Genomic DNA, 72,089 nt, shown 5'->3' with positions numbered 1-72,089 from the left:
ACCTCAGGCATGTTATATAACCTCTCTGTGCCTCAATATCTTCATCTATAAAATAGAGACAATAATAGCACCTACTTCACAGCATTATTGTGAGTGTCAAGTGAATTAATTTATATCAAATGCTTAGAACAATGCCGGGCCTAAAGAAAGTTCTCAGTAAATCATACTATTGTTATTAGTATCAAATTATGCTTGCACAAAGTTTCCCATTACATAATGGCTCTCCAGTGGAACAGGGGAGATGCCAAAAGCATTATTAGAGCCTTATTCAGACTTGGTATTCTTTTCCTTTCCCAATCCCAAAGTGTGTGTGAAATTGGCTGTTAAATTTTGCACTCGTTTGAATATTGGCTTCTTACAAAAGGATTGAGCTCTGAATTCTGGTTTGATTTTCTCTGAATCTTCTGTATCCTGAGACTCTTTAGTTAACCTCTACCAGCCTCAGTTTCCTAAAATGGAGATAAAACAGCTGACCTTCCTGTGAAACCCAAGTAATAGTAGACATGAAGGTATATCCAACTGCTTCTGAGTTCCTGTCCTGCCTCTGCTTCTTCCGGCTAGGGAGGCAGCAGTGCAGAGAAAGTTCCGTTGGCCTCATGTGGGTGATAGCCTTTCAGGCTCCATGTAGGAAGTGCCCATGCTCATTTGTCCTATCTCAATTCCTTGAACTGGAAGTTTCCACAAGAGACTGAAAATGCATTTCCTCCTATAAGTTACATATTTTCCAGATTGCTAAATAGTTAAATTAACCATTATGACCAGTTAGCAGCAGGCTGCCAATCCCTCCTCACCAAGTCAGGGTCTTAGCCTTGTTCCTGTGACTTCTTGATCTTGAGTTTCTTTTCTTTTGTTTTTTCTCCACATGTATAAGACAGATACTTCTTATCTCCTTCTGAGTTTATCCAGTATGCAGATTTTGCTCTCCTAATTGCCTGTCTTCAGGCATTCACTTTCCTTTTACATGTGTGCTTTCTCGTCCCTCCTGTCCTTGGCCTTTCCCAACCTTTGTCCCTCTCCAGCCCCTGCATGCCCTGTGCGTTGACTTCTTGGTTCAGCTTTGCTTTGCTGCTTTTGATTCCTTTTACCTCCTCATTTCCTTCTGGTTTGCTTTGTGATTCTAGGCTTGATGCCTATGACACAGCTTATTTTCCAACCTTCTGTGAGGTCCTGCTTGGCACAAAGGCTATCTCTTTAGTGGTCATTTGTCCCCCAAGGACAAGACACATATCAGTGGCTTCACAGCTAAACCATGCCCTGGCGACCAAGTCTTTGGGTAACTTCTGTTTGCTGTACTTCTTTATCTTAACAGGGTGGGGTTATTTTTTGGGATGGAATAAACTAGTTTCCTAGAAATAGTTTCCCAAGTAAACCCTTACCAAACCAAAGCACATACTTTACATGAGATGCCCATGACAGCCTTTCAATGACTCCCTGAAAAAGGCTGACAGAAATCAAAGAATCCAGGCAGGCCAGAAGCAGCAAGAGCATAAAGCCCTCCATACTTATAATCCTTTCTTATCCATTCGTATGGTTTATGAAACACATTTGGGACACAAAAAGGGATATCTGAGTATAGTCGTTTTGTTCACAGAGAACCATTTTCAGTTTTCCAAGAGTATACCTGGGGTAAGAGGAAGAAACAGAGGTAGAGAAAATATTTGAAAGGAAAAATGCAAGCATCCTCCATTTGACTCTTGCTCAAAAAATGGAATTTCTCAGCTTTGGAGAAAGTACTCAGTGTTTTGACTTTACATACTTTCAAGTAAGAGACATATATACATACTCCCTATTGACCTAAGCCTAATGTTAATAAAAGAAAGCAAGTGAATAATAATAAAACCTAATAATATATTGAGCGTGTATTATGTACCTGGTACTTCCCCAAATCTATTTATCTATTTATATAGTAATCTAATTTAGTATTCACAGAAATTAGAATGAGGGTTAGGGACCTTATTATTTTTACTTTCTGATGAGGCAACTGAGGCACAAAGAGGTAAATTAAACACACTTAAGTGGACAATGGTCATGGGTGATGTAGTGAAGATTCAAATCCCAACATTTGGCTTCCAGAATGTGTCTTTCTAACTCTCTGGAAGTCTTGACAGTGTTCCTAGGCTTACACTTTCTGATGTAAGCTTGCATTTTACTTAAAAGACTGCTGTCACTCTAGCTGTAAATTCAAATCCTCTCAGCAGGCCTTGGCTAGGCAGTAAGGCCTATGGGTACTCATCTGAAGAGATCTGACAGTGTACCAGCAGGCAGAGCTGGTCTGCTCAGCTTTGCTTACTTAAAGTTGAAAAAGGGGCTGACTGGGCTGGCCTATGTTATTTTTATTTTGTCTTGTCATGTTGGGGTACCATATCCCACAGTGTGGTGCTGTGACATGGGAATAGACAACCAGGCCCAACGTCCCCATGTTGAGGTTGCCCAACATACTATCTTCAAGATGTCAGTGAAGAGGAAGTGACTACGTGATCTGGAGAGACTCCTCTTTGGGTCCTGAGATTGCCACCAATCCAAAGACAGGCAGTTATCCTGAATTGATGCAAATGTGAATCACAGTCTGTCAAGCCTTCTCTGAGTGTGATTGACATATTTACTGTTGACAACACAAGGTGAATCTTGCCATCCTCTTAGATATGTGCTCTTTTGCCTAAAGACAATGTTCAGGCTGAGATGGAATGTGAGATTGCCTTCCAGATGCACATCTGCCTGGGTATTTTTTTTAAAAACCCTCTTGAGAATTCCCCAGCTTCTCTTGACAGATAGCTAGGACTGAAGTCTTGTCATCTAAAGATGTAAATTTTCTGGCAACTGCATATGCATTGTTTATTGAAGGGGCTTAAAATCGTGAATGTGATGGCTCTTTGTATTTGTTGGTTCCTTATACCACCATGTGTTTTTTTTTTGTAAGTTTGGGTTCTTTGACTGATGGGTGTTTTCTGACTGGAGCTGATGAGGAGGGCACCAACTAGAAGTCACATTCCTGAAGTTATGGTAACAAAATCTGCTCTGGAGAAGTTTTTTGTTTGTTTCTTTGTTTGTTTTTTCCTACCTTGGCAAGGCCCAATATTCTGGCCAATCTAGAAGTTTCCAAAGTTGTATTCTTCAAGACATTTGGCTTGCAGAATGTTAAGAGATGCAAAACAAACAAACAACCTCCATAGCCAAATAAATCTGGAGTGTTCTTTTGACCACAATGCCTCACTCTTGGAGTTTCTTGGTACATAATAAGCGTTTTGAGAAGCTCTTCAGTCAGGATACTTGAATAACTTCAACCACATCATCTCAAGTAATTAATTGTGAGACACTTTCCTATAGCACCTATTCATATCTGTTAATGGCTACTGTGGTTTTAAAGTTAATTATACAATTTGGGTCATTTTTGTCATACCTAACTAAATGATACTTGAAGGGCTGGGGAAAAAGCAGTTGGAGCACATACCACCAGCTCCAAACATTTTTCCACAAGCCCAACTTCTATAACCCTAAAACCAGATTTACCTGGTAACTGCTGCATCGACCTGCTGTGGCTCAAAGACTAGTTTTATCTACCACTATCCCTCACCACCAGAGCTTGTTAGCTCCCAAAAGCTTTCTTTACTGTGCCAATGAGTTTTGTTTCAAAACAATATGTAACATTTCTCTTTCTAATAAAAGTGCCAACCTTCTCTTTGCTCTTTGGACTTAGCCTAGACCAACCCTGTTTATGCCTCGAATTGCAATTCCATGATTCCCAAATAAGATGTTTAATATAGAGATTTATCTCCATATATTATTTTGGCTTTGACACTATTCAGCTTGTGTGGAACACATTTTGAAAAAAATTAGCATAGGGAAAAGGTCTTCATTCCCTGAAACATAATTTTTCCAAATGTGACCCAATAACTTTAATTGTGGGAAGAGAGGAGACAGATGTGGGTTGCCTGAAAAAACACAAGCAGGGCCTTGTTAGCCAGTGAAAGAATAGCCGGTGTTTGAAAGATCGTGCATCCAGTTTGCAAGGCTCAGCTCAGAGTCTTCCTGACACTCATATCTTCTCTAGTGACCCCACCACAAAGAACGCCTGCTTCCTACCCATGCCACTTATTGGCTACGTGACTATACTACACTGAATTCTACAATTGTGATGGGTAAGCATTGAAGTGACCTCGAAAAACACAAAATCAGCTGGGCGCGGTGGCTCATGCCTGTAATCCTAGCAATTTGGGAGGCCAAGACAGGTGGATTGCTTGAGGTCAGGAGTTCAAAACTAACTTGGCCAACATGGTGAAACCCCATCTCTAGTAAAAATACAAAATTAGCCAGGCCTGGTGGTGGGTACCTGTAATCCCAGCTACTCCAGAGGCTGAAGCAGGAGAATTTCTTGAATCTGGGAGGTGGAGGTTGCAATGAGCTGAGATCGCACCACTGCACTCCAGCCTGGGCGACAAGGGAGAAACTCTCTCAAAAAAAAAAAAGAAAGAAAGAAAGAAAGAAAAACACAAAATCCAGCCCCTATGTTTTAAGTAGTTGAGTACCAGAGTAGGTATTTTAAGTTACTTTTCTACATGCATCTATCATTTCACAACTATATTTTTGTCCATATGTGGAATTGCTAGGTAAATGGGTATGGGTTTTATGAAGAATTTTGATAACTATTACCCAAATTACCTTTCACAAAAGTTTTATCAACTTATGCTTAACTGGCTGTGTTTGAAAGTGATTCTCGGTGGATGGAGTGTCCCCTTACCTACATTATAGTTACTATTATTTTACACTCACTATATGATCATTAGCTCCTGAGAACAAGGGAGGAACAAATAGATCCTTAACACACACTAGAAGCTTCCACCTCCCAACCCCCAGGTAACTCTGGGCTTCCAGTGTTGTGGGGCTGTCTGCAATGACAGCATGTTGTCAGCTGGCTTGGGAATAACCCAGTGCAGCATCCAAGAGCTTCTGGCACTTCCAGAAAACTGTTTTCCTGGCCAATTCCTGCCTTCACACTTTAACCACGTCTGTGCAGGGCAGCTTGACAATAGCTTGATATGTACACGTGCAATCACCTCACCTCGCAAATGCAGGGCATCTTATCACAAGAAAAGCATAGCCAACAGCCAGATCTGTCTGATCCTTTCATGGAAATGAGTGGCCCATTTGTCACAGTCATGCAAGTCTTACTGCTAAAATAGGACTGGGAACAGGGTTTGAACAGACTGCAGTATCCTGTGGATCCTAGATAGTATTAGACATCCTGGTATCCCCCAGACCCTGTCATGCCAACACTAAAAAAAAAAAAAAAACAAGGATAATAGCTAACATTTATTGAGGCCATACCATGTCCCCAGCCCGTGCTAAGCACGTTATATGCATTATTGAGCAGCCTGAAGGATCCTGTTAAAGTATAAATCATGTCACCCTTTTCCTGAAGAGCTTCAACAGCTGCCTGTATCACTGAAAGTAACAGGCGAAGTCCTTATTCTGAACGTCAAGGGACCTACATGACCTTCATCTCTCACCAGCCCTAGCCCCAACCCCACTGCAACTTACATGGACTTATTTCTTACTCTGCTCCAGCCACACTCCTGCCCCAGGACCTTTGCATGTGTTTCTTCCTTTGCCTGGAATGTTTTGACAACAGGTATTTATCATTACATGCCCAAAAGTCTTTACTCACGAGTCACTTTCTCAGTGAGGTCTTCTCTGACCAATATCAGCCTGTTGCTTTCAATCTTCCTTTTCTGATTCATTTTTTCTTCATAGCACTCATCATGATCATGAAGCTTAATTTATCTAGTGTCCCATCTGTCTCCTCCATTAGAACGTAACCCCCCTAAGAAGTTTGCCTTTTTTCATCACAGCTGTATTGTCAATACTTGGAAGAGTACCTGGAAAATAATAGGTGCTCAGTAAACACTTGTGCAAAAATGAATAAACTCACCTAACTTGCATCAGACCCAGGAGGAAGGAGCTATTTTTTTCTTCATTTTTCAGATGAGGCAACTTAAGCTTGGGGGGATTAAATAATCTTCCCAGGAAGCAAGGGGGCTTGGATTTGAGCCCCTGCTCTTGGCCACTCGGCTCCATCCCTCTGAGAGGGCTGTGAGATAACAAACTCTCTGTGCACACCTAGTAAGGTTCAGTCTTTGTAGCCAAACATCTAAGTCCACTGTGAGCTGGTAAAATCTCACTCTCCAAACAACGTGTCCACCCTCAGCTATCACACCTTGGCCGTACCCAAACAGACAATGACGTTGCCAACTCTGTAATTTTGCTTATACTCTTTCCTTTCATTTGGATTTATTCAAATTCATTCTATATTTCTTTTCTTTCTTTTCTTTCTTTCTTTTTTTTTTTTTTTTTGAGATGGAATTTTGCTCTGTTGCCCAGGCTGGAGTGCAGCCATGCGATCTCAGCTCACTGCCACCTCTGCCTTTCAGGTTCAAGCAATTCTCCCACCTTAGCCTCCCAAGTAGCTGAGATTACAGGGACCCACCACCACTCTTGGCTAGTTTGTGTATTTTTAGTAGAGACAGGGTTTCATGATGTTGGCCATGCTGGTCTTAAACTCCTAACCTCAAGTGATCCACCCGCCTTGGCTTCCCAAAGTGCTGGGATTACAGGCATGAGCCACTGTGCCTGGCCCCTTTCTATATTTCTAAGCTCAAGTCAAATGCCACATCTCCATGAAGTCCTCTTTTTTGGTCCTTACTTCTCCTGTTTATGATAGTTGCACACAAGGATCATCCTCTTTTCTAGAATTCTTAAGGTACAGGCCATGTCTGTTTGACTTTGCTCTTCTTCACAATGTTGTGTAAAGGCTCTACTAAAAAACAAACAAAAAGCTGCCTAATGAACACATAGATGCCACTTAATACAATGGAGTGACTTATTTCCAACTAAAATATTTCATAATGTGGACATCTTAATAATCAGTGACAATGGGGTTTGATGCTGAACACAAAGCTACATTTAGGAAAAGGAAGGGTTAAGTTGCATGTTTATTACATGAAAACCACCAGTCCACTCAATCAGCACAGTTTAGAAAATCAATCAAACCAGGTGTTTGGTTGTTTGACATTTGTAGACAAAACAACAAGTAGATTGAATTTCTTCTGCTTTATATGGTGGTTTTTTTTTTTTTTTTTTTTTTTGCTATTATGTAAAATGCCCTTAGATATTTCAGTTGCTCTATAGACATTAATTATTTCAGAAATACACAATGACTTGACAGTTTGAGATGGGCGATGAGGAGCAAGAGAAAAGGAGGACATTTTAAAAGAAGATATACATCTAACAATATTTCATATACTAGCAAATAAGAATGTGGCCACAAGCCAAGAGTACATCTTTAATTCTCATGTGACAATGGAATTCAATATGTTGGGTAAGAAGAAATAATTGGGAGGCTCACTGTTCCTGGTGATTCTTTCTGTAACCCGGGGCAGTTGAGACTCATTGTACAAACTTTGTGATCTCATTGGTCAAGTGAGGGTGCTAACATCCTCATTCAATGGCACGGGCATCTTTTTAGAATATAAGTAATTTTACCTATGTATATCTATGTATAAAACACATATAAAACATTTTAAGTTTTTAGCATCAGAAATATTTTAAGAATCCAAATGTAGTATTCTTCCCTTGGAGGTATTGCTTGCACCTTTAATTAATTAATTTAAGTAAGTGATTTAATGACTCTCTTGGGTGAGGTACTTGAGACTGGGAAGTGCGTGGAGAGCAGCATAGGAGCTTTAATTCTACCCCTCCCAAGTTGTTTCCACTTGTCCTTCAGTGCCTTCCTTTTCCTGCCTTCCCACCTTTGGCCTGTTGCCTCCTTGCCTCTCAGTCAAAGCCAGGATCACAGACTAAGGAGGATAGCGAATGGGGGTGGAGGAGGTGCTAGTTTGGCTGGCAGGTAGGGAGCACCTAAGTTAAAGTTAGACTTAGGCTTTCAGGAAGCCCACCCCAGATCCTGTCTAGGTGACATATAAAATCAATGATATGAACTTTCATGAACTATATTAGTATTTGCTTTGCCACCAGTATTAAAATATTGTCTAATCAAGATGTGCATTTAAAAATATCTTAGCAAAATCCTGGACTGTAGACTAGAAAACCATGATGACCAGTCATTTTCCCATCCTGAAACACTTCTGAATAAAGCCAAGGAAATTAATTAAAGACATGAAATCTTATCTTAAGCATAAACACATACACACCATTAATACATATTAAAAATTGTCTTACCTCAGCTCTGGACATAAAGGAAGGTCTAGCATTTGTCTCTGAAGCCAGACCCACACTTAGTTCCCCAAGCTGCTGGCTTTGTAGACTGTTAACAGAGATCTATGAAGAAAAGTTTCCTTTCTTTTCTTTTCTTTTTCTTTTTTTTTTTATTTGTTTGACAGAGTTTCACTCTTGTTGCCCAGGGTGGAGAGCAATGGCGTGATCTTGGCTCACTGCAATGTCTACCTCCAGGGTTCAAGCGATTCTCCTGCCTCAGCCTCCTAAGTAGCTGGGATTACAGGCATGTGCCACCATGTCTGGCTAATTTCGTATTTTTAGTAGAGATGGGATTTCTCCATTAGACAAATTGATTCTTTAAATACTGGATGAAAGACAGTTAAACAGGTTTTTTTGTTTTGTTTCATTTTCATTTAAAAAATGTTTTATTTCCATAGGTTTTTGGGGGAACAGATGGTGTTTTGTTACATGAATAAGTTATTTAGTGGTGACTTATGAGATTTTGGTGCACCCATCACCCAAACAGTATACACTGTACCCAGTTTGTAGTATTTTATCCCTTACCCCACTTCCGCCCTTTCCGCTGAGTTCCCGAAGTCCATTATATTATTATTATGCCTTTGCATCTGCATAGCTTAGCTTCCACTTATAAGTGACAACATACGATGTTTTGTTTTCCATTCCTGAGTTACTTCACTTGGAATGATAGTCTCCAAGTCCATCCAGGTTCCTACAAATGTTATTATTTCATTTCTTTTTTATGGCTGAGTAATATTCCATGGTATATCTACCACAATTTCTTTCTTTCTTTTATTTTTTAGTAATTAGAGAAATGTAAATTTATTTTTTTAATTTTTATTTTAAGTTCTGGGGTACATGTGTAGGATGTGCAACTTTGTTGCATAGAGAACTCAGAAATAAGACCGCACATCTGCAATCATCTGATATTAAACAAACCTGACAAAAACAAGCAATGAGGAAAGGATTTCCTGTTTAATAAATGATCCTGGGAGAACTGGTTAGCCATATGCAGAAAATTGAAACTAGACCTTTCCTTACACCTCATACAAAAATTAACTCAAGATGGATTAAAACTTTAAATGTAAAACCCCAAACTATAAAAACCCTAGAAGAAAATGTTTTGTTTTCTACATAACTTCTCAGAGCCTTTTGCATGCAATGTCATGCATTTTGAATCTCAGAAGGAAGAATGTCACATCTGATGTTTCCCAAACTTATTTAACCATGGAGCACCCTCCTTTTTTTTTTTTAAGAGGACCCGTAAGAGTAGTTTTCTATGGATCACATTTTGAAAAACACTAAAGAGAAGTATATATTAATATTAATTGCCCCTGTGTGAGAAACATGCACATTAAACATGACTTTTGTATAGGAGCAAATCTATGAATAAAAGCTTAAATTTACCCAAGATCTTTAGGAGACATATGTAGAATGTGAGCCAAGAGAAAGCCAAGTGAAGAAATCCTGAAATTTTTTTACAAACTGCAAGAGAGAAGATGGGCTATCATGTTCAATTTGTTAATTGGATCATAATTAATGTAGAGCTGGAAAGATCTGACCATGATAAAGAGAAGACATTTATACTGTTTATACAAGATAGGGATGAAATTAAGCCTTTCAATTTTAATCTGTCTGGCAGAAATTGTTTAACTACCACTCACTTTCTGTTGAAATTCAACTTCATGACAGCTAAAGGACATACAACTTCACTGTCTACTTAGATACAGTTGTTGTTGAGGCAGGTGCCATATGGTCATCTTTTTGTGTGTGTGCCTCTCGTTGCAAATGGTGACAGTGACTGGTCAGGTGACTGTCTGTTCTGAGTGGCTGCCAGCTTCCTCCATGACAGCTCAGCCAAGTGGGAGATAAGCTCTGATCTGCAGCCCGTCCATTCCTAAACCAGTGATTTTATACCTTTAAATCTCCTATAAGTAACTGAACTAACTACTTAAACAGTCTTTCTTGAATATAGGTTCATTTATTGGCTTAATGGCTTAGAATGCATTCTTTGCAAATTCAGCCCTGAGGGTCCAATCAGCAGATGAAATATGTCTGGCTTGTCCACAGCAGGAATTGATTAAAGGAAGCTCTTGCATACTTCCTGGTACTCTGCCAAACAGGAACTAAAATACAAACAAGATGCTGTCCTTACCTTCGGTAATTTGGACTGAGAGGTTTTCCTCCCACTAAAGTGGAAGTGGCTGAGGGTCGTTCAAAAGGAGAACCTTAGTTAAAAAATAAATTAATTAAATTAAAAGCTTTTCACAAGGGTGTAACTATGAAACAAATGTGTGTTTCCAATATATCAACTTTTCAGGGAATGAAATGAAAACTTTAAGGTGTGAAGACTTCCAGACCAGGTAAACTTGGGAACTCTGAGTTCTTCTTTCTCCAATCCTCTATAGTCCGAGTAGGATCGGATTATCTAGAAAGCGTCCTGGCCACAAGAACTGTAGTAGAAACAATATGGAGTGAGATTACCTCCCCTGCTCTCCTGCTTGAGGTTTCTGTTAGGACAGGAAAAGGTGGAGTCTCCTGACTCCATCTAAAGCAGGGCTCTGGGGAATCTCACTTGTCTCTTCTACATCCTATCCTATCTACATCTCCCTTGGGACTGTGTTCTCTGCTTCTCAATTTAATCTAACCTATAGTTGTTTGAGTAAACTCAAGTACAGGGACAGTAAAGTCAAGACTCCGTGAGTTACAAGTTACAGAAACCCTACTCAAATGGATTTAAAAAGAACAATAATAACAATAAAGAATGACAACACAGAGAGGAAGAGATTGGTTTTATTGCTCTATCTACCTAGTAGGATCAAGAGTATGTTTCCTTCAGGCAGAGCTGTAACCAGGTGCTCAAATGTCTTCAGGAACCTATCTTTTTTCTCTTGGTTCTTTTGTCCTCTGGTTTACTTCATTCTCAAAGAGGAGCTCCTTTCATGAGAGTAAAATAAATGGCTGTCAGTAGCTCAAGGCTTTTATTCTATCAGTTGAGCAAGCCCAGTGGAAAGGGAATTTTTTTTCTTAAGTCCCAAATTTATTTAACATTCTTCAAACAAGTGGCAGGAAACAGAGCAGAGAGCAAAGCAGATGAAGCCTCTGCCCTTTTAAATTGGCACTTCATGAGAGTAACTTAGGTTAAGTGTCTATCACTGAATCAATTGTTGGCTTTAGAAGACTAGGGAATGCTATACTGCCAGGCCTTAGCCTGGAGTGTCTACTGTTACCATTCAGTGAAGCTGATATTTTGGAGGAAACTCTCCATCATCCCCAATATCTCACTACCTAAATAATGTTTTCTTTTTCTGTCATCATCACCTCTTCTCCAGCTTGAGCAACAGTTGTAATAACAATGATAGCAAGTGCTCATTGAATGACTTTGCATGCATTAACTCATGGAATCCACACTAAAACCCATACCCCTTGACTATCAGATCATCAGTTTAAGAGGCTGTTTTCTAGGTAGTTAGAATTCAAGAGTTAAGTTACATACTACTTATGCTGCCCATTTTAAGGATGAACAAACTGAGCTACAGAGAGGTAAAGAATATTGCCATAGTATCCAGGCTGTAAGGAACTGTGAGGCTACAACTTATTGAGAACAACTTGGCAGTTATTACTCCGTTTCCCCATCCAATTCTTTTCTCAAAGCAAGGAGAGAAGGTGACCTAGAAAGAGTTCAGGGGAAAGAGAAGGTCATCCCTTTCTAAGAAGCAACTTCATGAGGTATATTTCACTTCATGTAATACCTATGTTTCTGAAATATGTTTTAAAATCTTCCTTGTTCAAATCAACTCCTCTTTTCATTTTGTAGTCTTCAATAAAACACCTAATGAGGCCTCTGTTCTGTTCCATTGGTCTATATATCTGTTTTGGTACCAGTATCATGCTGTTTTGGTTACTGTAGCCTTGTAGTATAGTTTGAAGTCAGGTAATGTGATGCCTCCAGCTTTGTTCTTTTTGCGTAGGGTTGTCTTGGCTACATGGGCTATTTTTTGGTTCCATATGAAATTTAAAATAGTTTTTTCTAATTCTGTGAAGAAATTCAGTGGTAGTTTGATGGGTATAGCATTGAATCTCTAAATTACTTTGGGCAGTATGGCCATTTTCACAATATTGATTATTCCTATCCATGATCATGGAATGTTTTTCCATTTGTTTGTCGTCTTTTTTTCCTTGAGCTGTGGTTTGTAGCTCTCCTTGAAGAGATCCTTCACATCCTTTGTAAGTTGTATTTCTAGGTATTTTATTCTCTTTGAAGTAATTGTGAATGGGAGTTCACTCATGATTTGTCTCTGTCTATTATTAGTGTATAGGAATGCTTGTGATTTTTGCACATTGATTTTGTATCCTGAGACTTTGCTAAGTTGCTTATCAGCTTAAGGAGATTTGGGGCTGAGGCGATGGGATTAACACCACACATCTACAGCCATCTGATCTTTGACAAAACTGACAAAAACAAGCAATGGGGAGAGGATTCCCTATTTAATAAATGGTGCTGGGAAAACTAGCTAGCCATATGCAGAAAATTGAAACTGGATCCCTTCCTTACTCCTTACATAAAAATTAAGTCAAAATGGATTAAAGACTTAAACATAAGACCTAAAACCATAAAAAGCCTAGAAGAAAACCTAAGCAATACCATTCTTGACATAGGCATAGGCAAAGATTTCATGACTAAAACACGAAAAGCAATGGCAACAAAAACCAAAATTGACAAATGGGACCTAATTAAACTAAAGAGCTTCTGTACAGCAAAAGACACTAGCATCAGTGTGAACAGGCAACCTAGAGAATGGAAGAAAATTTTTGCAATCTATCCATCTGACAAGGGGCTAATATCCAGAATCTATAAAGAACTGAAACTAGTTTACAAAAAAAAAAAAAAAAAAAAAAAGCCCCATCAAAAAGTGGGTGAAGGATATGAACAGATACTTTTCAAAAGAAGACATTTACATGGCCAACAAACACACACAAAAGCTCACCATCACTGGTCATTAGAGAACTGCAAATCAAAACCACAATGAGATACCACCTCACACCAGTTAGAATGGTGATCATTAAAAAGTCAGAAAACAACAGATGCTGGAGAGGATATGGAGAAATAGGAATGCTTTTACACTGTTGGTGAGAGTATAAATTAGTATAAATTAGTTCAACCATTGTGGAAGACAGTGTGGTGATTCCTCAGGATCTAGAACCAGAAATACCATTTACCCAGCAACCCCATTACTGGGTATATACCCAAAGGAATATAAATCATTCTGTTTTAAAGACATATGCACACATATGTTTATTGCAGCACTATTCACAATAGCAAAGACTTGGAACCAACCCAAATGCCCATCAATGATAGACTGGATAAATAAAATGTGGCACATATACACCATGGAATACTATGTAGTCATAAAAAAAGTTGAGTTCATGTCCTTTGCAGGGACATAGTTGAAGCTGGGAACCATCATTCTCAGCAAACTAACACAGGAACAGAAAACCAAACACCACATGTTCTCACTCATAAGTGGGAGCTGAACAATGAGAATATAAGGACACAGGGAGGGGAACATCACACACTGGGGCCTTCAGGGGGGTGGGGGGGGTTAGGGAAGGGATAGTATTAGGAGAAATACCTAATGTAGATGATAGGTTGATGGGTGCAGCAAACCACCATGACACATACATACCTATGTAACAAACCTGCACGTTCTGCACATGTATCCCAGAACTTAAAGTGTAATTTAAAAAAAAAAAACACACACACACAGTGGGTATCATAGGCTCTTTCATTGTTCTGAAATTTTCTTGAATGGATGATGACTTAAAATAATTGGACATGAGTTGGAGCTTGGGAATCTTTTTATGAGATGGTGAGTTCTGCTTTGATGGGTGCTTGTTAAAATGGATTATCACCTATAAGCCCTCTAGTTCATTCTAATTGAGAAGTTGACACCATCATGTATCACTACTGTGCTCATGTTCTTATAGAATCAGCTGCCCTCTAATTTACTCTAAAGGAAGAGTATAGATTTGCAGCATTTTTTGGTGGATTTTAAAATAATTTTCATCAGCTGGGAAATATTCTGATTTTCTTCCTAGCCTGTTTGTAAGGGTCATTTATATTCCTGTGATGCTTTTACTAGAATGAGCTTGGAATGAAGATTGATCAATGTAATGCTATTTCTGAGTAGGTTCTGTGAACCCAGGTGACATCTTTGTCTTGAAGTGGCCAATTACTGAGCCTCTCTACCAGTTAACAATGGAAAAGTGAGGAGAAGTACATTGTTAGATACCCATTGGCTTTGACCTATTCCTTGAAATAATGCTTCCAGGAACTTATTTTCATATGGCTATTGATACAACTGACCATTTGATGTGCAATAAGCCAATCATCAAATGTAATGTTCTAATCTAAACAGGTAATCACCTTGTAATGAGTATGTTAAAGTGATTTTGTCCCTCCTAAGACTTTTAGAGAAAGTAGGCAAAAGGTTTTCAGTAAGAACTTACATTTATCAATTGGTTAGAAAAATGGAAGATGCGTCCGCTCTTCCTTTAATACAGTTGATGTTTCTCAGAGCTCTGGAAAAAGAAGACAAAATGCCCTTGACTCTCAGGTCATCAATTTAAGAGACTGTTGTTTTCTGGGTAGTTAGAGTTCAAGATTTGTTATGTTTGACGGTCATTTGTAGCTTCCTTCTGAGTAGAATAGATTTTCAAATCACAAACCACAAGGCAAGCATCAAACTGAATGTGAAAATCAATGACCCATCATAGTTACAAGCATGTAGATAGCCATGCCATGTTTAGTAGACCATTGCAGGGAAGGACATGCCTGATGAAGAACAGGCAAGGGCAGCTTTATTTAGCCACTTCTTCTCTCTGCTTTCTGCTCCCACCACCCCAATTTGCCACTGAAATGTGCCCATGAATTTAAGTCAAGTAATAATCTGTGACTAATCTATATGCAGCTCTAAGCCATTTCCCCCATTTCAATTTAACAGAGGCTTCTGCATTCAACAACTTTCCTCCCTTCACTGAGATCCCACCTGCTATCCTTGTTAATACAGAATATGCCTTATATCCTCATGCCTCAGCTTCTGTAACCCTGAAGCTCTGTTGGCAAGAAAATGAAATGCTGTTCTTTAAGATGTTCTACTGGGAGCTGGGAGCTGCACAATAGAAAAATTCAAATTTCCTTTATTATTGTTTATAATAACAGCTACCGTTTCTGTGAATACTTCCTATTTGCACGCACTGTGGTAGCGTTTTTGAACCTTATTTCATATGATTCTCTGGAGGTAGCTGTGAGATTGACATCATTACTCCCATTTTACAGATAGGGAGGCAGAGCCTCAGAGAAATTACCTAACCTGTCCAAAGTGATTTAAGACCAGATCTGTACTCTTAGCTACTGAACAAAAATGAGAAACTAACAAATAATTTTCAACTGGAGTCCAATATCCCCATCAGAAGCAAATTGGAAAATCCTCAATGTGATCTTTTTGAAAAATTTGTTTTTAAAACAAGATTTTAAAAAATTAGCATAGTTTTAGATTTAAAGAAAAGTTGCAAAGATGAGTACAGAGTTCCCACATATTCTGAACCCAGTTTCCCCTATTGTTAATGTTTTACATTAGTATGATACACTTATCACAATTAATGAAATATTGCTATATTATTACTCACTAAATTTCCATAGTTTATTTAGTTTTTGCCTGATGCTTTTTTTTATGTCCCAGAATCCCTTTGAGAATACCACATTTCATTGAATTATCATATCTCCTTAGCATCTGATAGGGTTTAGATTTGTGTTTCTGCCCAAATCTCATGTTGAAGTGTAATCCCCAGTGCTGGAGGTGGAGCCTGGTGGGAGGTGATTATATTATGGGGCTGGTTTCTAATGGGTTAGCACCATCCCCCTAATGCTGTTTCCATGATAGAGTTCTCATGAGATCTGGTTGTTTTAAAGTGTATAGCACCGCCTCTCTTTCTTCTGCTTCGGCCATGTCAAGATGCCTGCTCTGGCTTTGCCTTCCACCATGAGTGAAAGCTCCCTAAGGCCTCCCCAGCCATGCTTCCTGTACAGTCTGTGGAAACGTAAGCCAATAAAATGTATTTTCTTTATCAAGTTACCCAGTCTTGAAGAAATTACCCAGTCTCAGTTATTTCTTTATAGCAATGCAAGAACAAACCAATACGGCCTCCTCTAGACAGTGACAATTTCTCAGACTTTTCTCAGTTTTGATGACCTTGACAGTTTTGAAGAGTAATAATCAGATAATTTATAGCATAATCTTCAATGTGGGTCTCTCAGATGGCTTTCTCTGGGATTTATTTTGACTATTAAACAAATGCATGATGCTTCATCAGAATATCTAGAATAAGCTTTGTATTGCCAGAGCCTAGGCATGCAGATGAGAACAGCAATTCCTCTATGCTACTCCAGGGACAGTATTAAATGACTTACTTAGGAAAAGTGTACATATGTACATCAAGGACAGATATGTTCTTTTGAATGAATGAATAAAAGAGCACATTTCTTTATAAATCCTTCACCACAGAAATATCACAGACACACTCCCCCACTGATCATTATAAGAAAGTTAGAAATTTTCAGAATAATATAGTAGATGAAGCCATGATTTCAGTTAATGATAAAATTGTCATTGTGAATAGCATGTTTGTGGCCAACAAAAACAGATGTCCATATAACCATTTGGAGCCATCTAATGCCTAAAGCAATTTGTAGATAATCTCCTAAACAGATATAGTATCAAAATGTATTCATTGTCAATTAGAGGTACATCCAGGCTGTATGTCTAATTGACCAGTTAATTTCCAGGCTGTCTCAGGAGCTACTAAAATAGAGCCCTTGATACTGCACCTCAGAATGACCTAATGTTGATAAACAAAAGAACAGATTCCTCGGCCTGTGCAAGGAACAGAGAGTTCGATGTGTTGTGTTCTTTATGCAAAATCAGGTGCCCCATTAAGCTGTTGTTGACTCAGTCAGAATTGTTAATGTGATGGTGTAAGAATGGATCATCTCCATTGAAAAGACTGGCAGCTAAAATTATTATTTAAAAAAGGATATCTTTCACCCAAATGTGGTATTAGAGACATGAACATGAGGCTAAATAACCAATCATATCAGAGAAAAAAACATTATCGGATTGGAAAGCTCTTTGCATAAAGAGAGGAAGCTCTTTATGATGGTTGTTCTGTAAAACACACCTACATTTTGGACATTTGGGAGAGTGAAAATGTCTCTTTCTAGCTTCTTCCCGAACTCCTGGTTGCCAGGAGATTCTGTCTCAACTCTGGTGTCCACTTGAATGTTGCTTTCGACCTCACCACTGGGCCATGCCCATCATCCTCTGCTTTGATAACTACAAAAAAAATCACTAATTTCTTTTCACAAGAGGAAAAAATACTCATTAGAATAAATAGGCAAGATTCATTGTAACAGGAAGGTGCTACTCGTAAGCAGCCGTCAAGGTGATCTTCCTAAACACCCCGTGGATAGTCATGGGCTGCTTTGTGCATTTCTCTGCCAGGCTGTCTAGCTGCCCTTGGCTCCAAGTAGATCCATAATCCTGGAACAGAGCCAGAGAAGGAATCAGAAGAGGTGAGGGTTTCTGACGGTTGAGCAATATGAAGTCTTTATTCTTGGCTAGGGCTTTCACTTTTCTTTATGGGACCTGAATTTTGAAGACCCCCATCATCTGAAAGCTTGCACTACATCAGAAGTTGGAAGCAGACTGTTATTGATTGCAGCTGCATCCTTGTTTGGCAGAGGAAGATGGGTGTAGAAAGCAAATGTAGTCCCATTTGGCAAGGACACATTCCAGGTGAACAACAGTTAGGAAAGATGCCTAGAGGCAAGGTTACCAGTCACAGAGACAGAACTGACAGTCCTAGGATAGATAATAAGTGTCTTGTCTTTTAAAAAAGAACCTCCCTCTCTCAGACATAATGGAAGCTAACAACTTCCTTGTGTACCCAGGTATCCTTTACTTATTGGGGCCTAGGGCAAATGTGTGCATTCATGTTTGTGTGTGTAGTATGTTACGTACTGCAAGCCCTCCATAAGCTTCCTAGGGCTTCTCCACATCTAAAGTGGGCCTATAGAATGGTTTCGGATATTAAACCTGGAGGTATTTACCAGTCACACAACCCCTAAAAGTTCCTGATGTTATGATCTGTCTTTTTGCTGAGGCACAAATTTAAATTTTTTCCTGCAAAGTTTGAGCTATTTATATATGGAGTGAACTGAATTGCTAACTCAGCAAGCACATTGCAGTGAAGTTTTGTCACCGAAGAACAACAACTCTTAAGAGAATAATGATCTTATTTCTTTGTTTAAAAATATCCTGGAATGGATGCCATTTCAGGATGCTGGATTGAGAATGACAATGTAAAGATAAACTATTGGATGTATTTGACCACATGGAGAATACTGTCAGCACGGAGGTGGCAGCGGTGATGGTGGAAGAGTATAGATCTGCCGGAGGTGTAGGAAAGAGTTCATGATTGGACACACAAAAAAATTAATCAAATGAAAAAAGCAAGACACTGTAAACGCTAGGAAAAACAAAAGTTTCTATAGGAAAAGATGTTTTGCTCAGCAGAGTATAATATTCCTAGAGTCATAAAATATAAACAAACAGTACTATTTAACCAGAAGTGTGAAGAGTAATAGTCTTAAAGGATAGTCATATGGGTGAGAGTATGTGTGTCAGTGTATGTGAGGAGGAAAGCTAACCTTTATCTAGCAAAGTATAAGTGGACAATGCTATTAAACAAATACATAAAAATATAATGATAAATACATTATAAAATTATGGAGGTATATTCTGAAAGAAACAACTAAGAGAGCCGAAAGTTGTTGATAGTGGGAAATATAACCGCTGTTTTCTACTATAAACCTTTTACTGCTATTTGATTTTTCAACAACTTTGTGCATTACTTTGAAAAAATCAAAGTTGGTTTAAAAAATAAGGAGCATGGATAAATTTTTTAAAAAAGATATTGAATAGATCTGTGCAACTGACGGCTGGTTCTTATCCAGAAAATAGAAGTCTGGGACAAATTAAAAAGTAAACTATGCTGTATTAAAATAAAAAGCATCTGAAGATATTGCCTAAATATTCAATTATACTTACTGAATTTTGGGGGGAGAAGAGAATAAGTTATAATTATCTTTTTACATTTGGAAATTCTTGAAGATCTTTGATTACGTTCCTATGAACATCAAAGATGTATTAAACTAAATACTAACAAAGCAACTAAATTTCGAAGCTATTTCTGACATTGGAAGAAGTCCGTACTAAACTGAGATGTTTTGGAGGATTCCTTTGGATAGAAGCTTCCTCTGGTCCATTTAAGTGTTTGTAGATATCAACTTCTAGTGAAAAATACGGGGAAGATCAAGAGACAAAGTACCAAAGTCAAAGAGCTAGGTGTTGCTTCCGTGTCTTGAGGATTTATTTTTTTGTTTTATTTTTAACTGACACATAATAATGTATATATTTATGGGATAGAGTGTGATGTTTTGATACGTGCATGATGATCAAATTAGGGTAATTATCTTCTTGATAATTTCTAAGTAGATCAGATAAAGAAGCTCAGGCACTGCACCGTGAATTAACAGGACGACTTCCTTCACCAAACATTGCCATCTATACTACTTTTTCTTTTTTTGAGACAGAGCCTTACTCTGTTGCTCAGGCTGGAGTGCAATGGTGCAATCTCAGCTCGCTGCAACCTCTACCTCCTAAGTTCAAGTGATCCTCATGCCTCACCTCCCTGAGTAGCTGTGATTACAGGCATGAACCATCACACCCGGCTAATTTTTGTATGTTTAGTAGAGACGGGGTTTCGCCATGTTGCCAGGCTGGTCTCAAACCCCTGGCCTCAAGTGATCCGCCCGCCCCAGCCTCCTAAATTGTTGGGATTATAGGCATGAGCCACCACACCCAGCCTACGCGACATTTGAGGAGCGTAACAACGGTGTTGTTAAGCAAGGTGCATATTTACAACTGCTTAGTGGAATGATCAAATCCACAAACTCTTTCAGCATGGGTTGGAAACTGCTAAAATTAAAAATCTTCCAAACTACCTAAACATTTAACACTTTTTAAAGAAAGAAAAAAATCAATCTCCTTGAACAAAGTTAAAGGTGAATTTGTGTCACTTTTTAAAAATTTCTGACTCTTTTGTTGCAAAAATAATGTAACTGCAACTGTTGCCTTTATTGGCAGAAAAGCAGCAACACACATTCAATCTTGAAGGAGTAAACATAAAGGGCACGTCATCCTGCATCCTTGTTAGGCAAAGCTTGCTGACAGTGTCTTCATGGCTCTTTAAATAGATGGTGACATGCCATGGCCCCTTCTCTATCACTTGAACCTGTAATTCACCCCCAAGTTATAAAATGACAGAGCTGGTCAAAGAGCAAGGCTAATGGCAGCTCCCATTTGGTGCATTTTATCATCTTTGCTGACTTCCAGAAAGCCACCTCCTCCACCTTCAGTACCTCTACTTTCTCCTAATGACTACTCAAGGTAGCCTCTGTAAGGTGAGATCAGCTGTATCATACTCTCCAGAGTGTTAACAGAAAAGAAGGACAAGGAAATCGAAGCAGCAGTCTCTTCTGTTGACATTTCCAAACAGGGACATTTCAGTCTCCAAGGCATCTCACTGGGGAGAGAAGATACCAGTGCAACAGGACAGAGGTTGACAGTGTTCTCCAGTTTCCAGATTTATACAGGGCTGGTGAGGAACAGCTGCTGCCAGTGCTGAAATGACACATGAACCCTGAGCACCAGCTGGGCAGCATCTTCTTGCAGGGAACCTAGGGAAAGCCCTTTCTGCCTCTCCTTCCTTGTGAACTTAGGCGGGACCTGATTCCCCCTTGTTTATTCCAGAGACCCTGGCGAATGCCTTAGGCTGCTGTGAAACTTCAGAAGAGAAGAGCTCAAATAATTTAGGATGCGGATTCCTTCTTTATTGACTGATGGGTATTTTCTTTCTTTCTTTTTTTTTTTTTTTTTTTTTTGGCGACGGAGTCTCACTCCGTTGCCCGGGCTGGAGTGCAGTGGCACAATCTTGGCGCTCACTGCAATCTCTGCCCCCTGGGTCGAAGTGATTCTCCCACCTAAGCCTCCTGAGTAGCTGGGATTACAGGTGCCCACCACTACGCCCAGCTAATTTTTTGTATTTTTAGTAGAAACGGGGTTTCACCATGTTGGTCAGGCTGGTCTTGAACTCCTGACCTTGTGATTCACCTGCCTCAGCCTCCCAGAGTGCTGGGATTACAGGCGTGAGACACCACGCCTAGCTGACTGATGGGTATTACTACTAGTAACTACTCATGGGATTGTTATGAAGATTAAATTATTAATTAATCATAACAATTAATTATATTAAGTTATTAATTAAATGTAAGATGATTAGAAGAACCTGTAGTACAACAAATGTTAGCTATCATTATTAGCAATAGTTGTTGCAGGTTGTAAGAAATGAGCTCATGGTTCTCTCAAGGAGGCAGCTGGGTGACTGGACTACTTGTATTATCTGGTTGATACAAAGCATCACAGATCCTCTGAATAAGGATTTCTGTGCTGGGGGAAATGGATCAATGTGCACAGAGCCCTGCAAATGAAGCCCAGAGAGGTTATGGAAACCAAAACTATTAGAAGTTGGATATTGGCTACAGAATCATTGGACGTTGGAGAATAAATGTTATTCATTATTCATTCATTAATATTTTTGAGTCTTTGGTTCAAGCCTTTCTTTTATAGTTGAGAAAGTTGAGTGGCCAGGAGGTTAAACCGACTTCTCAAAAGACACAGTTAGTGGGAGTCACCAAGAAAGCCTTTGTCCATTAGAACACACCATCTCCTACTATGAAAGGAGGATCTCCAAAATGGAAGACCTATTCTTCCTGAGGTTGTACCCAGTTTTGAGCCTTTCCAGGTATACCAATAGGACAAGTCTGAAGTACTTGAGAAGGGGAGCAGGTGGCCCTGGGCACATGGACCAGGGTTTCCATATCATATCACAAATGATAACTAATCATAGTAGTGATGATAGTGATGATGCAGTGAAGTGGTGATGAGCTAGGGCTTTGGTTCAAATCCTTGCTTATCTAGCTCTTGAATTTTTTGCGGGGGACAGTCTCATTCTGTCAACCAGGCTGGAGTGCAGTGATGTGATCTTGGTTCACTGCAACCTCTGCCTCCTGGGTTCAAGAGGTTCTTGTGCCTCCACCTCCTGAGTAGCTGAAATTACAGGTGCACACCACCACTCCCAGCTAATTTTTGTAATTTTATTAGAGATGGGGTTTCGCCATATTGGCCAGGCTATTTTCAAACTCTGGACCTCAAGTGAGCCTCCTGCCTCAATCTCCCAAAGTGCTAGGATTACAGGCCTGAGCCACCATGCCTGGCTTGATTTTTTTAAAACATGTAAAACCTGGTTAATTATGGTATCTACCTTATAGAATTCTGAGGATTAAGACAGTGTAGCAGGTGCTTGACCCAGATCTAGGTAACTGTTCAATAAGTGTTATCTCCTAAGAGGGATTCCTTCCAGTGTCTGAGAAACATGAATAATAATTGTCAGAGCCATGATTTGAACACAAGGCTCTTGGGAACCAACTAAAGCCTTCTGACATGTATACTTAATTCAGGCAACTGCAGGGCAAAGCAGAACTGAGGTGGAAAGAAAGGGAAACGTTTGTAGCCTTGTGTCTCACGTACTGCTCAAAGCTCACGTTAGACTCCAAACTTAAGGAAGTAAATTTAATTCTAAACTTGGCACTGTGGTTGGAATGAGACACAAAATGTGTTGCCAAGTCCCTTGGGCCCCATATGGACAGGTCCCCTGAATTGCCAGAATTCTCTTGCTCTGGGCACATGGGAGCCCAAGGGAGAAACTAAGAGTGAGACTTGGCCCAGGCACCTAGGGAAGTGGAAAGCAAGAACTGGACCCTTACTTTTAACGATGATGCCTCAGGCAGTCACTTAGCATGTGAAAGTCAAGGTCTGCTTGGCCAATGTCTTCCTTGGGGAAGACGAGTGGGAGCAACCTCTCTGGAAAGAGGGCAGCTGAAGAATAGAAGAGAAAACAAGGCCCAGTAATAGTCATTGCTGCAGAACTAGGGCTTTGAACAGGTAAACAGAACTCCCATTAGCAATTAAGCAATTTATATCTTACGAACAAAGTTAGATCCAGAAACTTGTAATATGTGATTCTGGGGATCTGGTGCCTTTCCCACCAGTGCATAGCCCTCTCTCCCACCATAGCTCAGCCTTTGTTCATTCAACAAATGCTACTACCGGCCAAGTACTGTTCTAGGTGCTGAGGATGTGATAGTGTTGCTGTTGTTGTGGCTGCTGCTGCTGTTGTTTCTGTTTTGTTTTGTTTAAAATGCGAACACAGCTTATGGGTCTTACATTTTAATGGGGAAGACAGACAACAAACAAGTAAAGAAATATATAACAAAGTACTGAGCTATGGTGTGAAAGAAATAAGCAGGGTAAAAAATAGAAAATGTTTGGGGTTAGCTATTATAAACTGAGCTGGCAGAGAAGGGCTTTCTGATGGATGACATCTGAGCAGAGAATAATAAGAATGAACAAGCAGCTATTTGGGGAAAGAGAATTTCAGTCAGAGGCAGAGAGAGGGAATGGCAAGTTCAAAAGGCCTGAGGCACATATGTGTGTCTGGTCACAAAAGGGATGGAGCAAGAAAACGGGGTGGAGTCAGGGCAGAGGGTGCAAGAGGAAAGTGTAGGGGAGGAAGTTAGATGAGTAGCAGGAAGCAGAGCATGCAGGGTCTTGATGGCAGAGAAGCATGATTTGCATTCTGAAATCGGAAGTGTCACTTCTCATTCGTGTTTTAATAGGATTATTTCATCTAAGACAAAGGCCAAAACGTTTGGCTCCTAAGTGTTGCCCAAAGAAGAGTCTGTCAGTTTTGAAAAGGAAAAACTAAAGTGGAGGGTACCTTGCAAAGAAGGAGAGGTTGTATTAACATTCCTTCAAATTTTAAATGAACATAACTCCTGTACTTGTAGAGTCTACTTTAAAGCACAGTAGGATAAACATCTATCAATTTCTTTCTGCTGTGGGATGGAGTAAAAGAGTAGGGGGTTGTGATGTAGAAAATTCAAAAATAAGCAGGGATTCATTTAAAGAACATCTGAGGAAACCATTTGGAAGAAATGAATACAGAAATTAATTTGTGTTATGGCCAGGCAATGGAAAAAGGAGGCAAGAGCCCAGGGGTTGGCATGGAAAAGCCATCTTAGTATTTGAAACTTTCCAGAAATGGTCTCCAAAGTGAATAACCCACATGTGAGTAACAGGTGACTGAAACACAATAGCAAGACAGCATTTAAGATGGAAGAAACTCCAGAACTCACAAAGTGATTTTAAAAAGAACCCAAATGCCCATCAATGATGAACTGGATAAAGAAAATGTGGCACATACACAACATGGAATACTATGCAGCCATAAAAAAGAATGAGTTCATGTCCTTTGCAGGAACATGGATGAAGCTGGATACCGTCATTCTCAGCAAGCTAACACAGGAACAAAAAACCAGACACCGCATGTTCTCACTCATAAGTGGGAGCTGAACAGTGAGAACACATGGACACAGGGAGGGGAACATCACACACTGGGGTCTATTGGGAGGTGGAGGGAATGGGGAGGGAGAGCATTAGGACAAATGCCTAATGCATGTGGAGCTTAAAACCTAGATGACGGGTTGATAGGTACAGTAAACCACAATGGCCCACGTATGCCAGTGTAACAAACCTACACGTTCAGCACATGTATCCCAGAACTTAAAGTAAAATTTAAAAAAATTAGCTTAAGCCTCCTCAAATAGACAAGAGTCTAGAAAATAGCAATATAATGATCTTAGGAAGACAAACACAGCAGGGCTTCAGCCTTTCCTTCCCCATCACTTCGCCTGTTATAAAAGCATATTCTCTGGATTGTTGATATAAAACACTTTTGTCTTTAACACCTCAGAATCCTCTCCTATACTATGTCCTTGATACGGGAATCCCTGGCTTTGTGACATCCTCGGCCCTTTGAATCATGGAGCCACCAATATGTGTAATCCCCAAACATAGGTGCTACCATAATAATTCCCAACCCTGAAAGCTGGGCGCTGTTCCCCGCTTTGGTCAGCAGTCTACAGAGCTCAGACTCTGCAATCAGATTCCCCAGGCATTGAATCCCGGCTTCCTATTTGCTCATTGGACTTAAATGTCCCTAGATTTCCACATTTGTAAAATAAGAGGAAATAATACAGTACTCATGAGGCCTTAATGTAACACACACACACACACACACACACACACACACACACACACACACACACACACACACAGTAGTGCAGGATAAAAGAGTTCCTTAGTCAATGTCAGTTATTAGTATTACTAGAAATATTGGTGCATAGTTCTCTTATTTTTCTTTCTTTTCTTCCTTCTTTTCCTTCTTCCTCTTAAGATTTCTTTTTTCTTGTTTCTTTTTTTTCTCATCGTCATTACTTTTAATGGTGAAAACCACAGTTACCTTTGCACCAACCTAATATTATCATAATATTCTGAGAATAGACTGTAGACCCATGTGATTTTGGTGGTGAGTAGGATCCAGGTTGTCAATGTCAGTACTTTATGAGACTGAACACCCCTTCTTACAACTCCTGCCTTAGAAGGCAGGTAGGTAGAGAAAGGGGCAATAGGGAGGGTCTTGTGAACAAAGGAGAAAAGAGGGGAAAGATGGAAAGAGATGTGGGTAAAGAGGAGCCCCAGAGAATCCTCAGGGTGACATGCACACAGTGTAAAGGGTATGAGCAGGAAGTTATCTCCTTGAGCGCTTTACCATCTTAGGATGGGGAGAACGTATCCTCAATCATAACCGCTACTGTGGTTGATAACTCCAAATGTAACTCTGTGTTTTGGGAAGGCTTGCTTTTGTATGAATGAAATTGTTGTAGGGCACTGGAAAGGATAGGAAGATATAAAAATGGGGTGGAAAAGGAGACCTAGAGAGAAACAGAAGCCTTTAGGGAAATGAGATGAGCACACATTGATGCAATGTTAGCAAATGGGCTGTCTACGAAGCAGATTAAAAAGAGCATAACTCACTTGAGGAAAGTCAGAAAAGGCTCTCCCAGTGGGGAGCGGCCACGTCATCTTCCCCATGACAACTTACCATCTGGCTTGCTGGCAGTTTTTCTTCAAGTGCTAGATGGCATTGAGAAGGAAGAAAATCCTTACTTTTTGCTTTTCAGGTGATACCAGGAACTGCAGAGAGAGGTTTTCATCTGGAATCCAGAAAGGAAAAAGTTGAGTCATTACCCGGAACTGAAGGAATGAGCTAATTGGCTGGGGAGGCTTAGGGGCATGGACAACCAGCTTGGAGTCTGAGTCGTTATCCCACTGAGCCCTCAGTCTCAGGACAAGAGCGAGTGCCTTCACCTCATTCCCTTAAAGCCTGTCCTCTGACCCATAACAGAAAGAGAGTTTCTGTTCTGCCCCCATCTCACTATGTGTACTCAAGCAATTTACTTATCCCCTCAAAGACTTAGTTTCTTAATCTGCAAAATGGGTGATAGAAGAATGATCAGGTTAACGGTGCCCATTGGAAGTCACTCAAGCACAAACAGATGAAGGGACTGGGAGCGTGGAAAAGAGCGATGTTTTTGCTTTCCCTGCATCCACCCACTGCTTCATCCAGAACATTTCTCTTTCCTATGAGGATTATGTGTCTGCATCCCAGCGTGATCTTAAGTCTGAACAAAGGACTTCAAAGCTAAGATGGGAAACCCACTGGCTTTGGCAATCTCTAGGGTTGCTTCTACTTATTTTCTGTTTCTGTTTGTCATGAAGTCACATGAGATAATGTTGTGCTGAAGACATGATGGGAAAGGGGCCCAAGCAGAAATTAATCTAAAAGATGAGTGTGCCAAGAATGGGAGGGTTTTGGGTGAGGGGACCCTCAGGTCTTGCTTAGAAGGTAGTAGTGGAATATTCCACACCTCACTGGAAGGGGCTGTTTCTTCCTGCCTCCTTCACATTGATCTCTCTCAAATGGAAAACCTATCCTTCTCACCTCAGAACTGGGCCAAATCCAGTTTGAAGCATCCATTTCTTGGGAAGAGTCTGTCCTGTGGCATGTAATTTAATTTAAAATATATTATCAAAAATAGTATAATAAAAACAGGTTCTGCTGGTTGCCCTAATTGGGATACACGTTACGGGAAATGGTTCACAGTGTTTAATCAAAGAGCCACACTGCAAGGAAAGTTACTGTAAACATCTAGCTGTCTTTATCTACAATTGACCCCAGAAGTTTAGACATTAGCATGTTTTTATAAATGGGTTTACACTGATAAAACTGCTGGTTTTCAAAATATGTGGCTTGGCTAGAACTATGATATACATGTTATAGAAACCCTTCTGCACTTGTTTAAGGCAAAATAATCCAGGGAACTCAGTAGTCCATATTCTTTGCAGTGGTACCAAAACTTGATTCTGAAACTGTCCTTTGTCTAGCAACTGATTCTGAGATTGCTGGATTCATCCTCAAAGATTAACGGAGGCTCATGCCTGTAATCCCAGCACTTTGGGAGGCCGATGCAGCCGGATCACCTGAGGTCAGGAGTTTGAAACCAGCCTGGCTGGTGAAATGGTGAAACCCCATTTCTACTAAAAATATGAAAATTAGCTGGGTGTGGTGGCGGGTGCCTGTAATCCCAGCTACTTGGGAGGCTGAGGCATGAGAATCGCTTGAACCCAGGAGACAGCTCTTGCAGTGAGCCGAGATTGTGCCACTGAACTCCAGCCTGGGTGATAAAGTGAGACTCGTTCTCAAAAAAAAAAAAAAAAAAAAAAAAGATTAACAGAATCCCTGCTTCCAGAACACTGTTCCTTTTGCTTTATGCAAGTCATGGTCAGGATAATTAAGAGGGTAAAGATTTGAGATTTATCCAGTTTATTAAGCAGATTATATATGCCTTTTTAAATTGTGCTACTAATAAACACTTGTATGAATGGCAAACTTTGTTTTGCATCTTGCTTCTGATAGAACCTGGGAACAAAGTTTTAGAGGCAAAAACTTATACCTTTTCTACTCAATGTATGGTGCATGCAACCATAAGCAGCGCCAGCCACTCTATACCTACTGAATTAACAAATGTATTCTAATAGGATCCCAGGCAATTCATAGCCAAGTTAAAATTTGATGAGTTCTGTTAAAGACTTCAACTACTAAATGTAGATAGTTGCTGATATCTATCTAATAATCCGATAATCATCAAACACAAGATTGCCTTACACTAATTTGCAACAGATAGCAAGAAGAACTTTCCAGGATTATATGTTGTGAGCCTTCTGAAGGGAACTTGGAAGTAGGGTAAAAGAAAACTAAGAAAGAAAACAAAGCTTAACAGGGGCTGCAAACTCAGATATGACACAGACAAGGCCAGTTAGGAAAACAAAGTGAGAATGATGGAAACTACTGCAACTGGAGAATTCATGCCTCTTCCATAAACAGCTACCATTACTCAGCTCTGAATTGGTGCCACACAGAATGTGGGCCTGGTGATGCCTGAACTTACGATTTTGTTTCAGAAGCCTAAAATATACATTTTAATGAAAAATTCCCTTTTATTCAATGAGGCCCAGTAGACTAAGCCTAATTCTGTTATCTAAACACAACTGAACAAACTCAGTCACCAAGTTCTTCAAAGGGCCACAGCAAGTCACTTCTTTCTGTATTTCTATTTGTGTATTCCTTTCATGGGCTGTTATTAGAGAACATGTAATTTTCCAAATTCATTAGAATAATAATGATATGCTTGGGAGACCTGAGCCAAAGACTCTGAGCCTGCATTGCTGATTTCAATTGGAGATAATATCCTTGGACAGCCGGCAACCTGCAGCTTGCCAATGGGGTTTCAATTTTTTGACAGGAAATCTGAGAGCTTGAAGATCACACTACTTCATGGCTATCTGAACAGGTAGCTACTATAAAGTTTGCAAGCTGGCAATATACAATTGAGTTCAGAGTTAGTGTGTTTGATTAGTAGAGTTTTATTTCTCTGAGGAGACACAGGGCATTGGGTGGTGGAAACTCTTAGAACCCCCAGGTAAATGCAGTGAACTGCTTCCCTGTCAATATGCCCAACACTTGAATATTTTCAATGCATTGTCTAAAGACTACCAGCATTAGAATTTCTTTATTTTGTAAAATGCAGAATCACAGGTCTGAATACAAATCTACTAAATAAAAATCCTGGGAGTAAATTTATAAAAGAGCATTTAAACAGACACCCCAAATGATTGTTATATATATTAAAATGTTTGAGCTATAGCATTTCCATGAGATGATGTTTGGTAGTAGCCAATTGATCCCCGTTTCTGCCAAGGATAGAACGAAAAGAAATGCACTTTCTCTGTTGCAAGAATTAGAGTGTGGAGGAAATGACAATAGTATTAGGATGCCCCTCTGATGTTATTATGCCAGGGAGCCAACACCCCTGATTTGTGTCAGGTATGTCTGGGCTATAAGCCAGTTCTTTAGGGGGAAAGAATGTTCTGATTTCTTATATTTTCCTGTTTCAGTGGTGTAAATACTCCTGCCATTGTCAATTTCATGTTACCAACATGATGTTTCTGAACACAAACTTGGGAAAGGATGGGCAGAATGGGCTCTCAAGAGCCTGTGCCTGCTCGTTCCAGCTCATCACAGAGGCCCTCACAAAGCAGACCCAGAAATAAATTTAAGTTCAGGGAACAACGGCAATTTTACAAGAAGGAATAATTTTAACCAACTGGAAATTTACATCAAATCCCAGTGTCGTGTTTCAGATGGCTAAGTTGAACTAGGCAGAAACTTCCTTTACTTAAATGAAGTTAATTTATAGATCTGGGATGGATTTCTCAAAACTGAGTGTCTGAATCTCCTGTGGATCTTGTTAAAATGCAACTTCTGGTTCAGTAGGCTCTGAGGGGTGACCTGAGATTTGGTGTTTCTAAGAAGCTTCCAGGTGAGGCTGATGATGCTGGCCCATGGTCCACATTTGGAGAAGCTCAGCCTAGACTCAAAGCAACTCACTGTGCCTTTTCCCTGGAATCCTAACCAAAGCCTCAAAAGTTACCACTCTAAGGGGCTAAAAAGCTGTACCCTACCTAATTAGCTTGGGAGGAAATGGACACAGAGAGCTCTAAACACTGGAAGAACTGTGCTGGCATTTGGCTGATCAGTTTAACAGAGTTCTTCCCCAAGGATGTGGTAACTGGAATAGGAGGAAAAACTTTGGCGTAGAGACCAAAATAAAGAGCAATTCCCTGTCTGTGTGAGTGACTGAAAGTGGGGATGATGAAAAAAGCTGACTGTGAAATCTGCTTTACTAGAGATGACTATAGACATGATAAAATGCTTTACTAGAGATGATTATAGACATGATAAATCAATTGCCCATCACAGACATGATAAATCAATTGCCTGTAGCTGCCACACGGGACATGGGAGTTCTAGGAACATCCACTGAAATTAGGGGTTCTGCCTTATGTCACTCCTTTAGATGTACCACTTTAGAGCTCCTAAAACATTTCTGAAGAGTTTTGAAGAGTTGAGAGCCAAGAAATTCAAATGTGTTAGTGACATAATAAATCTCTCTTCTTTTTGGCTGAACAATACAGTGTTTGTGAGTGTTTATGGGTAATGCTAAGCATTGTGCTAGATGTTTCATTTACTTTTCCTCCAAATTCCCCACCAATTGTGAGGAGTGGGTATTATTGTCCCCATTCTCAAATGAGAAATTGAGTCTCAGTGAGATGACATAATGTGCCTAACACCAAGGTGCAAGTGACAGAGCCAGAATTCCAACCCAAGTCTGCTTCTGAATTTTGTGTGTGTGTATGTGTGTGTGTGTGTGTTTGCTTCTTCTTGTATATAAAACTTTTGAGGCTATGGATTACAGTTTCTCTCTTCTTTATTTCACCATTGACTACCCAGGTATGGGTGTGTGTGTGTGTGTACATGCATGTGTGTGCATGTTTATATATACAAAAAGTGTATACTCAACTTTGTTTCTTGGGATCTCAGAGAATAACTTTGCAAATGGAAATAAAAGTTTTAAATCCATATTACATACATATTTATATTATTTATATGTTCATATAGGTCAATATGATGTAAATAATTCCAATATTATTTGATAAATTTTATTTTTTTTTGAGATGGAGTCTTGCTCTGTCGCCAGGTTGGAGTGCAGTGGCGCGATCTCAACTCACTGCAACCTCTGCCTCCTGCGTTCAAGTGATTCTCCTGCTTCAGCCTCCCAAGTAGCTGGGACTACAGTCGTCCACCACCATGCCTGGCTAATTTTTGTAGTTTTAGTAGATATGGGGTTTCACCATGTTGGCCAGGCTGGTCTCGATCTCTTGACCTCATGATCTGCCAGCCTCAGCCTCCCAAAGTGCTGGGATTACAGGCGTGAACCACTGCGCCTGGCCATTTTATAATTTTTGCATATACTTTTCAATATGCAACTGTTGGAATCTATTAAAGACGCAAAAGAAAATGTATATGTGGTATAGTATGAGAATGCATCTGGACCACTCAGAGAGAAATCAGCAAACCCAACAGAAGAATGGAGTTGGAGATGTTTTGTACATTGCAATTGTCACAGGACTGAAGGTCATTTAAAGACTTGACAAGTGTCTTGACTCAGTGGCAAGTTTGAGTCAAGCTAGGTATAAGAAGCCCTTCTCAGACTCTAGGAGTGTGAGTTCAGTCCACGCAAAATCTGGATGACTTTCTATTCCCCAAAGGGAAGTCAGCTTGGCTCCCTAGAGACCTCAAACTCAAGGACGCTCAGGAAAGGCTGTCAGATTCCCCATGCTTTAAAGGGAGCATCTCAGCTCTATCACCAACAGTCTTCCTGATGACCTTTCAGCAGCCCCTTCAAGGACATGGCACTGATGTTAAAAGTTGTGGGCTGCAACTACTTGAGAAAGGATTTCCCTACCTCTTCTGCTTGGTGTGGGGTAAAAAGTATGTGGGTTTATGTTTTGTCTTACTTAAAAATATTTATTTATTCAATTTTAATTGAAAAAAGTTGTACATATTTATGGTATGCAACATGTTTTGAGATATATACACATTTTGAAATTATTAAATCAACTTAACATATCCATCACCTCACTTATGGAGAAGATTTAAGATCTACTCTCAGCAATTTTCAAGTGTACATTACACTATTATTAACTACAGTCACCATGCTGTACAGTAGATGTCTAGAAGTTATTCATCTTGTCTAACTGAAGCTTTATACCCTTTCACCAACATCTCCCCACATTCCTCTCCTCATCCCCAACTGCTGGCAACCACTATTCTATTCTCTGCTTTCATGAGTTTAATTGTTTTAGATACCATCTATAAGTGAGATCATGCAGTATTTGTCTTTCTGCAACTGCCTTATTTTACTTAGCATAATGTCCTCCAGGTTCATCCATGTTGTCACAAATGACAGGATTTTCTTCATTTTTTATGGCTGAATAGTATTCCCATTGTGTTTATAAAGCATATTTTTTTCATCTATATATCCACTGACAGACCCCTAGGTTGATTCCATATATGGGCTATTGTGGATAATGCTGCAATGAATATAGGGGTGCAAATATCTTCCCAACATGCTAATTGCATTTCCTGTGGATATAGACCCAGAAGTGGGATTTCTAACAGATCTATTTTTAATTTTTTGACAAACTTCTGTCTTGTTTTGAAAAATGGCTGTACTCATCGACAATCCCATTCATAGTATGCAAGGACTGGTTACCTTTTCTCCATGTCCTCACCAACACATGTTATCTTTTGTCTTTTTGATAATGGCCATTCTGGCAATCATTAAGAAGTCAGGAAACAACAGGTGTTGGAGAGGATGTGGAGAAATAGGAACACTTTTACACTGTTGGTGGGATTGTAAACTAGTTCAACCATTATGGAAAAGAGTATGGCAATTCCTCAAGGATCTAGAACTAGATGTACCATATGACCCAGCCATCCCACTACTGGGTATATACCCAAAGGATTATAAATTAGTCTACTACAAAGACACATGTACACGTATGTTTATTGCGGCACTATTCACAATAGCAAAGACTTGGAATCAACCCAAATGTCCATCTGTGACAGACTGGATTAAGAAAATGTGGCACATATACACCATGGAATACTATGCAGCCATAAAAAAGGATGAGTTTGCGTCCTTTGTAGGGACATGGATGCAGCTGGAAACCATCATTCTTAGCAAACTATCACAAGAAGAGAAAACCAAACACCGCATGTTCTCACTCATAGGTGGGAACTGAACAATGAGATCACTTGGACTCGGGAAGGGGAACATCACACACTGGGGTCTATCATGGGGAGGGGGGAGGGGGGAGGAGGGAGGGATTGCATTGGGGAGTTATACATGATATAAATGATGAATTGATGGGTGCTGACGAGTTGATGGGTGCAGCACACCAACATGGCATAAGTATACATATGTAACAAACCTGCACGTTATGCACATGTACCCTAGAACTTAAAGTATAATAAAAAAATAAAAAAATAAAAAAAAAAATAAACAGATAATGGCCATTCTAACAAGTGAGGTAATATCTCATTGAAATTTTGATTTTGCAATTCCCTGATGATTAGTAATGTTGATCACCTTTTCATATGCCTGTTTGGCCATTTGTATATCTCCTTTTGATAAATTAATTAGGTCATTTGCACATTTTTAAATCAGGTTATTTGTTTTTCTGCCGTGAAGTTGTTTGTGTTGGTACATGCTTTTTGTAAGGAGACTCAGTTCTAGCTATATCAACTTCTAAGTTTGATAATACGCCAGACACTGTTGGTGCTGGTTCAGTTACCACTTCTCTCCCCTCCCTCCCTTTCTCTCCTCTTCCTCCCTTTCTTGCTCTATTTCTTCCTTCCTTCCTGACAAAACCATCCTCCAGTGATGGTGAAAATGCTATATACTCACTTTCCCATCATCCTTTACAGCTACAGATGGCCATGTGATCCATTTTGTCAAATTAGATTTTGTTAGGGGACCCTGGGTAATTTTCTGTTATGATGGAAAGGACGTTGCAGGAAGAGAAGCCTTTGCACCCTTTTATTTGACCTGTGGTCTTAGCTGTGTAAACAAGTAATGTCTGGAGCTGCTGCAGCCATCATATAACCACAAGACTAGAAGACTGCAAACTAAAAGCCAACACACCAAGAAAGGATGCGTGGAAGGATGGATAGAGCCAGGGTCCTTGGTGTCATCATTAGGCTGCTGAATCAGCCCTGAGACCGACACTTTCAAACTCTTTGTTATGGGGGATAACTTGAAATGATTTGTGTTTAAGCCATTGTTAAGTATGGTTACCTGTGGTTTAAAGCACCCTCAGTGATACCCAGGTTAGGTAATCTCTCTGAGCCTAATCTTCCTCATCTAAAAAGTGAGGCTAACATCACCCAGGAGAGTTACTGGTAATTAGAGAATTTGGTCCACATAGGGTTACCTGATATAATGTGCATACTCAATGCAGGTATTCAGTACATTTTAGCTAAATGTAAAGAAAAATTCATAGTGTGAAGAAGTTCTTTTGGCTGATATGAATATTGCTATAGCTGCTTGATGAACCTTCTGATGTAGAGCATGAATAGACAGCACAATGATTTTTTTTTGCTTTACGCTGCTTTATATTATTACTTACTATATAAATGTCATGTGTACAGCAACATTCATACCTACATTTAAGTATTTTTTTTCAACATCCTTTTCAATGCTTTGTTAGGGAGCTGACTATTTTTCCCTTCTCTGAGAAGGCAGGTTTATTACAATAGAGTTTAAAGGCTCAGAAAATGGTCTGTTTACTTACATTATCTATCCATTCAAAAGATCTCTCTACATATGTCTAGGCTAGTTTAAGCCTCGTGATATCAGATTTTCCTGGTAACATTTCCCAAGTTTTTATTAGCTTCAGCAGGCCACAGACATTACCAGACCTTGGATAGAATGTTCACTGCTCTAATATGAAAATATTGTGAAACCTATTTTCCTCCCCGATGAGGGAAACGAGCTTGCTGGCAAAGCTGCCTTCTTCTGTCCCTTCAGAAGTGGCTGCTCTCACAGACTCTTGGGTAGCTGCTGAATTCAGCTTTATTTTTCTGCTTCTTAGAAAGCAATCAACTTGTCTATGAAAATCATCTTCCATTGTCAGGCTAACAATGGCCCTTACAGTCTCCTCTCTGTCTTGAGTGGAATTGAAAAGGCATTGGTCTCTTCCAACTCCAAAGGGGAAGAAAGAGCCGAGGCTCTGCTCCTGAAGTGCCTGAGTAAAGTACTCCTGTGCCTTCCTTCCTTTTCCGCAAAGTGGATAAAATGGCCCTCCCTCACTGGATACTTTTCAAGAGGGGCAGAATTGACAACTTCTTATATAATATTTTCCTCTTATCTATTTTTTGCAATACACTACACTTCAAGATGCAGAGACCTACTTCTTTGGTAAAAATGGCTGTGGCAGCTGGTTTGGCATCAGCTGGTGCTGAATTGACAAGCTACTGGGGAAGGGAGCTGGCACACACATCCACACTGGTCATACAGGTTAAGGTCATACAATCGTGACATCTCGCTGAATTCAGATCCAAAATATTGCAGCAAAATACAGCTTTCATAAGTCTTATTAACTTCTGGAGGCAGAGATTCAATACTTTTAGAACATTCTGGAACATACCTAGTGAAGCAAGCCATCCTTCAAGAGTGAAACATAGTACCTATGAGCATAGATTTTTACAATAAAAGTGATCTGAATTTGAATCTTGCTTCTGTCACCTACTAGTTGCATGTTCTGAAGGCATATTATTTAACCTCAGTGTCCTCGTTTGTAAAACAAGGGTTTTAATGAAAACTGCCTGTATACCAAAATCCCTAAGTTTACCAAAATCTGCATGTACCCAATTCCTGAAGCAGGCCCTGCAGATACATGGGCTTCATATCCCATGAATGCTCTATTTTTAATCTGTGTTTTGTTAAAAGAAATCCACAAATAAGCGGACCTGTATAGTTCAAATCTGTGTTGTTCAAGGGTCAGTATTTATTTTTATAAATACTTCATGTTCTCCTATGGATCACTCATTCATACAACAAATATTTATTGAGTGCCTGTTATGTGCCAGGTATTGTTCTTGTGCCAGGAAATATTCTCTTTTTGCTAATGTTCAAGATGCTTCATCCACCTTGAAGGGCATGTGGCTTACAACCCCCATCCCAGTCAGCTGTAGATCGCTATGCAGGTGCTGTTTAATCAGCACTTTCCCTTAGAAAGCACTGCCCCACCTAAAGAAGGCAGTCCACCCCCTAGCAGGAAGTCAAACCTCTTCTCACCCAGATTTTGTGCTCTGTTACCAAACCTGGTTTGTGAGAGAATTTCAATTCCCTGTGAGGGTCCTTGGAGCACAGGTCTTCCTGAATTTATAGCTAACGAGCCTCACGTAGCGAAAGGCTAAAGCATTGCTTTGATTTGCTAGCTGCCTTTGGATCCACTGATGGTGAAAAGCCTTGAGTTTGCCTGGTGGCTTCTGAGCAAGTACGTACCTAGAGACAAGGAAAATAGATGAAAGTGCAAAGGACATCTGGGGATGGGAAATATAAAGGGAGATGATGTTAGCACCATTCTCAGATAATATGCTCTTTTTCTTTTCCATGACCTGTTCAGAAAGACCTTTACAACCCTGAAGAAGCAGAAAATAAGATAAAGGGTTCTGTGAGAAAAGACCCCAAGAAAAAAAGCAAGATGCTGTTCATATGTTCCAGGAAGCTATGATTCTTAAGTGTTGTTGGTCATCTAGCCATAGTAGAAGGGCATATGTGGTGGTAGCAGTTGTGTGGACAGGAGTACTTAACATTTACCAAGTGCTTGCTATGAATCAGATCCATGCCAAGTCTGAGCAAATATGATTATCTTTTGTTGTTGTTTTTTAGGGCAAGGGTTTTGCTGATTGCTGGGAGGAGTTCAAGGTCTGAAGAGTCTAACTCTTCCAGAGATATTGACATTTTAATACTACACAATCGTCAGTATTATAACCATGTTTTTGACTTGTGTAGTAAGTATATTGGTTAAAAACGAGGACTCTTTATTTTTTGTGGAGACGGAGGTCTCATTTATATTGCCCAGGCTGGTCCTGATCTCATGGGCTTAAACGATCCTCCCACCTCGACCTCCTTGGGATTACAGGTGTGAGCTGCTGCACCTGAATAATTGGGGAGCTGAAGTGGAAGGATTGCTTGAGCCTGGGAGGTTGAGGCTACAGTGAGCCATGATTGTGCCACTGCACTCCAATTTGGGTGACAGAGCAAGACCTTGTCTCAAACAAAGAATAAAAAAAAGGTATCAGTACTCTGGAGCCAGACTGACTGAGATTTGAAGCCAGTTCGCTACTTTCTAGCTGTGTGACCTTGGGCAAGTGATTTAACCTCTCTGGGTTTTCTGGTCTGTAAAATGGAAGGAATACTATAGTTTTTATTTTAGGAAGTTGTGTGGATTAAATGAGTTACTACATTTAGAACAGGGTCTGGCAGAAAAAAAAATCTACCATCTTTGTTGATTCTCTATAACTTCTCAAGGAAAAACGTGTGCCTTGCTTTCAGTCTTTACCCTTTTTTCTAACATGTGCTTAAGGTTCCTGATCTGTAAAAAGGGAATAATTTAATATCTATCTCATATGATTGTTTTCATGATTTAGTGATGTACTTTATATTACTACCTCTTCATAACAGGCTGTCAATCAGTGAGTTTGAACTACTGTTGATACCGTAGTATAGAAGCTTATTCTAAGATTTTGCTTTATCTTTAATTTTATGGGTGTCACAATGAAAGCATTCCTATATAAATTTAATCATTAACATATAATTATTTTGACTTCAAAAGTATTATTTCTTGCATCAAGTGTTTTTTTAAAAAAGAAGTAACTGCTTGAGGCAATGTACAAAGTAAAAAGATTATTTCCTAATCTGTGGGAACTTGCAAACTACAATGAATTCTGATTCAAGCAAGCTCAACCACTATAATTGGATATCTGTGAGTGTCATAGCACTGTGCTGGGTGGGGAAAGAGGGAGAATTAATCCCATTCCCAGGAGCTTTTCATTTACTTGGGCAGACAAAGCTTCACACACATGAAACTAAAACATTAGAGCAGGAGGCAGGTGTGATGAATCCACGAGCCCTCAGAGTTCAGGGATGACAGAAATCAGTGTGGAAAGTTCTCGGGGGCAGCAGTGGGCTTTGAGATGAATCTTGAAGGATGGTTCAGGATTTAGCCAGAAAGAAGAAAGAGGAGACAGTAGGGTATCCAGTCTGAAGAAGAGGTCACACGAAGGCTGGCTTTGCCCACACGTGATTGAGGTAAGAGGTAAAGCATCCTGAAAGGCAATTATTGCAGTTTCCTGGGTGTGTCCAAGGGAGACGCACATTTGGAAAATGGCAGTGGTGATGCCATTTTCTAACTGAGTTGTTGAAATTCCACTGCTTTGCTGAAAGCAGTTGGAGAAAGTGCTGGCTTATGGGGAGGGGGAAATAAATGATTATGAATTTACTTTTAAAATCTTTAGTTTTTATCCAAGTAGGGATGATATCTGACATCTGCAGATCCCCTCCCCTTTTCGTGGAGGCACAATGCCAACTCCTTATCTCATTTCATCCTTGCAAATGATGGAGTTGTTTGCTAGGTAAGGCATTGGTAGATTTTTAAAGTATTTGGCTCTTGTAAATATAAACGTTCCTCAGAGCTGTTTAAAAATAAAACTTGTGTGAGAACATACTATTTGTCCCTTTTATAGAAGAGAAAATCAAGTCATAAGCAACTCGAAAATTCTGCTCAAAGGAACAGCTGGTAAGCGGCAGAGCTGGGATTCAGGCAGTTTGTCTCCAGGGTCCACATTCTCACCCTCTATTCAGGACGCAGCCATGGAAGAGGGTGAGAATGCTCTAAGATGGTATTGCCCTCCACCATCTGAAAGAAAAAGACCCTTCTCCCACCGACTCCTCTCCCTCTCCCCCACAAACACAGAAAGAGTTGTAAACAAGCAAGAAAGGACACAAGACTGGTGCAAAACACTTGTTACAAAATCCTTTAAAGGTCAAGGAAAAAATAATTCTCCAAACAGAGGCCAGTAGCTTTAGGAAGTACCCCAAACTCTTTGATCTTGCTACACCCATGGCTACACCATTGGAAGGATTGGTAAGAACTAGCCGCATGTGAGCATCGTAGGAGAAAAACATGCTACTATTTAATTCAAATTCTGCTTCTGAGACTGTTTGATGCTTTAGTTATTTCTCACCTGGACTATTGTTGGTACCTTGGCAAGCCCTTTCTATTCATCTGTCATGCTTTACTCTCTATTCAAAACACAGAAACACATTTATTTTTTCCCCACCAGCTGTAACTCTCAAACCACTCTTCACTGAGGCAATTATGCCAGTTTTCTGTTTCATCAGAGAATTCAATTTAAAAATTTAGTGCCAGTGGTTAAAATACTTACTTCATACATAACTTGAAGTTTGTATGGCTTTAATTCACATTTATGTTTCTGTTCACACTTTGCATCCTTTAATTGATTTATTTGTTGGCTATGCCATCTGTAGATTTTAAGTACTGAGCTTTTGCAAATGACTTTTTTCCCCCTTCTCAAAGCTGTTTTGAAAATTATTTCCCTCACCTTATTGCAATTAAAGCTGTGCTACATTCTCATCTTCCGAGGTTGAACATTTTTATAGCATTACCTTCTTGTATCTTTACCCTAAGTTAGATTGTACAGGTCTGGGCATATACAGTAACTTTTAAACCATGTAGATGCTCTCTTTGTGTGGTATCCCTTGGGAAGGAGCCCTCCAGTGAGCTCTGTGGTCGCTTTATAGGCACCATGAAAACCTAAGTATCATAGAGTAAAAGCAGTTCATTGTTTTGGGGGGTTGGTTGATGGATGTCCAATTTGTGAATGTGGAGAGGGCCTCTGATTATCCTAGGATTTGCATGTATGAATAGCTCTCTTCTAGCTTATTTTCCATAGCCTTCGAGCAAAGGTTTCCAGCATGGTATGGAAACTGTTCAGAACACGATTTTTCAAAATGTCAGTGACAGATCACTTTGAAAACTATGTTATATTCCATAACCTTTGAGCAGAGGTTTCCAGCATGGTAGGCCCAGCTCCTAGCCTGGTGCCTGGAGCCTGTAGGTGATCAGTAAATGGCTGTTTACTGAGTAAATTACAAATACAGGTTAGTTCTATTAGCAGTCTAAAACAAGATATGGCTGGCCATGTTTAGCATGGAACAAAGATAAATGTAGTCTTCCTTTTGACTTCACTCTACCTCTGCAGTGTCTTGAAAGTGTTATGACCTACAAGGCTGGGAGAGCACACAACGATCCCCTTCTTTGTCTTCACTTGTACGAGTTGCCAGCTGTATGGCATTATCTCTCTTACGTTTTCATGAGTGGTGTGATTGTGGATGACAAGGTTGAGGGTCCTTTGCCTCTGATATCCAAGACTGTAAGATTAGTTGTGCATAGGTTTTAGACTTCTGCCCTCTTGAGGAAGTTCTTTGCTCCAAATATTTAACTATTACTTGAAAACACAATCCTTCAAGATTCTTTCCACGCCTATAAATTTATATAGAGCTATGGTTTCTACCTTGGCTTCAGGTTGGAATCAACTGGGAAGCTTAAAACACATTGATGTCTGGATCTCACCTTAGAATTCTGATTTAATTGGTCTGGGGTGTGGTTTTGGCCTAGGGAATTTTAACATTTTTTCCAGTTGATTCTAATGTGCTGCCTGGGTTGAGAACTGCTGATATAGAATATTATTGTTAAATACTCAAAAGGCCAGAACTCTATGGCATAATGTGTTTTATTTTATATCTGCCATTTTTTGAAATACTCAACAATTCTCACTAAACTGTGTAGAACAAGATTTTTCAAAATGTCAGTGACATATCACCTGGAAAACTTGTTAAATATGCAGATTTTTAGATCCTCACCTTAGAAATTCTGTCTCAGTACATTTGTGGTAAATATAAAAACCGTCATTTTTAAACACACACCCAAATGATTCTCGTAGACATTAAATCTGGAAGTATTGCCTCAAAAAGATATCTAAAAGCATTAAAACAGCTTTAAGCAATGATAACAAAGAGCATGCCATTTGGTAGTCTTGTGGTTCGGTGTCATAGAAGAATAATAAAGATCTCAAAGCAGAGAAAATAGAGGTTTACCCTTTCTTTGTAAATTTTCTAGCAGTTTTTGGAATGCCAATTACATACCAGCAACAGTAAGAATTTTTGAAAAAAATGTATTAATTCTTTGCATCAGTGCACAATTTCTATTTAATGTAAAAATATAGCTTAACAAATATTAAGTAAGTCTAATAACTTTAATTCTTTAGTTTAAAAAGGCATGAAGTAATTCAAGACGCTTTCGTGTTTAAACCCACCTAGAATATCTTTAAATTTAGAATTAAAATTAGTCTTTGATGAATGAGTGTTTCAAACCATTAGACAAAAATTTAAGGCATCCAGTTTTGTTGAACAAATTTAAGAACATTGAGGATAACAGACTCTTTGAGGTTTTAGGACAAGTACATATTTTAGTTTAAAGCTGAAAAACACTTCTATCTAGCTTAAGTTTCAGTGGGAATTTAGGGAAAGAAAATGAATTACTCAAGTTGAAACTACATCAAAATGTCAAGTTAACACATTTTGGCTTGTAACAGTGCCAAGGGATCTAATGCCTGAATAATCAGGGCTGTAGGTTTCTAAATCATTTTAAAGATAATGTCCTTACCAGGATGCTGGATCTTTTGTTTTATTTTTCCTTAGCTGTTTCCTCTCTATGCTTTTACCCAGGCTAACCAAGACCTGACAAGATCACATAGCAATTAACTGAAACAGCTGGCAAGAAACAGCTGCAAATAAAAATGTTAGTACAGAAGTTCACAAATTCAGAAAAAAATATTAAGACTAGTAATTTCCATGATAGTCAATGATGCATTTGATTTTCTGTAAACTTTTCTTGGGCTTCTGAAAGGTTGGATAACTAGTATTATGTCTGAGATAGTATTATAACCAAGAAAGAACAACAGTGGACTGTGGTTGCCCTTGTTTGTGGATTTTATTTTGCAAATTTTCCTGGTTGGCCCCCCTTTTTCTAATATTTGTTCCTTGCACAGTACACTCTTCCATAACTCCCATAGCCAATTCCTGGCCACAGGAATGCGCTTATAACCTGGATTAGTCTAATCATAGTACTTATTTATACTATCATTGGTCCATGGGTTGGTTATATTATGTAAACTTTTTAGAGTTCATTCTAGGATTTCTCAATTTAGAGTTGGAGAAGCCACCTAGCTCTGGGCTCAGGATACAGCAAGGTAAAAGGACAGTGGAAGGCCATTTTCCCCATCACTTGGAGAAAGCCGATCTACAATGAGAGAGAATGGATCAAACAGAGACAGACTAAAATTAGAGGTGGACACAGAATCCTGAGGGCACTGAAACTCGATTCCAATTCCTGAAGCCCTCTTTCCTGCCATTTTCTTTTATTCTGTGAGCTCTTCTCTAGCATCTTTTCTCACTGCAGGGACTGAGAAATCCCTTTTGGCTTAAGCCATTTAGAATTGGGTTCTAATATTTGCAACCAAAATTCTAACATAGAATATGAGATTATCTAGTCTCACCCATCATTTTACAGATGAGAAAACAGAGATTTACTTGCCCAAGGGAACATATTACAACTGAATTCACCTTTCTTTGCTCCTCAATATATTAGTATGCTCCCCCTCAAGAAAAAGTTAAAACTTTGAGAATTTGTAGGGTTCATGTATTTAATAACCCCTGCTGCATTCAAATTGGTCCCAAGTAGATTTGTGAATAACTGGGTAAACCCATGTCAGTTCTGACTTGCGAATATACCCTTTCAGAACTTGCTATAGCTTTGTAGCGGTGTGTAGTTGCATTGATTATTGTTCTACAGTAGAAATATTCCTTATAGAACCAAGGCAAAAGAACGCAATTTCCACATTCCCTCCAAGAGTTGTTTGTGGCACCTTGAATAATCGAAGTAGTTGAGAGTAATAGTTAAAACAAAATCATTAGGTTAGAACATTTTAGAACTGTCTTAGAAGTCATCAATACCAAAATACTAAATCGACAAGAGTAGCCAGCAATAGTGCACTAAATTCATAATAGTGCAAAGAATATACAGTGAAAACCTATAAAACCCTGCATGTGCAAATAAACTAGAATATACTTAGATATTAAGAAGTACTACAGTAGGTTAGACTATTAGTCCTTTTTCTTCTCCTTGTCACAGCTTCATACACTTTTTCCTTCTGCCCTTTGAAGAGCTTCCCACTGTAGGCAGAGTCAGCGCCCCATCTAACACTGGGCTTGCTCAGAACTGCTCTGACAAATGTAAAGTTGGAGGGTCTAAAGATGCTTGCATGGTTTGTCTTGTCTTCTTGCATTCTGTCTAGGTGGGAATCTGCATAACTTAAAATGAAAAATATTTTCCTATTTTCTGAATAGCCAATATTTGCACATGCTGTAAAATTCAAAAGGTACAAAATTATATACAACGAAAAGTCAGCGCCTTCTTAATTCTGATTGTCAACCACCCACTTCCCCTCCCCAGAGGATGCCTATTACAGTTTCCTGTGTTAGCTTCCAGAGAAACTTTTATAGGAAAGCCCAAACAATATTTTTCATAGAGTTAGAACTGAGGCCAGATAGGAAAAGCCTTCTGAATCAAGCTGGAAAAGTCCTTTCTGAGAAGACTTCAACTCTTTATTTGAGAATATATTATTTGTAATATGAGAGATCAGCTCCCACAGGGAGACCTAAACAGGATTGTCTACAGGCCAAAAAAAAAAAAAAAAAAAAAAAAAAAAAAAAAAAAAAAAATCACCTGTCATATAGAAGTATCTCATTTAAAATCCCTACACATGTACTGTTTCCAAAACACACTTATGATTACTTTAGGGTATACCTAAAAAATTAGGTGATTGCTTCTTAGCTTAGAGCAGATAAGCACACAGGTGTGATTTCAATTTGTGTTGTCCTTAGATCATTAGTTTCTCTCCTTTTAGAGACAGATCATTTAAGACCAAACACTTGAAGAATATGTTAAAGATAAATTTTCATCTATTCATAGAAATATACATTTTAATTGGCTTGGCAATAAAACCGAATTTAAAAACTTGAGCTGAAATGGTAACATATCTTTAATTTTAATTTGTATACAGACTGTATTTGATATTTTTATCTGCAGAAATATTTAAATATTTAATTTTCTTCTAAAAGGTTTATTGGAATGAGTAAATCCATTAATCAAATTTAAAAACTTATTTAAAAAGCTTTATTTTGCTTTAAAAAAACAATTATTCAATTCATGAAGATTAACCAAAATACAGACCCCATCAAAATTTATTACAATAATCTTTCATAAGATTAATAGCATTAAAAAAAGTTAATGAATATTTTAATGTAAAAATCACAATGTAAAAATACAAACTTTAGTTTTAGTGACTAAAATAAAAGCAGATAAATAACCTTCTTCACAGGGAAAAAAATACTTGAGGGAAAAAAACAACGGTATAACATGTGTAAAGCAGGAAATTTAAATATCAGCTTAGTTCCTCATTGCCAACATGGCATTTATATCCCAGATGAGATTTCGTAATTGATCCATAATTTGCTTCAGCTGTTGATTCTTCTGTTTGAGTTTCTGTAGAAACAAAAGAATTTATCAAAAGTGTTTCAGGAAATATAGACCATGAAGTTAGAAGATTAAAATGTCGTAAGTTAGGACTGTAATGATCCAGACAGAAACTGAGCTAAATAACCCTATAAGGCAGATGGTCTCAACCCTCTTCTGGCCTTCAATATTCGCTGACAGGGATCCTGAATTCTAAAAATTCAGCCTGCAGAGGTCTATGGCTCCAGGCCCGCCCCAGGCCCTGCTTACTCTTCCACCTCCACCATAAATAAATAAATAAATCAGCTAAACATTTATTTGTTTTAAAACATAAGCATACAGGTTTTCTAAGCGGCAGTATAACCGAATGGTCAAGAGCCCATACTCTAGAGCCAGATCTCTGGACGTCGTTCAGATCCTTCACTATGATTTTTTTTCCCCCAGGCTGCAGTGCAGTGGCACAATCTTGGCTCACTGCAACCTCAGCCTCATGGATTCCAGCGATTCTCCTGCCTCAGGCTCCCAAGTAGCTGGAATTACAGGCGTCCACCACCACGCCCAGCTAGTTTTTTTGTATTTTTAGTAGAGATGAAGTTTTGCCATGTTGGCCAGGCTGGTCTTCTGACTTCAAGTGATCTGCCCGTCTTGGCCTCCCAATGTGCTGGGATTACAGTCTTGAGCCACCACACCCAGCCAGATCCTTCACTATGAAACTTATAACACTGACCTACTTTTTAAACCTCCCTGTACTTTAGTTTCCACCTCAGAAAAATGGAAATAATAATTGAACCTACCTCATAAGAGTTGTTATGAAGATTAAATGATCTGATTCATGTCAAGTATTAGAATTGTGCCTGACACATAAGTAAACATTCAACAAATGTTACTGGTAGGCACAAAATGTAAACTGTTGACATAGAAAATAAAATATAATAAAAATACAATGCCTCATGCAATCAGTCTTTCAAAAGTGTGGCAGAAATCACTGTTTGCCTGTAGCATGAATTGCAATCTCCTTCTAATTCTAAAAACTGAAGACAAATGGCAGAGCACCCAATGCAATCTTTTCTACTAAGATTTGCTGAATGCCTGAAATGTGCACGGCATGTGTCTCTGTATCTCTATACTTGGATTCTACTTGACTAAGATTTGTAAACTTCTTTTTAAACATTCTTTCTTCAAATCCTATGTGGTAAATGTCTGCTTAGATAAAACAAGATAGAAATAGAGAACTTCTGGTCAGAGTGTTTACTGGTTATAATAATAATCACTATTATTCAATAACCCCTTGGAAACATTACATTTGGAGATAATACGTTTAATTTTAAGACACTATATTAAACAACCTCTAGATAAATTAGTGTATGCTTATTAAAAAGAGGCCTAAAAATCTTAATTTTGATTTCATTAAAATCAATGAAGTTGCTTGTATTGCTTCTATTCAGAGTTAGGGAAGTAACAAGAAATAGGTGGCTAAAAGGAAAGCCCAAGAAACTCTTATTGGAAAATAGAAAATCAATTTACAGAGACTTTAATAATCTTTCATAACTAAATTTAATTCACATTAGAAAAGAGAACTAGCACGATGCAGTCAGAGAAAAACATGACTATACAGTACACAGGGCTTGACTCTAAAGCTCACTCTAACAGTCTTCAGGAAACAGAAACTGCTGGTATTTTTAGTGAGTCTCCCTTGTACAAGTTTTCAGATGACCTATCTTCTATATTCTGTTATCATGAGTATGTGATAGTCTGTTATTTAAGTGGTTGTACATATCTAACAAAATTGATTCAAATTGCTGGGAAAGATGAAGAATAACCAAGCCTATAAAGTCTTTTTCATCACAGAGACCAAGAAACCAACACTTCTGCCAGCAATCAAGAGTAGCAGCAAAACAGAGGAATATAAAAGTGCTATATTGGGAGGCTGGCAATCTCAGTCCCAGTTCCAACTTTGCCTCTAACTTGGTATTTGATCTTTGACAAATTCCTTCTCCTTGGTTTTCTCGTTTATGTAACTGGATTATAAAATCTAAGGTCTCTGCCAGTTGTACTTTCTGCATACCCATACGTAAGATGACAATTGGTCATCTGGGTGGTTAAAAAGAGACTTTATAATCAATATCAACTCAGGGCTTGCAGCTGGCTATCACAATGGTTTCACCATTGAAATAAATGCATAACCTACCAATAAGACTACTTTCAAGAATCCTCATTTGGAAACATACATTCTGGTACTCTTTTTAATTTAAGCCTCATAATTGTTTTTTAAAAAAGTAAGAACTAGAATGTGTAGGGTATTTTCAAGATAATATTCAACACTAGGGAACAGAAAATTTTTAAATAATTAACATATAAGGCTCTTGGGATAGCATTTCTCAAAGATGTCACAATGTTTTAAATTTAAAAATTAGCATACAAATAAAATATCCAGAGTCAAAACATGTCATAAAAATGATCAACAACAAACCTGACATTATTAGCGGCTAAACTGTAAATAAATTTTCATGACACGATATAGGATTTAATATATATATCTTGCCACTGATTGATTTTAACAGAGGTTGACAGCTGCTATTCTCAAAATCCATCAGCTGTGCCCAATTTCGTACATTAACAGGTGAATGTGTAAGTAGACTAAATACTTAAAAAATGTTTATGCTAACTCATACCATGTAATTTAATAGTCACACAAAAGCTGTGACACTTGACAAAAAATGCTTTACTTTCTAAATGCATGGACTCAATAATGTCAATCTGGTAGTAAATACTACCTACTATCTTTTTCAATTTCATTTTCCCATCAAGAAAATAGCCTTAAGCAAAATAAAACTCATTCTGATGCCCCCAAAGCAAGCTTGTCCAACTGTGGCCCGCAGGCCGCATGTGGCCCCGATCGTCTGTGAGTGTAGCCCAATACAAATTCGTAAGCTTTCTTAAAACATTATGAGATTTTTTTGGGGGCTTATCAGCTATCATTAATGTTAGTATAGTTTATGTGTGGCCCAAAACAACTCTTCTTACAATGTGGCCCAGGGAAGTCAAAAGATTGGACACGCCTGCACCTAAAAAATGTGGTCTCAAACAAGTATCCATCCTTTATTTGGGTATTCAGCTTAAGGATTCCAGGATATATTAAGAGAAAATGAAAGTATTTAAATAAACCACGAATTTGACTATTAAAACCAGCCATATTGTCTTATGATGATTTACATCAAATACTGACTACAAATCGTGTGCCTCAAAGTTTCATGGCATCAGGATAGTTATTGGTGGTTTTTGCATTGTTAGAAACCAGACAGACCATAAGGACTAAATAGTAAACACACTATCAGTATGTTCTTCTGCACAATTTCAAGTACACAATGATATGATAATGTTTTGAAAATGACTAAGTGAGGGTCAACTGAGGGGTATATAAATCTACTTATTTTATGTAGCTTATATAGAACAAAAAGAAGATATGCATTGTAATAAAATTCTGAATATTTTTAATTGAATGCAAAGAATATAATTTTATTACAGATTACACAGCTCTATAAAGCAACTTAGTTATTTAATACGACCAAATGCCAATGTATTAAAAATATGGCACAATGCTTTTGTTTCTGTAAATATTCATTAAAACATGAAATGGGAACATGAAACAAGTGCTGCTTTGTTTCCACTGGAGTCTTATGTTCTCCAAGAAGAAACTTGTCCACTCATGTGAAATGAGTATATAGCAGATAACACATCCAGCTGGTTCATGGAAGAAATTCTGGTACTGAGGACAATGCCTGGCAGAGAGCAGGCACACAAGTATTTAAATATTTTCATGTTTGAAGAAAAAATAACAAACGCCAAATCAAAAAGCTTCTCCCCAAACCTACACGAATGGAAAAAAAATATGCAAGTAAACAAAAATTATTGGCAATCATTTCAAATTTTTTTTTGTTTAAATAACTCCTCTTCGTATAAAAAAAGATATTTAATAATGGCCATTATTAAAAACTATTCATTTTTATACTCCACACCATAATAGGTAAGAAGTATTTTCAGTGTTTTAGTGTTACTAGCTAAGATTCTGTGAACTTTAAAAATCTATCACCTACTAACTGCATGAACTAAAAAAAAGCAAACCTATATTTACATAAGAATATGGATTAACATAATTGACAAAAACTTAAGTTTATGAATGTAGTTATTTATAAATAGTTGTCAGATCAATCAATGAACTGTTTATTTTTAATAGCATCTATGTGATTAAATAATCAGATCAGGACATTATCATCTATAGCCAGTTTTCACTATGAGAAACACCCTCAGGTGTGTGTGCCATTAAGAAAAAAAAGATGTATCAGCCAGGTGCAGTGGCTCAGGCCTGTAATCCCAGCACTTTAGGAGGCTGAGGCGGGTGGATCATGATGTCAAGAGTTTGAGAGCAGCCTGACCTACATGGTGAAATCCCATTACTACTAAAAACACAAAAAAATTAGCTGGGCATGGTGATGCATGCCTGTAATCCCAGCTACTCAGGAGGCTGAGGCAGGAGAATCGCTTGAACCCAGGAGGCAGAGGTTGCAGTGAGCCAACTCCAGCCTGGGTGACAGAGTGAGATTTTGTCTCAAAAAAAAAAAAAAAAAAAAAAAAAAAATTATATACATATAAATGGATCATGAGCTCAATATTTTAAAAATTAAACATTTTAATCATATATTTTAATCTTATATTCTAGAATGGAGACACAGAGCTTAAATAAGTTGAAGGAAAAGAATGAAATACAATTGTTTGAGGGAAACAATTATATAGGTGGGTCCAGAAGAGACAGGCTGTAGAGAGCTAAATTCTCATGTGGAGAAAGTCCTTTTATACATCATATCCTTGTATCAATTATATCCTTTACTTAAAATTCACAAAACTCTATGTCAGTAGCTAGTGTTAACTGTACATAAGATTATTCTATTAACAGAATATGCTACATTTAATTCACATTTATAATTTTTTTAAAGGAATGAATTGAAAACCCCTTTTGGTAAAAAACAACCAAAAAAAAAAAAAAAAACTACTTGTTTGCTTTTTAGCAGTTAATTTTATTCTCTTCTTCCTTCTCTATTTGTGATTTAAATTTAAGTTAACCAAATGTTAGCCCTCTCCCATCTTTTCCCTCTGCCCACCACCTAATCCTTCAGTGCTTTCTCAAAATATAGATAGGAGAATTCATACAAAGAGAGTTATGAGGTCATCAAATGAGTTCTTCCCGATGATACTCAAGAAGGTACTTTCCCTCTAACTTGTCTTTTAAAAAGCAATTCCCACAGAAATAGAGTTTAGCTTTAAACCTGGTTTATTTAAAATACCTAAGCCGATTCTTTTCTCTTTGTAATAACCCATCAGTTTGATATCACGTTAACTAAAACACGTTTTATACTGAAGTTAAAAGCACTTAGAACAGATCCAAGTCATTTAATCAAAGGAAGAGATCTCAATGTCAGAAGTAAAAATGGGGAAAAAAATTTAAAATACTTTTATTCCATAAGCATACACAAACTTTCAGAAACATTGTGTATCTACTGAGTGTGTGGCAGGAGAGGAATAAAAAAAGTTATAAACTGATGCAGGGAAAAGTGATTAGAAAGGACACAACAGCAGATGCAAGGTAAATTTTAAGATGAAAAGTAAAGAGGGAGTGGTCAGTGACTCAGAGAAGGCCTGGGCATGCAAGAGGGATGCCACTGAGAATAGGCCTGATCCACCATGGAGAACCACAGACACAGACCATCTCAGAGGCACTAGCTGAGCCCTGGGGATGAAAACTAGAGGAATGGTTAAAAGATTGACTATCTAGTCATTTAAAGAAAAAGTCTGCCAAACCCTACACTAGATTATAGAATGCCTTCAAATTTCTGAGGAAACGTAATTTACAACATAGAATTTTATAGCCAGCCAAACTATGAACTGGACAAATATGTAAGGACTCAAAATTTAAGTGTCTGCATTCCTTCTAAAGAAGTCACTGATGTATGCACATTACCAACAAGGAAGAAAACCAAGAAAGAGGAAGACATGAGCTGAAGAAATAGTGAAACCAACAGAAGAGGTGAAGGAAAGTCCCAGAGCTAAAAAGCAGGCCTAGCCAGCATTCCATCCAGACCTATAAGACCAAAGAAAACTTGGGAGGGTGGGATAAGAACCACGAAACTGTCTAATGATTCTGTCTGTGGAAAATTAGAAAATCGTACTGAGATGCACAAAAAACTAACTAAAATTTTAGAAAATTAAAGAGGTAAGAATTAACTTCAGAAAAACAAAACATTATTCAACCAAGGAAATGTGACCCTAGTTTACTATGTGGTTTAGCAATAAACAATACTTATGAAGCCATAATTATATGACACAGATTATTTACTGAATCCCAAATATGATATAACTGCACTGAAAGGTTTGAGGGAAACAATTATGTAGGTCGGTCCAGGAGAGAGAGGCTGCAGAGAGCTAAATCCTCATGTGGAGAGAGAAGCCCTTGTATACATCACATCCTTGTTTCAATTATCTCCTTTACTTAACATCCACAAAACTCTATGTCAGTAGCTAGTAAGAATTTTTTTGGTTACATGCTGCCAAAGAATTACCATATTTTGATTATAAAAGAGAACTTTTAAAAGTCAAAGACACGTTATTTCTAAGTTATCATATTGGGAAAAAAGAGAAACTTCATGAAAATTGAAGAGACATGTAAATTTAGAAAAAGTATCTTTCTGAATTTGCACAACTTTATTTTTTACAAAATATTATAAAATCCTCTGTGGTACAGAACAAACTATATTTACATTAGTTACACATGTGGTACTCTGAAACCAAAGTTATTATTATAATGGTGTTTTATTTATATACATATTTAATTATATTTTATAAAAAAATCCATATTAGAGAAAAATAAGCAGAACACATTTATTGAGGTAATACATATTTTATCAACAGAAACATATAACACGTCTTAATAAATGAATGTCTCCTATATCTAGACTATCAAATACCAGTTATTTTTCAAGATCTAAACTAAAAGTCCCCAATCTCTTCCTCACCCTCTACCAATTTTTTACTGTGACTTTTTTATTATGATTGTCATTCATTACAATCAGATTTTTTGGAAATAGTTTCCTAAATATGTATTTCACCTTCTAAAAAAGTTGCAAAATTTTATTTTATAAAATCTATCCATCTTTTTCCTTTCTTCTGAGTTTTAAAATACTTAAAAAATTATCCAATATTTTGTTTTGCAGGTCTTATTTTCAACTCTGAAATTCATTTTGATATATGGTGTAATGTAAAAAGCTAGCTTAATTTCGCCCCCAAAGTTTCTATTTCTAAAGACTAATTTTTCACACAAGCCGTCTTCTGTCATATTAAATTCTCATGTATAATGAGAAGGCTGTTTTTCTGGCTAGATTATTTTACTAATCTGCCTATTCTTGTGCCAGTATTACACACCTAATTACTGTTTGTATAATATGCTTCATATTACAGTTTAATTTTTGAAGCTAAGAATTCTGCTTTGTTAGTCATACTTATCAACTTTTTTTTGATATTTTTGTATACTTTCAAGAAAAAAATCCCATTTGGGTTTTATCTGGATCTGTTTATTGATTTGTATTGCACTACAATCCTATTATTTTTGCATGCTTTCTTATTAGGATTTGGATTGTTACTGTATTAAAACTGTGAGGTAATCAAGACTGGTGTTTTTATAATATGTATTGCTCATCCAAGAACTTTATATGTTCTTTTAATCATTCAAAGCTTCCTTTATGTATCTTAATAAGTTTATTCACACACATGATTGACATAATTCCTATCTACTAAATATTAATTGTTATAAGAGTCAATAGAATCTTATAATCTAACAGGTTTACAGCATTATAAGAGCATGGTATCAGTCCTGTCTCAGACCCTTTTACGGAACTCTTATAGTCTAGTTGTTCATCAGTTGAGTTTCTTTGATCATTCTAACAAGCTCATACATAGTAACTCCTGTTTCCCAACTGTCATTTATCCAGTCTTTTTGTACTGGCTATAACTTCTAAAATAATATTAAACATAGTGGTATAAAGCATCTTATTTCATGCTTGTGAAATTACTAGGGAGTATTTAATCCTTTAAGAAGTATCCTTTAAGAAGGATACTTCTATATTTCACCTTATGAAAAATGTTGGCTATTTATCTAAAAGAAAAAGATAAGAAAAAAAAAAAAAAAGAAAAAACACTGTCTTGCTAATAGTTTTAAGTGTCCTTTGAATCAGCAACAGTATTGAATTTTATCTGATGTCTTTTTGACATGTGAGAAAATCTTTTTCCAAGGTAGTCTACTGACATCATGTATTATACATACAAATTGAACTACAAAATCTTCATATAACTCAGAAGACTCTTTGGCTTGTGGTGGATTATTAATACACTGGTGAGTTCTTTTAATTAGAATTAAGAATTTCAGGAAGGGGCAATCTATATTTGTCAGTGAAAGAGTGAAGCTGATAGTTTTATTCACTGTGCTATCTCCGGTATATTTTGCTAAGCTGGGGCCACATTTCCACCACAGAATGAACGGACACCTTTCCCTATTTCTCTCTGTTTCACAAGAACTATTTGAACATTATCTTCCGAACTTCTGAAAGTATTCAGTGATAAATACATTCCAGTTAGAAGCTTTTGGTGGGGATGGAGTAGAATAATGCTGGGATAGTTCTCTAAATTTTTTATTCGGGTGTTGAGACATTCACATTTCATATTTGTAAATTTTTATCATTTGCTGCTCCAAAAATGCTATAAGCTAGAAAGATAGAATTCTGCCTAGAAAAGAAAAAAGTAAATGGATTGTGACTAACTATCTAAGGAGCTCTTCTAAGAGCTTTATCAAATGAATTTTGCAATTTCTCTTCTGACTATTCAGACAGCATTTCTGCTTACCTTTCAGTTCTTCGCTGTATTCTAAATAGGTTAAGTTTGCCGCAGAAACGACTTCATGTAATTTGATAATTCAAATTATGTTTTGGAGTTACATCAGACTCCCTAGTAATTTTTATCAATAACTCTAAAACATAAAATGTAAAAACTAACAACTCACTTTATTTACTTCAGCAATTTCTCGCCTCTCTTCACTAGCAAAACGAGGTGGGCCAGCCCGATCATCATTCTTTGAGCCATCTTCTTCCACATATGGAATAAGTTGCTGGGAATGATTAACAAAAATTAAAAGTCAAAAATATAATTCAAGTTTTCTAATCACTGGTATAGAGAATATATCAGATTAAAGTCAATTTTTATAGTTTTATTTGTATAAAAATAAATTTCAATTCAGGTGATAGCCTGAAATAAGAGCTTTAATAGTTGACCATTTCAATGCATTCTACACAATACCCTTTCAGGTTTCTTTTGCAAAACAGCCTTTATAACATTGGTTGTCATGTATAACTAAACAATACTTCCAGCAGGAAGATGGGAGAAGTAACAAAAAATAAAATAAAGTAAAATAAAATGAAAATTTAAAAAAACCCTACTCATTCAATTAGCAAATATTTAATTATGAAACACTATAAAACTAATGCCAAACAAGATGTGATTCCTGCCCCTAAGAGATTTGTAGTCTATTGAGATAGATAAAACAGGCTTTCCTTCATCTGTAATAAAAAGAAAAGAACTTCGCAGATCTGTATTATAAAAATGTCATTAACTTGCAAACTAAAACTTCAGAGTCTATGCAAACTTCTAGATGTCTTAAGTTTTTTCAGTTGTGAGAACTTTTTCTTTGTAGGAGAAACAAATTTATATAGCAATGAAACTTCTAGCAGAATCATAATTAAGTATGCACGGTTAGTGATGGAATTTACCTCATAAGTGAGACAGACTTCAGGAATCACCTAGCCTCTACTATTGTGTATTACCAATGCAGGAATAGGCCAAAGGTAAATGACTGGTAAAACTAGGATTCACTTGATAAAACTTCTTAAAATTCCTGGGACATATATAAACTCACCCATGTCTACATTCTCCTTTTCTTTGTTTTCTCTCTCTCAATGCAGAGCTGTCCTTCCTCTTGAAGACGATTAGTCTCCATCCCTGTGGCCTGACTGCCCTCCTGTCTTCATTATACACCTTTCTCCCAACCTCTCCCTACAGCTTTCTTCCTTTATTATTCTAACATGTTCCTGTCTCTTCTATTTGGGGGGAAGCTCCTCTTCCCCTTGCAAACCTTTGATTTCATCTCTCCTTTCATCTACTGCTTTCCTCTCTTATTTTTTTCAAAGCTTCTTGAAAGACTGATATCCACTTGCCGGCTCCAGCTTCTTATTTCCTGCATAATCTTCACCCGACTGCGATCAGACTTCGTGCTGCTACCATTTCACTGAAGCTCTACTCAAATATACCAACAATTTTCGTCTAGCAAAATCTACTGGACAGTTTTCATTCCTGATTTTCCTCGACTTCTCTGCAGCATCTGACAATGCAGGCCACATTTCTGATCTTTCTCCCACATCTCTGACCCCTTCTTTTTAGGCATTTTTGCAGTTTAATTTTTCTCTGGTCATCTTTTACCAGCTTCCTTTGGTTGCAGAGAAATAATTTGTCAACAGGAAAGGGTTACTTATAGAAATGTATATCTAATTAACTAAATAGGTGGGACCCAAGATGAAATTTAGAGAGTACATTTTTTAAAATACAGTGATTCCACTGGGCCAAATATAAAATCTAAATTAATAATAATAAAAATAATATTTTATCTGTAAAGTACTTCATGAAAACCACCTTAAAAGTATATACTATTAAAATTCCTACTAAAAATATCACTGACTTAATTAAAAGGAGACACTGACAGTAATAAAAATTGCCACAGAAAACTATTTCTTCCTAACAACAAAAATTACTATAAGCCTGTCAAAGTCTACATGAAATTATTAATGTAAAAATATAGTAGTATTTTATGCATATATATCACATTTTCATCTTCTGTGGCCCAAGGAAAACCAATAAAATTCAAAACCTGGAAATATTGCTAAAACAAGAGAGAGAGAAAAAAGAGTAACTGTCTTGACACTAATTCACACCTTATATTCATCCTCCCTCTATCACAAAAAATTACCTCGACTGGAATGGGATCCATCCCACCACAGTTTTCATTGCATTTGTCATATACCAATCTCAGCTTCCTGAAGAGAACTGAAAGTTGGCGAAGATTATCCTGTAGCTTTGTTAACCGGTCTTGATATGTTCCAGTGTGGTAAGTGACACCATTTGGCAGCTTATCAGGAAAAACAAAGAATAAAAATATAAAGTAATGAAAAAAAAAATCAAGATTTTCTATAAGTAAAGCCAACAAACAGAAACAATTTTTAGGCAATGCCTAGATGTAAGCTGTCCCTCACAACCGATCAAGTTCAATTTTAAGAATGTAAGAGTAATGCATGCCCATTTATTAACAACTTGGCATACTCTTTCACTGCTATAAAACAGACCTAGAAAAACTTTGTGATAAACCCTGACTTGAAATACTTTTTCCCCTTTAATTTTTGAAGTGTAACTTTAAAAAGAATGTACAATTTTAATGTTACTATTATATAAATGCAGCATGCTGCTGACCTCAACCAAGAAGTTAAAAACAATGTACAGTTAAAAACACACACAAAAAAGTGAATCTTAAGATATTCTAGTGGAAGAAAATAAAGAACATATGGTAGGTGTTGCAAAAATATTCTCAAAATACCTTAACTCTGATAAGATAATTAAGATGCTTAAAAACACACATTAAAATATAAACCTGTCATTTAAAATTTTACTTTAAAAAATCAATAGCAGGAGCTATGGGTGCCACCTATACTTGAACACCATTAATAAATTATTACAAGTAACTGCTATGATCATAACTCTGGCTTAGATATTATTTTTAATTCAGGAATTTTATCAAGAGAAGAAAAGTATATATTGAAATAACAAAAAAAGACGTAAACAAAAATCGACTACTATTTATTTAGAATTTATAACTAAATATGTACTTGTGCATTGCTGAAACTCATGAACAAAATCTTTCTCTGTACAGCCATAGAATATTTCATTCCCACAATTTGATCTGTGGCATCACCCTAATACTTGAATCAATAATATTTATAGAGTACCACATTTTCTAGTATTCAGGCATTTTAATTGTAGGAATTCACATGTATACCTATTTGGGGATTTGAATCAGGTGATTTAAAAACAAAGGAACTACCCACTATCTAATAGCTAGGCAATCAGTCCAGTCTTTCTAAGTCTCAGTTTGCATTTTTTTTTTTCTTTTTTAAACACATGAGGTAGGAATGCAAAAAAAAAAAAAAAAAAAAAAAAAAAAGCATGATACAATGTTTGGAGTGAAAAGAAAACAGGACATATAATGATTAAAACCAGAAACATGAAAAAAGATTGGAAAGCCCTATATGTAGTTGATAAAAGATGTGTAAAATAAACAGGCTTCAATAATTTATTTTCTTCTTTTCTCATACTTCTAAATTTCCTGTAATGTTATGGTTTATGAGTTAAGGAGATGGATCTCCTCAAATTATTTGAGGTGTGATATTATTAGGATTTTCAGATATTCTCAAGCATTAAAACACTCCACAATGTCTCAAAGAAATGTGATAAAATATCAAAGGCTGAACTAGTCAAAACATTTTAAAGGAGAAAGGCATTAAGGGTTCATTTCTCAGTACAATGTAAGTTTTCTCCTCATGAACTCTCAGTTTATGAAATTCCACAGACACTAACTAGAAATTCAGAGAAAAGTTTAAGTGGATCCTTCCTTTCTTGTTTAGGTGACAAAAAGGAGCGTGATGATTATGTCTTGCCTAGAACAGCACTCTGTATCTTTATTATGGCATAATGAGGTTTAATACTTTGCCCATATTTTCTACTTAGTAAAGACTGGAACTTAAGTTTGTATTACCATATTTAGTATAGTACACACACACAGAAGGCTTTAAAGTACAGTGTGAATTATTTTACTTTACTGAGTTATTTTACCCATAAATCTACACTTAAAATTTATTAAGATGTATTATGTAAAAGAACTCTTAATAAATACTGTCACAAAGAAAACAAATATCCTTTTGAAATGCAAAGAATCACGCTTCCCAAATTTGCTGACTTAGATATTAGATGTTAAATCTAATATCCAAACTTACCAACTTAATTTACTCAATCATTAAAAAGAAATACCACACACCTTTCATGTGTCAGCAATGTTTTAGAAGCTGGGATACAGCAGTAAACATGAGAGAGACAAGGTTTCCATAGCACAGAGTATACGCGGTAAAAATGTCTAAGATCCCTTGGTATATACCGTGGTATAGCTGTTCAGCTGAAAAGCTCACCAATAACCACCTCACTCATAAGTGTGGATGAAAACCCATAAATACATGATCCATATCCAGAGACACTAAGAAGGCATTCAACTAAATTCAACATCCATTTTAAAAATCAATATAAAACTCAATAAAAAATCCTCAGTGTGTGATAACATACATTTATTTCAGTTAAAAAGTCAGCACCATGATTAACGTGGAATCATTAGAAGCATTCCAACTAAGGTCAGAAACAGAAAAGGATGTCTACTAAGACCCTAATTCTATAAGTGAACACTGTTCTGGAAGCACTAGCCGATGCAATTAGAGAAGAAAGAGAAAAAAAAATGTTGGAACATTAAAAAGAAAGCATCATAATCTATCTACAAATAATATGATAAAGTGCTACTAAAAATAAAAGAATTCCATAAGGAAGTAGGTCCAAAGAGAAAGCAATAGCTCTGCTTTCATCTCTAACACAAACAAAAACATGGGAAAAGAAGACCCCATTTACAATGGCAACAGAAAAGATAAAATATCTAGAAGAAAACTTTTAAAATCTCAAGATAAAAATGAAAACTTAAGATACCTTATAGGAAAACAGAAAAAGAATACTCCATGTTTTTGGTTAGTAAGAGTCAACATCATAGCGATGTCAAGTCTTTCTAGGCTGAATGATCCTAATAAAAATGCTAACAGGCTTTTTCTTAGAATAAGCTGATTCTAAAATACATGTGGAAAAATAAGCAAGAATAGCCAGGGAAATTCTGAAAAAATAAGTGTAAACACATTATACATCCTGACAAATTATAAGAATGTTTTGCACTAATACATAAAAGATAGGCAGCTATGTGGAATAGAATAGAACATCCAGAAACAAATTCACTTATATAAAAGCTACCTGAAATCACTGGAAGAAGCAAGTGAATTATTCAGTGAACACTTTGAAAAAGTTAGGGCTAGGCCCAGACCTCACATTTTGTAGAATAAATTCCAGAAGAATCACAGTTTTAAATGTAAAGACTGAAATTTAAAAAATTATAGAATTCTAATTTGAGTGGGGAAGACCTTTCTAACTAGGCATAAAGCCTAGAAGTCCTAAAAGACTAATACATGCAACTTCTTAAAAAAAAAAAAAATGCATGGCAAAACTACCATTAGCAGAGCCAAAAGGTAAAAGACTGGGAAAAAAAATAACTGCAAGTTGTATCACACAGAACAGGTTTCTCTAGTATGTAAATAGCTAAATCCTACAATTACGATAGGTAAAAAAGACAAACAAATGGGTAAACAATAAGTGAACAAGCATTTAACAGGAAAAAAATATAAATGATTCAAATATTTTAAGGGATATTCAAACTCAGTCAAATTAGGAGAAATGTAAAGTAGAATTTTCACCTATCAAGTGATCAAAGATCAAAAAAAGATATAACTCACTGTGCTGGTCTTAGGCCATAGCATAAATTAGTACAATCTCTGTGGAGGACAATTCATTGAAATGTATCTAATTACAAAAGCACATAGCTATTTCTAAAAACGTATCCTACAGGTATACGTGCAAATTTGTGTAGGAGGTTATTTGCTGCAGCCTAACAGGGAAAAATGAAAAACAGCCAAATTCCCTCACTAGAGAACTGGTTTAATAAATTACTGTATTTCCACACAGTGTGAACTATACACTATAAAAAGGAAAAGGGAGTATTTTCTATACAGATAGGAATAAATTCCAGAATATATCAACTGAAAAAAGCAAGGTACAAAATGATTATGTATAATATGCTATTATCTGTGCAAAAAAGGGGAAAATGAAACAATATACATAAACATTTGCTTAATATGCAGAGAATATCTGGAAAGATACACAAAAATTGGAAGAATCACTCACAGTCACTGCCTGTGGGGAGGAGTTAGGTACACAGTATAAGAGATAGGAATGGGAGGGAAAATGTTCACTGCACTGTCCTTTTCTATTCCTGAGTTCTGAATGTACTATGTATTTAAAAAATTAAAGATTCAAAGAATAATAAACAAAACAAAAGCAATGGTATCTTCCACAAGGACTCTTAATCTGAGATTTCAGGATACTTGGGGAGTATCCCTAAATCTTCCTTTAACCCCTGAAATTTTCAAAATGCATGTGTATGTGTATTTTTCTCTGAAGAGAGTTCACAGTTTTCATCAGACTCTCAAGTGGCTAACGGACATCTAGCGTATACCAGGAACCACTTCTTTAAAACAAACGCTTAGAAAAATTCTTAGCAGTCTGTATTCACAGCAGTTTACTCTCACAGATCAATAATACAGAGGATTATTTAAAAATGTGAATGCTAAAAATGTATTAACAAATCACTAGGTTATATGTAGTTAAGAATATCCTGTTTCTATCACCTCTTCTAGTTTTTGGAAATGAAGGAGCCCATTGTTATCTTTTCAGCCATAACTGATAGGCCCCAAAGGGTCTTAGATGAATGACCACAGATTTCATAAAATGAAAAACATACATATAATTATCATAGTCCCTCAAAAGCTGGCTTTGGGCCCCAGACCCTACAGCCGCCAAAATGTTGAAACTTAAGAAGAAACGATTGCTATTTATGAACTCCTTTTTTTGAGACAGAGTCTCGCTCTGCCGCCCAGGCCTCATTGCAACCTCCGCCTCCCGGGTTCAAGCGATTCTCCTGTCCCAGCCTCCTGAGCAGCTGGGATTACAGGCGCGTGCCTCCACGCCCAGCTAATTTTTGTATTTTTAGTAGAGATGGGGTTTCACCTTGTTGGCTAGGCTGGTCTCGAATTCCTGACCTCGTGATCCGCCCACTTTGGCCTCTCAAAGTGCTAGGCTTACATGCGTGAGCCACTGCGCCCAGCCTATGAACTCCTTTTTAAGGAGGGAGTCATGGTGGCCAAGAAGGATTCCACATGCCTAAGCACCAGGAGCTGGCAGACAAGAATGTGTCCAACCTTCATGTCATGAAGGCCCTGCAGTCTCTCAAGTCCTGAGGCTACGTGAAGGAACAGTTTGCCTGGAGACATTTCTACTGGTACCTTACCAATGAGGGAATCCGGTATCTCCGTGATTACCTTCATCTGCCCAGGGAGATTGCTCCTGCCACCCTGTGCCGCAGCCGTCCAGAGACTGGCAGGCCTCGGCCTAAAGGTCTGGAGGGTGAGCAACCTGCAAACTCACAAGAGGGGACGCCGACAGACATACCTACAGACGGAGTGCCCATGTCCCCTCGTGCCGGCAAGAAAGCCGAGGCTGGGGCTGGGTTAGTAACCGAATTCCAGTTTAGAGGCGGATTTGGTCGTGGACGTGGTCAGCCACCTCAGTAAAATTGGAGAGGATTATTTTGCATTGAATAAACTTACAGACAAAAAAACTGAAAAAAAAAAAAAAAAGGTTGGCTTTGAATGCAGGTCCACATGTAATCTAGTTATTGATAAAACACTTTTTTTTGAAAAAGCTTAGTTCTTTCTGTGTAAACATGAACCTGTATTATATCTTTTAATAATGCACGTTGACAGCAAGTTAGTATTAAAAAGAGGTTACTAGGAAGAGCTGTTACTCATGTGTGATGTTGGGTAATTTATTTTTTCCTCTCGTTAAGCCTCAGTTTCCTTCACTGTAAAATAGGGATAAAAATACTCCTTAAAACTGCTCCTGTAACAGTGTACCTGACCAAGGAAAGTACTTCATAAGTGTTAGGTATTATTCAGTGCTTTGCATATAACAGGACAAAAATTGTTTAAAATATGCTAAATTCTGAGACATTATTTAATCCGCACCGTATTCATTCTAGATATGAATCTATTCATTTTTTAATTATTGCCAAAGAATGTCATAATTTCTCCTGGATTTCCTTTGTACTATATTTCACATGGTCTTAAAATTTCCACAAAACTGAATTACTCTTATAATCAGGAGGAAAAAAAAAAAAAATCTTGACCAGTTAAAAGAAAAAAAAAAGCAATAAAACACTTTTTTGGACAACCACAGAAATAAGAGCTGTAAGATTTTGAAAACTTGGTTTCAAATTTACCCTACCACTGACTAGGTTTGGGCAAGTCACTTTATTTCTCTGAAGTACTGAATCTTCAACTTAAAACAAGAATAATATCTACTACATGTAGTGGGTAACATAAACAAGCATTAAAAATGGGTCAGCAAAATGCTGCTGGAACAATTGGATATCCAAATGCAAAACAATGAACTTGGATCCGTATCTGCCACTATGTATATATATTTAAAAACTCACAAAGCTAAATATAGGTTGTAGACCTAAAACCTGAAACTACAAAACTTCTCGAAGAAAACAGAAACCCTTTGTCACCTTGTTAGGCAAACATTTCTTAGGTATGACACCAAAAGCAAAATCTATAAAAGAATATATCAGTAAGCTGGATTCCATCAAAATTAAAAATGTCTGTTCTTCCAAAGATAATATTAAGAGAATAAAAAGGCAGGATAGACTGGGAGAAGTATTTGGAAAGCATCAAAACATAACAGGTGTGGATGAGGAGAAAGGAGAACCGTTAAACAGCAATGTTTACATTCCCACTAGCAATAATAGGGAGGTCAAATGACTCAGGCCACTTTGGAGAAGTTTCTTGAAGCATTAAACAGACATGTATTGCATGATCCAGCAATTTCACTCCTGAATCTGTCCAAGAGAAATGACATACATGTTCACACAAAAATTTGTCAGCAAAAGTTCATAGCATTATTTATAACAGCCAAAAAGTGGAAACAACCCAAATGTCCATCAACAGAAGAAAAGGTATGCAAATGGTGATATATTGATACAATGGAACATTACTCAGCAATAAAAAGGAAATTATTGATGCATGCTTAGTGAAGGATCTCAGACAAAAAAAGCCCACACACTGTAGACTCCATTTATACAAAACTCTAGCAAATGCAAAATAATTTATGATTACAGAAAGCAAATCAATGGTTGCTTAGCGATGGAAGGTAGGAAGCAAAGATGTCAGAGGGGTATGAAGAAACTTTCTGGGGTGATGTGTATGTTCACTATTTTGATTGTGGTGATAATTTCACAAGTATACACAGTACAGTACACATACATGTCAAAACTTTAGGTGAGCGTAGTTTACTGTATATTAACTATGCCAAAAAAAAGAGGACTGTTTTTTAAAAATATAATGTAAATTCTTCAACTCCTTGGACCTCCCTAGAAGAAATGCTGGAAAAAACATTTAAAGCAACCTAAAGAGGGAAGTGGAGTGCGACCCCATCTTTACCTTGAAAGGTGCAAGAGCTTACATGGTAACTAAAGAGCTCGATTGAATCTAAAAAAAAATTGGCTTCAATTATGCAGAAATCTGGTCTGGAAAAACATCACCTCTACAGCTCCGACTTTTGGGGACACTCTTGAGTGTGAATGGGGGTGACCCTACACCTAAGGTTTGCCCAGGGCAGCCCAGTTGACATCCACCGGCCCCAGGTAACGAGGAAACCAGCGCCCCTTTCCCTCCCAGCTGCATCTCGCTGGCCCTGCGCGCCCGCCTTCCTACCTGCATGTTCCTCAGGAGCTGGAAGATCTCCATGGTGCGGTACACGATGTCCTGCACGGTCTCCTGCCCGATGCGGCACAGCGACGCCGTGTTGACCTCCCGGGCAGCCTGCTGGGCCTGGGGCCCGGCGAAGGGCCCGGGCGCCATCCCCGACGCTGCCAACGGAGGGGTGGACATGGCGCGGCTGCAGCTTCAGGCCCGTCAGGGGTCCGCCCGGAATTGGGAGGCTGTGGGGCCTCAGTGTTGGAATCAGCAACCAGCCTGAGAGACCCCCCGCGGCCCGATTTCAAAACAGCGGCCGCGACTTCCGCCCACCGTGACGCAACACGTCATAAAACGTCATGGACACCGCCCACTCGGCGAACTGTCTCCGAGCGGAGCCAGGCGGGATTGGATTGGACGCTGGGCGGGAAAGGACGGAAGGGTTAAGTAGCCAATCACCAATTGCGATCCAGCCAGAGGGGAGATGCTCTTGGGCAGCAGAGGGTGAGTTTCCAGAGTTCGTTTCCCAGTCTTGGCCCAGCGTTAGAGCCTTCTGTGTTTAATTCCTTGCGGAGCATTTTCTCTTAACAAGCCTGAGGTTTGTAGTATTAGAGCTAAGAGACAGGTTAAAGTACTTGTTCAGTCGCATACAGGTGTAACTGGCAACCTGCGATTCGAATTTAGAAAGCAAGATTCCTAAGCTTGTGCGCTTCTCTGTGACGTGATACGGACTCCCAGATTGCTCTTGGTCCCTGCTCAGATGTTTTACTCTCTGAGTTTTCCCAATCTCTCTAAGCAAAAAAATGATCAACGCACACTTCTTTCTGACTCTGGCACTTTTTTTTGAGACGGAATCTCGGTCTGTCGCCCAGGCTGGAGTGCAGTGGCGAGATCCCGGCTCACTGCAAGCTCCGCCTCCCGGGTTCACGCCATTCTCCTGCCTCAGCCTCCTGAGTAGCTGGGACTACAGGCGCCCGCCACCACGCTCGGCTAATTTTTTGTACTTTTGGTAGAGACGGGGTTTCACCGTGTTAGCCAGGATGGTCTCTATCTCCTGACCTCGTGATCCGCCCGCCTCGGCCTCCCAAAGTGCTGGGATTACAGGCGTGAGCCACCGCACCTGGCCTACTGTCTGATATTTTATACAGCTTTTGGTTGGCTTACTTTCAGACTTTATCTCACCCTATCTACACACACACTGCAAACTCCATGAAAACAGACGATTTTATTCACTTACTGAATTCCCAACACCTAGTGATTGGCACAAGTATCAATAAATACTTATTGAATGATTGTTGAGTGACATGATAAATGCAAGAAAAATTAAAATAAAATGTCTCTCACCTGTTACTGTTCATCTCCAAAGTGGGGAGAAGTCAAGAATGTAAAATTGGTGATAGGCACAAATGTTGCATTGTTTAGAAGTATCTGAATGCTCCATTATACGGACTTTCCAGGAAATGGTTACTAAATATGTCATAGGAACCGTGTTAGAATTAAACATAGTAATTCGCAGGTCTTCAGTGAGTAATCACCATTTGAGCACCTACTATGTGCTGAGCACCTACTATGTGCTGGGGGCTAGGAATGAAGATAGAGTACTGAACAAATCAGGCAAAAGCCCTGCAGCATGTTTGTCATGGAGACAAACAGAACACTATTATGATGAGTGTCTTGAAACAAAAGTTCCTGATACCAGGGTGCTAACAATTTAGGAGACTGAGAATGACCTGAAGGGAGCAGTGTGGAACCTGAAGGTAGATAGGGAAGGGAGTAACGAATGACAGTCTTTTCTATGAGGATGAGGAAGGCCAGTGCCAACACCTGAAGTGAAGAGGCCTCCTAATGCTTTCCAGGATCTGGAAGAAGTTCAGTGTGAGGACAAGTGTTAGGAAATAAGGCTGAAGGCAGAGGCAACCTTGAAGGATCTTCTAACCCATGTCAAGCAGTTGAGAATTTATGGAGTGAAATAGCAAGCCACTGAAGAGTTTCAAGGTGAGAGGAATAATTTGAAATCCTCATTTTAGAAGACTTATTCTGGTTGCTGAATGGGGAATAGATGGTGGGTTTCTATTGTCTTCTTTCCCAAAGGGGAATGATGATGATGATCATGACCCGGGTAGAGAAAGGAGACAGAGGGTAACTTTGAATAAATATTTAGTAAGTAGAATCTAGAGAACTTCATTGTGACTGGATTAGGAGCATGAAGGAGAGGAAAGAATTAAGGATGGCACGTATTTCTGCTTTCATGTGAAGGTTCAAGTGAAGTTTATGTCATTTACCAAGAGAGGATACACTGAAGTTTCAGAGAAATTATGCCTTATGTTAATGTCCTATTGCACATGTAACAAATTACCACAAACTGTGTGGCTTAAAACAACACACCTTTTATTATTTTACAGCTTTTTAGCTCAGAAGTCTGAAATGGTTATCGCTGAACTAAGCTCAAGGTGTTGGCAGGGCTGTGTTGCTTTCCGGAGGCTCTCAGAAGGAATCTGTTTCCTTGTCTTTTCCAGTTTTTAGAAGGGTGTCCCAATTCCTTCGCTCATGACCACTTCCACCAACTTCAGAAACCAGCTTCATCCTTTTCAAAGCCAGAATTGGCTAGTTAAGTATGCCGTATCACTGGTTCTGAGTCCTCTGCCTCTCTCTTTTTCATTTAAGTGTCCTTTAGATTACATTGGGTCCAACTAGATAATCCAGGATATCTCTTTATTTTAAGGTCAGCTGTTTTGCAACTTCAGTTCCATCTGCTACCCCTTAATCCCCCCTTGCCATGTAACATGACATACAGATTCTGGGAATTAGGATGTGGACGTCTTTGGGGAGCAACTAAAATCTGCCTACCACATGCCTCCAATCCAAACTGTCCCTAAATTCAGACTCACATACCTAAAAACCTGACATCTTGACTTGGATGGCTATTTGGCATCTAAAACTTATGTCTAAAAAACCTGACTCTTGATCCCTCCCAACCTTCTTCTACTACACTTTTTTTCCATGTCATTGTCTGGCACCACCATGCATTTAGTTGCCCATCCTGGCTTCTCTCTTTCCCACCCTACTTCCAAGTCATCAGAAAATAGAATGAACTCTTACTTTCAAATATATCCTATGTGTGACCAATTACTTCACCTCTTTCACCTTAGTCCAAGCTGTCTTCTCTTATTTGGAATGTTGGATAACAATGAAGAGTCTCCTAATTGGACTCCTTCCTGCTACACTTGCCCCATCCAGTCCACTCCCATTATAGCACCCACAGGCAAACTTACAAGCTAAGTCAGGTTGTGATTCTCCCCTGCTGACCAGTCCTCTCATCGTGCTTAGAATAAATTCCAAAGCTGCATGACCTGCACATCTCCACATGTGCTGGCCTAGGCTGTTCCTGCTCTCTTAGCTCCGACAGTTCTCCCCTCACTCCAGATACATTCACCCCCTTACTATTCCTTGTACACTCCAAGTTCATCTCACTCCAGACTCATTTCTTTTGGCTGGGAAACTCTTCTCTCAGCTATCTCTCCAGGTCTTTGTTTTCAGTGGCCTTTTCTGGCCACTCTACTTAAAACAGCCTGCATTAGTCTTCTGTTGCTGCTGGAAAAAAAAGATCAGAATTTAGTAACTTAAAGCAGCAGAAATTTATGTCCCCATTTTCTTACTGATTGTAAACTGACAGCCATTCCTAGCTTCCATGAGATGCCACATTCCTTGGCTTGTGGCCCCTTCCTCCATCTTCAAAGCCAGCTGTGACAGTCAATTCCCTCTCATGCTTTACATTTCTCCTGCATGTTCTTCCATTGTCATTGTCCCATACCTCTAACTTTTCACTTTTGAGGGTCCATGTGATGATACTGGGTTCATCTACATTATTCTAGAAAATGTCCCCACCTCAAGACCCTTAACCTTAACCACATCTGTAAAATTCCCTGTTCCATGTAATGCAACATAGTCATAGCTTCTAGGGATTAGAGGGTTGGTATCTTTTGTGGGGCCATTATTCCACCTACTGTACAGCCCTCTCCATCTCTCTATCCATTTAGCCTGCTTCATTTTTTGTAGTGTTTCTCACAAACTGATGTTGTTTCTTTCACTGTTTGTGCCTTCAGCTAAACAGTAAATTTCATGAAATTAGAGATTGTCTCTTTCGGTTGCTTCAGTAGATTCAGCACCTACAGGAGTGCCTGGCACATAATAAGTGCTCAATAAATAGTTGATGAAAGAACCAGGAGTTTACTCAGTGGCATGATCATCAGTGGATGTATCCAGTAAGCGACTGAGTATGTCCTGGGAAAATTGGGAAGAAATAGAAAGGTCAGAGGAAAGTCAGGAGACTATCCTGCCATGGAAGTCACAGGAAGAATAGATTGCTTCAGCAAGGAGCTTGTGCTGAACAGTGTCAGATACCGCTGAGAGGTTAAGCAAAATAATCCACACACAGGAAGTATTATCTTAAATCACAGAAGATTTTAGCACAAAATTATTACCCATAGTCCCATAGTTAGGAAGGGAATGAAACAGAGACGTAATTTCTATACAATATCTCCTCTGCCTTTTTTTTTTTTTTTTTTTTTTGAGACAGAGTCTTGCTCTGTTGCTCAGATTAGAGTACAGTGGTGCAATCTCGGCTCACTGCAACCTCCGCCTTCCAGGTTCAAGCGAGTCTCCTGCCTCAGCCTCTCGAGTAGCTAGGATTACAGGCACATGCCACCACGCCTGGCTAATTGTTGTGTTTTTAGTAGAGATGGGGTTTCACCCTTTTGGTCAGTCTGGTTTTGAACTCTTGCACTCATAATCCACCCACCTAGGCCTCCCAAAGTGCTGGGATTACAGGCGTGAGCCACCATGTTCGGCCTTTTTTTTTTTTTTTTTTTTTTTTTTTTAGCAAGAGGATATCTGGTTTTTAGCAGGGCACTCAGGGTGGAAGCTGTATGTCCCAGCCTTCCTTGAGCCTTGACAGGGGCATTTCACTAAGTTCTGGCCCATCACCTGTAAGTATGCATGACATAGGAGACTACTGGCAGTTGTCCTTAGAAGAATGGGGCCTCCAGTTCCTTCTTCCTACTAGCTGGGATGCAGAAATCATGGCTACAGCTTAGCTAAGTGCTTATTTGGGGGGTTTCTGTCACATACAACTGAATTTAATACTAATTTGCTACTGCTGAAGTGCCAAATTTGAAATTTGCCCTAAGCCCCATGTGGTTTTATCTGATACCAAAGTAGTTTCTTCTAACACAGTGATTCATTGCCTCTGCTTTTCGGTTAAATTACCCTCTAAAAGACAAACTGGAATCCTTCTTGACCTGACTCATTACCTGCAGCAGTGCCCCTGGCTCTTGTGTAATTGCAGGATTGGAGCTAGCTTTGTGTATGTTGTTATGGAAAGTGTTGGGCTTTGCAGTTTCTAGCGCCTGAGAGATGGGAACAATTCTGGGATGGTTTTGTGGAGTCAGGACACCAGTCGTTGAATCAAAAGGCTACATACAGGCTACAGTATTTAGTCTGAACCTAACACTCAATATTTGAGAATACACTAAGGGGAAAGCAGCACGTTTTGGGGGTAGAAAAGGGAGAAATGTAGACTCAAGAAAGATTTGAGGGGCCACAATGGAAGGAAGACTCCCCACAAGTCAGCACAGTGGGTTCTAGACTTGCTTTGTCATTAAATAGTTTGGTAGTTCTGGACTGACTTATAACCCAGGTTTTTCACTCTTGTACTTTCCATAATATTACACATGCCATGGAAAAGCTTCAAAATAATCTAGGTCCATTTGGAAATATCGCTGCATAGGACCTACCAAAGGAAAGGGACCTGACTGAGCCATCACTGCCGCGACCTTGGACTTCCAGTAGTAATGCTGAAATGCACCAGTTGATATGCAATTTATTCATGACTAATAGCTTATGTTTTTCAATTCACCCACTCATGAACCAGAATATTCCCTCTGGACAGAGAATTATTGAATTCAAACAAACACTTATTGGGCACCTGTAATCGGTCAAACTAACAAGCATTTAGGTTGATTTAAACTATTGCCTAGACCTAATTAGCATTCCAATTTAACAAACTGTGCTAACTGGTCCCTGAAGATTCATTAGTAAAGGTTTCCTATGCTTCCCAATGCTCACTTAGAATCTCATACTTAAGAAGTACATGAATTAAATCACAACTTCACTTTCAAGATTGATCCTCCTCTAGGTTTAGAGAATTTGCATGACTTGGTCAACTGTTTTAGACAGTTTAATTGCCTAATATCTCCTTTTTATACATGTCACAGTTATTGCTAACCCAAGATCAATATTTAGAAACACTTAGCCAGGATCAAGAGATATTTGGAAACATCATTAATGAAGGCACAAGGCTGTTATTAAATAAACATGGTTTGGAATAAAAGGAGTCAAGTTATGTATGAAGTTGCCAGTTGTTTGTGGTTGATTGTCTTACAACCACATGTGCTACCACATAATGGGTGCTTCTTTGTTTGCTAGAAGTAAATATTCTCCCTCTTTTAAAGTTTTATAGTCATCAAACTGTTAAAAATTATTAAGATCTTTGTGATTGTTGATATTTCAAGGTGAGTAGTAAGTGAGAGAATAAAGCAAATAATTCACCTGCCAGAATTTCCGGTACTGTTTTCTTCTATAACTTCTCTTGAACTTCTCTGTTTTCATATTTTTTCTTAGGGTACTACATGTAAATATCTTTTGAATTAGTATTAATGGCCTAAAGAGTAGTCTTCAGATTTTGTACTGTATTAGAATGACTGATTTCATGTTCAACAGTACCTATACTGCCCACACTTTCCCTGCCTCAAACCAGAAAAAAATCTGCTTCATTTTCTAATGGGTGACATTTGAAAAAGCAGAGTAGGCTGTTTGTTTTTAAAAAGTGTAAAGTTCTCTTGCTTCAGAAAGAATTGTTTTACAACCAATTTTGTTGAGTTAGGGTAATGATGTTAAGTGAAAAACACCTATATGATAAAATATTTTATACATTCTCAGTGATAAAAAAATAAAGATATGATAAGTCAAGATATTTCTCTTCTGGGGACCCTATATAAAGGCTGAATTCTGAGCAGACTTTTGAATGAGGAGAAACAGAATGGTGAGGAAGAGGAGGGACCTTCTTGTGGATTGGCAGGGGATGAAACAGGCAAATCAGGGGTGAGGAATAACAGGCCTTCAGGATACAGAAATGTTGCAGGAAAGGACTTGCCACTTGCCAGGTTTTCAGAAAACAGCAGTTGTGTGACAAATAGCTCCTGTATTTCTTTTACTCTTTGTCAAGATCAAAGAGGTGATTGTGTGGTGAGTTGGGATCTGGGTGCCCCCACCTTTTCTCTCTCTTCCTAAGACTGGCCCTCTGAACAGAATAGTGCCTTCTCCTCCACTCCTTGGGCTCTGTCGCTACCCTGCCAGGGATTGGCAGTCAATTCAAAGGGAAGTCAATGCTAAGCCATATTCTGTAATCTAGCTTTATCAATAATTAGCCTGCTATTTTACCTTCATCTCTCTCTGTACCCATTTCTCATCACATTTGATCTGAGAGGGTAAAAGAAAATATTATGACCTTTAAATCTCAATGTATGGTTTAGTAGAAAAAGTAATAGAAAACTAAGACAAATTCACTTGTCTTCCTGAAGTTCCACTTTCATCATATCAGTCTCTGCATATTTCCTTTGTAAGATTTCAATGGTCTCCATAAAAAGGCTCAGTTCTCTGATTTTCAAAGCCTTCTATTGCTTACTTCCACTCTACTAGAGAAACCTTTTTTTTTTTCTTCCTGGTTGTATTAAGGAGGTTGACAAATACCATTGACAATGGCATTTGCCATCTTCATTTCCACCATAGGTTCTTCTTCCTTAGCTGTTTCTGTGCCATATGACTCCTGGTCACAGCTAATTGGATTAGGATGACCATGTGACCCAAGGGCAACCAATTTCTAGGCTGGCCAGTGATGTGTAACCTGCTCCGGTACAAAAAAGTTTACCCAAGCAGGACTGAAGGTAATAACCTGGACCAATCAGATTGTCTTTCTCAGGACTGAGTAGGGAAATAGAGAGTGACTTGGACAAAGGGAAAGGTGCCAGAGGAGAAGTGAACCCAAAGAGAAGCAGGGCCTGAGAGAGAGGCTAGTGGTATTAGGCGAGAAGACTTG

General features: G+C 38.3%; 1 protein-coding gene across 1 annotated transcript; it reads right to left on the bottom strand.

Annotated features, from left to right (window-relative positions):
- Nucleotides 1–44,712: 44,712 nt before the first annotated feature.
- On the bottom strand, nucleotides 44,713–64,283 carry MED30 (mediator complex subunit 30). The gene is made up of 4 exons (XM_010386873.2): nucleotides 63,956–64,283; nucleotides 56,191–56,349; nucleotides 54,178–54,282; nucleotides 44,713–45,107 (listed from the first exon to the last, which is right to left on the bottom strand). Exons 1-4 carry the CDS (start codon nucleotides 64,130–64,132, stop codon nucleotides 45,012–45,014), a joined length of 537 nt encoding a protein of 178 aa, XP_010385175.1. The 5' UTR covers nucleotides 64,133–64,283; the 3' UTR covers nucleotides 44,713–45,011.
- Between the last annotated feature and the right edge of the window lie 7,806 nt (nucleotides 64,284–72,089).

This window comes from Rhinopithecus roxellana, chromosome 9, assembly GCF_007565055.1.
Source record: "Rhinopithecus roxellana isolate Shanxi Qingling chromosome 9, ASM756505v1, whole genome shotgun sequence".
NCBI classification, from domain to species: domain Eukaryota; kingdom Metazoa; phylum Chordata; class Mammalia; order Primates; family Cercopithecidae; genus Rhinopithecus; species Rhinopithecus roxellana.
The sequence above is the reverse complement of the archived record's forward strand: the minus strand, read 5'-3'. Positions and strand labels throughout refer to the sequence as shown.

Coding starts and splice junctions, on each gene's coding strand:
- MED30 (XM_010386873.2), bottom strand. CDS start 64,132: ATGTCCACCCCTCCGTTGGCAGCGTCGGGGATGGCGCCCGGGCCCTTC. Junction 54,283..56,190: donor TGGATCCCATTCCAGTCGAG/GTAATTTTTTGT, acceptor AATCATTCCCAG/CAACTTATTCCATATGTGGA. Junction 45,108..54,177: donor AAATTGCTGAAGTAAATAAA/GTGAGTTGTTAG, acceptor TTGTTTCTACAG/AAACTCAAACAGAAGAATCA.